The sequence below is a fragment of the Zeus faber genome (genome assembly GCF_960531495.2).
Source record: "Zeus faber genome assembly, chromosome: 8".
In the NCBI taxonomy this organism is placed as follows: Eukaryota; Metazoa; Chordata; class Actinopteri; order Zeiformes; family Zeidae; genus Zeus; species Zeus faber.
Window position 1 is genome coordinate 15,199,386 of NC_137195.1, and position 69,669 is coordinate 15,269,054.

At 44.1% G+C, this 69,669-nt stretch overlaps 7 protein-coding genes across 12 annotated transcripts in view; 5 read left to right on the top strand and 2 right to left on the bottom strand.

Annotated features, from left to right (window-relative positions):
- Positions 1-5,955: 5,955 nt before the first annotated feature.
- On the top strand, positions 5,956-11,560 carry LOC307233442 (uncharacterized protein; the record flags this gene model as incomplete). The annotated part of the gene is made up of 11 exons (XM_080004775.1): positions 5,956-6,028; positions 6,166-6,231; positions 6,485-6,505; positions 6,687-6,962; positions 8,566-8,686; positions 8,878-9,053; positions 9,312-9,454; positions 9,576-9,723; positions 9,930-10,111; positions 10,225-10,317; positions 10,426-11,560. 11 exons carry the CDS (start codon positions 5,956-5,958, stop codon positions 11,191-11,193), a joined length of 2,067 nt encoding a protein of 688 aa, XP_079860901.1. The 3' UTR covers positions 11,194-11,560.
- A 2,824-nt stretch (positions 11,561-14,384) lies between these two features.
- Positions 14,385-19,299, bottom strand: LOC307233916 (zinc-binding protein A33). Of its 3 annotated transcripts, none has more exons than XM_080005391.1 (7): positions 19,237-19,299; positions 18,859-18,932; positions 18,568-18,663; positions 18,159-18,392; positions 17,471-17,493; positions 17,154-17,269; positions 14,385-17,069 (listed from the first exon to the last, which is right to left on the bottom strand). In XM_080005391.1, exons 2-7 carry the CDS (start codon positions 18,919-18,921, stop codon positions 16,516-16,518), a joined length of 1,086 nt encoding a protein of 361 aa, XP_079861517.1. In that variant the 5' UTR covers positions 18,922-18,932; positions 19,237-19,299; the 3' UTR covers positions 14,385-16,515. The 3 variants fall into 3 exon arrangements, with proteins under 3 accessions (XP_079861517.1, XP_079861516.1, XP_079861518.1); XM_080005390.1 differs by having other exon boundaries at positions 19,183-19,270; XM_080005392.1 differs by having other exon boundaries at positions 19,187-19,237.
- A 194-nt stretch (positions 19,300-19,493) lies between these two features.
- Positions 19,494-23,352, top strand: ino80e (INO80 complex subunit E). Of its 3 annotated transcripts, XM_080005101.1 has the most exons (10): positions 19,494-19,521; positions 19,858-20,076; positions 20,204-20,285; positions 20,750-20,832; positions 20,921-20,991; positions 21,073-21,125; positions 21,271-21,346; positions 21,768-21,888; positions 22,244-22,342; positions 22,824-23,352. In XM_080005101.1, exons 1-10 carry the CDS (start codon positions 19,507-19,509, stop codon positions 23,028-23,030), a joined length of 1,026 nt encoding a protein of 341 aa, XP_079861227.1. In that variant the 5' UTR covers positions 19,494-19,506; the 3' UTR covers positions 23,031-23,352. The 3 variants fall into 3 exon arrangements, with proteins under 3 accessions (XP_079861227.1, XP_079861228.1, XP_079861229.1); XM_080005102.1 differs by lacking the exon at positions 22,244-22,342; XM_080005103.1 differs by lacking the exon at positions 19,494-19,521 and having other exon boundaries at positions 19,964-20,038.
- Positions 23,353-24,696: 1,344 nt separating this feature from the next.
- LOC307233922 (uncharacterized protein) lies at positions 24,697-27,835 on the top strand. Its single transcript, XM_080005397.1, has 3 exons — positions 24,697-25,302; positions 26,096-26,917; positions 27,024-27,835. The coding sequence occupies exons 1-3, from the start codon at positions 24,952-24,954 to the stop codon at positions 27,537-27,539; spliced, it is 1,689 nt and encodes a 562-aa protein (XP_079861523.1). The 5' UTR covers positions 24,697-24,951; the 3' UTR covers positions 27,540-27,835.
- A 399-nt stretch (positions 27,836-28,234) lies between these two features.
- On the top strand, positions 28,235-46,366 carry vars1 (valyl-tRNA synthetase 1). The gene is made up of 29 exons (XM_080005449.1): positions 28,235-28,308; positions 30,198-30,553; positions 30,635-30,778; positions 30,936-31,134; positions 31,233-31,348; positions 31,438-31,513; positions 31,749-31,849; positions 32,929-33,056; positions 33,200-33,364; positions 33,449-33,530; positions 33,632-33,751; positions 33,997-34,105; positions 34,800-34,979; positions 35,506-35,630; positions 35,783-35,886; positions 35,972-36,130; positions 39,227-39,317; positions 39,771-39,876; positions 41,460-41,530; positions 41,865-41,990; positions 42,104-42,208; positions 42,635-42,782; positions 42,989-43,116; positions 43,565-43,720; positions 43,818-44,042; positions 44,525-44,636; positions 44,848-45,023; positions 45,981-46,130; positions 46,234-46,366. Exons 2-29 carry the CDS (start codon positions 30,200-30,202, stop codon positions 46,300-46,302), a joined length of 3,825 nt encoding a protein of 1,274 aa, XP_079861575.1. The 5' UTR covers positions 28,235-28,308; positions 30,198-30,199; the 3' UTR covers positions 46,303-46,366.
- Positions 46,367-47,318: 952 nt separating this feature from the next.
- abhd16a (abhydrolase domain containing 16A, phospholipase) lies at positions 47,319-53,374 on the bottom strand. The gene is made up of 20 exons (XM_080005451.1): positions 53,247-53,374; positions 52,809-52,865; positions 52,655-52,721; positions 52,045-52,131; positions 51,696-51,781; positions 51,461-51,534; positions 51,153-51,260; positions 50,856-50,970; positions 50,670-50,771; positions 50,502-50,565; positions 50,340-50,389; positions 49,958-50,081; positions 49,506-49,610; positions 49,320-49,383; positions 49,161-49,217; positions 48,983-49,045; positions 48,795-48,871; positions 48,560-48,658; positions 48,002-48,048; positions 47,319-47,453 (listed from the first exon to the last, which is right to left on the bottom strand). The coding sequence occupies exons 1-20, from the start codon at positions 53,346-53,348 to the stop codon at positions 47,370-47,372; spliced, it is 1,632 nt and encodes a 543-aa protein (XP_079861577.1). The 5' UTR covers positions 53,349-53,374; the 3' UTR covers positions 47,319-47,369.
- A 14,453-nt stretch (positions 53,375-67,827) lies between these two features.
- Positions 67,828-69,669, top strand: part of LOC307234173 (nectin-2) — a gene marked incomplete at its 3' end in the record, with an annotated part of 83,648 nt that continues 81,806 nt past the window's right edge. For both annotated transcript variants that reach the window (XM_080005777.1, XM_080005776.1), the window contains exon 1: positions 67,828-68,184. In XM_080005777.1, coding sequence (XP_079861903.1) covers positions 68,100-68,184 — 85 coding nt within the window. In that variant the 5' untranslated portion in view covers positions 67,828-68,099. The remainder of the gene's footprint in view (positions 68,185-69,669) is intronic.

The following is a 69,669-nucleotide window of genomic DNA, read 5'->3' on the forward strand; positions in this document are numbered from 1 at the left end:
TGTGTGTGTGTGTGTGTGGGTGTGTGTGTGTATATATATATATATATATATATATAATTGTCATTTAATTACGAAAAACAAACAATCAATCAATACAAAACAGTACCGTACATTTTTTGAGTATTTAAACTACATCCCTCGGATTGGACCAGAAGCTATGACCTTGTGCTTGTGGTTCTGTAACCAATCCCCTCCCTCTCCTCCCACTCACTCAACATCCACTCATACGCAGCGCAGCGGTACTTTAGTATCCACCGAGGCGGAACGCTGCATTGCTGAGGTAAAATGGAAAGTGGGGGAGTAATAATCACAAAAAGGTGACGTAATGTTAACATCTAAAGCGTTATAGAGATAATAATAGAGTTATAGAGATGCACTGGTCGATCAGTTTTCAACTTGATCGGCCATGACCAGCCGATCAGATTTATTTTCAGATTCTGTGCTGGTCAAAGTTACACGCCCAATACTTGTTCTCATGTACTCTGTTCTGTAAAAATTCCACTGTTTGGAGGTAATTCAAGGTAACCAAAGAAGATGAGATAAATTATTTATCTATTGCCTGACATTATTCCAAAATTGTGCAGACTGAGTATCTATCGCTGTGACTACAGTGGAGGGACTGGCTGTTCGTAGTGCATGAGCTCTTATTTGATTCTTTTTTGAGACTCGGTTTAATGCACGGTGAGTTCCAGTGAACGGGAGTAAGGAGAGTTGGTCTTTTATTATCATTACTTTTTTTTGCAATGTTTGCAATTTATTTTCGAATGGCAAGTACCATATCGATATAATAGAAAGTTATATTTACACTTAAAAGAGACTTGAATTTGAAGTTTGAACTGGAAATTTGCATGTTAGTTATATGTTGTGTCCTACTAAAACTCAGTGGGAGTTACAGGTTGAATTATGCTGAAACTTGGTGACAGTCCCATATTCTATTTTAATGGCACTCAGTGACTGTTCCATGTATTGTTCCATAGTGAATAATGAACAATAGTGTAATAACACATAGTGTCAAAATCAGCAATCTCACTATTGTGGTAACTGAAAACTGAAGCAGTAGTCTGTATGTGCAGCTGTCCTATCACGTCAGCGTGATCAGATCATGCAATGTATTTGTCATTGACGTACAGCAGATCTACCCAATGAGACCAAATGATAAGAACATTTTATTTCTCCGATCACGGATATAAACTCAAAATGATCGGACAGCAATGTAACATTTATTTAATAGTCTTTTTATTTAATAAAACATTTGAAATGTTTTATTATGAACATACAATTGAATGAATGAACGTTTTTATGCCATGTCACTAACTCTCCTGTCATTTCAGATCATGTCACTTCCTCTTGCCATGCAGTTACCTCATTCCCTTCACCTAGGTTCCCCGCCCATCTCCTCACCTGCAGCCCATTCCATCATTAGTCCCTCAGCTTGTTTACCATTCCCCTTCCCTCAGTTAGCTGCCAAATTGTCTTGTGTGTTTTGCCAAGCGTTCCGGCATCATTCAGATCGGTTTCTGACATTGCTCGCCTGTTTTCTGGACCTTGGATTCCCTGCCTGCCCCTTGTCGGATTTGCTTGCCTAAGTGACTGATCTCCCTGTTTTCACCTTGCCTGTTGACTTTAGTAAACTCTCCTTGCAACTTGGTCCGTCTCATTGTCGTGCTTTTGGGTACAAACCTGCCAGTACCAGTGAACGTTACACTAAATAGATGTTAAATGGGGATCAAGCGTCAAATAAGGTATTCCACTGCAAGAGAAGGATTTGAGATTGTGTCAAACATCAGTATCATATCAGCCACCCAGGGAGACTTATCATTCATGGAGTGACACCTGAAACCAAATTCTGCTGAGAGACCAGAGCCACCATCAAATCCTAAAATTAAAAGGAACGCTGGCCCTGTGTGCTTTTCATATTCTTTATAGTCATGATAATTATCACATCATATTGCCATTCTGCCAGTGTCATGTACCGAGAAGCAATAAACGTGTTCCACACTTTCTTCAGGAAATTTGGGCTCTCCAAAAGTGAAGCAGCTGTCTGAGGAGCGGAATATGCCATTTAGAATAGAATGTAATAACTTCAATTTTCCATACAGGAACATCAAGTGTAGCTACTACATTGTTTTTGCAGCTCTTAGCTGTGTCATTTACCCGCTGGCGCAAAGCTATTAAGTTTGAAAGAGTAAGAGTGGCACAGTCTCAAAGCGATGATTTCGGGGAAGTGTTGGAAGCTCTAATCGTGCGTTCCCCTTTCTGGGTTGTGCTCTTGTCATGAAGCTCTTCAATGACGGCGGCATAAATGGTTTGACTACTCGACAACATCACTGTCTCGTATATCAATCTCCCATATGTTGTTTAGAGAGCCATACCAAGTTGTTAAACTGAGGGTCAGAAGGTGGAAAATGACAATTCTTCATTGCCTCAATTCGCTAAGAATGGATGGAGGCCGCTAATATCACCATAAATTGCCGATCAACTGCAGCTGCTATCTCCTCCGTCTCAACATCCGATTCACAAAAGATATTGCGCAAATGATAAGACAGTGCAGTGCAAACACGGCCATTGATTTTTACTGCCGAGTGCGATGATGATGATGCCCCCCCCCTCATGGGAATTCCGATGTTATTCTCAAAACTTAATTTAAACTTTAAAATTGAAATTCTTAGTTGGAATTCTGTGCCTATTATCGAAACGCAGGGGTATTTAAAAAATAAAATTTGCATGGCCCCAATACTCTTCCGTATACAGTATACAGTACTGCAAAAACCTTAATTTGCATTATTTTTTTCTTGTTTTTTTCATGTATTTTCAAAAATGACAATTAGTTGAGCTTTATTCATTTCTTTTTTATGACACAGCTGTCATTGCATCCAATAAAATAACAAAAAAGAGTTTGAGTGGAGCTGTGGTTCAATGCCAGTTTTGACCACTTTATCGCTATTCCCTTTAACTTTTAATTGTTTATTCGTTATCTTTTGAGGTTAATAGGAATTATGGAAGCGTTTTTATCAACGTTCGTAAGACCTCTTTTGTACAATAAATTATTCAAAATTTCAATAAGTTGCTTTTGGAGTGTGTTTTGAAAACCACCACGGACCGCTGCCTGTTCAATCCTAATGATAATGTCAGAATATTATTTACAGATCACTGGAAAGTCTGGGTGTGACGCCCCTTATAAATGCGATTCGATTGCGCCGGCTCTCTGAAGACGGTAATAATTTCACTCTAAACCATGCAATCCCTTTGTGAATTCGCCTCCAAATTTCTTGAGTTGTTTTTTTAAGGAAAAATCTTTTCTTAAAAGCGCTCAGCGTAAATAACCTTGGCAGGAGCCCTGAGCACCGTGGTGACCCATGGCGCTAGTGGCACTCTGTGTGGAGGAAATGGGAAAACGCAAGCCAGTTTAGGATTATGTTCATACTAAATTGATGTGAATGAAAGTATAAGTTAACCTGATTCGTGATTATTGAATCAAATCAAGATAATTCGATACAATGAGATAAGATTAGATCGACTTTATTGTCCCGAAGGAAATTTGTCTTGGACACAACAGGGCCTGCTGTATAAAATTACATTTAATGTTTCCAAAGTGCCACCTCTTATTGTCCTTTTCTCCCGGCGGTGATGTAAGGCTTAAGCACTGACCTACGCTAGTCCGTTGTTGAGAAAGGCCGTGCACACATGTCATTGGGGTTGTCAAGTGGGCTCCTACTTTCACCAACCTTTGGCCGACCAGGCCCACAACGTCTCCAGTGGGCGCAGCGGTGCGTTCTGGCATCCCAGAACCGCCCCTACTGGGCGTCTGCCTAGCCAGCTTATTTGGGAGACCAGCTGGGGTCTTTCCTCTTCAGCCAGAGCCGCTGGCTACTCCGCTCTGCCATCCCTGACTTTTCCTGGCTTGTCCCCTGATCCCCAGGTCCCTCCACAGTCTTACGGTTGATGTTGCCACGAAGCCCCGACATCCAACTTCTACTGGGCAGATCGTTGCTCTCCAACTCCGCTGTTCTGTTGAAAGCCAGGGGCATGATGGATCTTTGCCCAGGCATTGTATGTAAAATGTTTATTATATATATATATATATATATATATATATATATATATATATATATATATATATATAAAATCTGTTATATATTATTATATATATATATTTTTTTTTTATAAAATTTGATTTGTTGGTTTATTGAATCTTTTCACCAAGAGGGAAATTCAATAAATGCCAATATGACATACAGGTTTTCAGGGCTTCCAGTTGTGTTAGATTCGCATTTAGTCCAATATTCTGTTGGAAAGCAAACTTCATAATGGCAGGTGTTAAAGCCAAAGGTCTGTAGCCATTAAGTGCTGTTAGCTTGTTCATCTTAGGAGACATGATGGATGACCTCCAAAGGTCTGGCACCATACTCTGCTGGAGCGAGCTCACAGGAAACCTGAGGCTGTTGATCACGGCAGGATTGCAATTGATGATTGCTCATATGATTTGAATAAATAGCCTGCACCTTCCACTCTGAACAATGTATTACTGTTGTGCTTAGTCAACAAAAGAATCTCTGATTTTGCATATTCCGCTTCCGCTCTGAAGTCCCATTTGGGCAAATCTACGACTACGAGGAAATCAGCAAAATGTTTGCAGCATTTCGTTGTCTGTGGGCCAGGATTCAGCTTTTTCTTTAAAGTCTTGCAAGGAATTATTCTGGAAACCTTGGACTCCTCTCTGGATGCTGCTCCAGATGTGCTAATTTTTCTTTACCTGAGTTTGTTGATATAAAAATGGTATCGGACGACAACAGTCGGGGGATGGGGGGGGGCAGCATTCTATCGATTAGATTCCCATCCAGCCAGCAGCGACTCCACACAATCATCACCATGCTCTCAGATGTCTTATCGCTCATGGAGGCTCACTGGAGAAGAAGCCCTAGAAACAGTCACTTTGGTGACAGTCATTTAGTCCATTTTGAGCTGTGCTACATTTGAAGTTAGGTGATGCTCTGTCGAGGACAAAAATGGTGGTAATAACCTATTATTGAGGTAAAAGGGGTGACGGTGGCTTAGGAGGTGGAGCGGGTTGGGGTCGTCCAGTAATTAGGGGGTTCCTGGTTCGATCCCCAGCACCTCCTGGCAGCCTGTCAAAGTGTCCTTAAGCAAGACACTGAACCCCTCACCGCTCTGGTTGAGCAGGTGTGCGCCCTGCACGGGCGGTGCTGCCGTCGATGTGTGAATGTGTGTTAGTGTGTGTGTGTGTGTGTGTGTGTGAATCGGTGAATGTGAGGCATGTGCTGTGAAGCGCTCTGAGTAGTCCCAAGATGATAAAAACGCTATATAAATGCACTCCATTTACCATTTATAAGTGCCACCGTATCATTTTAATTTAGATTAAAAACCACCATATACATTTTTTATGTGTAAAATATTTCAGATAGATTACTCTTATTTTAATGGGAAGCAATCTTGTAAGCCAATAAACCACACCTACTCAACAGTTTTTACATAGTACATTTTAATGTCAAAGAGCCAATACAATTCCTGACTTGTCTGACCTTGAAAATTAACCTTTGCTATTTCGTTGTCCCAAGCAGATGAAACACGCATTGAAATTAGGAGAGACTACATGAAATGAAAGTATGAACATGTAATAAACAATAGTCAGAGTTTGGCATTAGGACTCCATTGCAGGATACAATAGAACTGTATGGAACATAGATCTTTCGGAGAACAGAACAGAAGATCTTCCCGCTCCAGATGAGTCCTGTCGCTGGTGGTTGTGGTGGTGGTGATGGAGAAGTGGAGCTTCTAGACGACCTCTCTAAGATCTCGGTGGTTTTCTCGATACCGGTGGAGATGGGGTGGAGGCGGCGTCAGCGACAGTACAACCACATTCGGGCAACAGTCTGATCGCTGAGGGTGGGGCGGAACATCGCCGCGCGATACAAAGCAGGGATGGCGTGATGCAGCATGATCTCATTTTGTGAAGGGTCGATATCTGTCAGTGTCCTCCGGGTTCTAAAGAAAGCCAGAGTCTCGCAAGGTAAAGAGCGAGAGGTTGCCAAACAGTTTAAATATAGAAGAGAAAGGGGGAATATCCACTGGAAACAGGGAGAGGGAGATTAGATGCCTGGCTTGTTTCTTTATCGACTTGTGTTTTTGTGGTTTTCCTCTGTCTAGACACAGGAGAATCAATCAAGATGATGAAACTGAGCGTGTTTGCATTCAGCGTTCTGCTCGGCTCAGGTATGTAAATCAATAATAATGCTGCATATATATCAATATTTCCTATAATATCAAGGCTATTTCTGGTGATGTCTTCTTTTTATGCTTTTTTGAAATATGTTATATGTATTCATTGAACTAATCTGGTTATCTAAGTCCAGTACAGAAAATATGATAGCAACTCCGGAGGGTAAATGATTACTTTGAGACAAATTAAATTAAAATTGAAATTCATCCCATCTTCTCATGTGTCTCCTCTTTCTGTTGTTCATAGCTCTGTCTGCCCCTGTGAAAGGTAAGACCTCTCTTCCATTTTTATATAAATTTATTATATTTAATTTGACGCAAATTTAACCGTGAAATGAACCTTTCTCGCTCTTAATGTTTTACGCACCTCATCTTCTCCTCTCCCGCCATTTTCCTCCTCCTCCTCCTCCTCCTCACGCAAACATCCCCCCCCTCCCGTTCTGCCCCAGCCAAAGATGAGTCGGAAACCAAGTTTGACGGGGACGACTTTCACATCATGCTGCCCTCCCTCAAGGTGGAGATCACCTTCCGGTCCAGCTTGTCTTCCCGGACACCCGACGAGGTCCTGATGCGGGGCGGCACCGTGATCAGCCCCCGCGCCAAGCTCAACATCCACCTCAGCCACCTCATCCTGGAAAACGTGGGCGAGGCGGACGAGGGCGTGTACACGGTGAAAAACCCGGATAAACCGGAGGACCTCAAGCGGATCAAGCTCGTCGTCCGAGGTAGAGGGCAACGGGCAGTTCTGCGCGTCACACTTCATTCTGTGGTCAATTCTCCGCCGTTTAACCACCACTTCCTCGTGCTGCACTGTCCCGGCTTTGGCAGGGCTCTACAGTGCAGCTCTGGCACCGCTGTTCTGCAGGGCTCCCCAACACCGTGCGCGAACTCAACGTCATCTGTGTGTGGCTATAAAATGAAAAGCAGGGTGCACTGTTTGTTTAATCTCATTGCAGAGTCTAAATCAGATATTCATTTTGGATAATCCTCCTATCATATAATTTCAACTTGGATATAAATATCGAGCAATCATGAAAGGAAATTGCACATGTATCACCTCTACAACACGCCTCTGAGTGTTTTCACTTTTGTCAAATACATTTAATATATATATTTTTATACATACATATACAATCATCACACCAAGCTCTCCTTATTTCCCTGTTGCAAAGTTACTCACTTACAGTTTCTTACCTTATTTTACTTCCTCTTACTTTTAATATAGTAACCTAATATAGTAATTTAATTAAACTCGATTTCACGATAGTCTCCCGAGCCAGACACTTTACCTTCATTTATCAGGCCTAATTCTGTAACGTCACCGATCTTCCCAGTCGAGATTTTTATCTCTGTAATCAAACCCACCGTCTGCGTCAGTGTTGCCGTCCTTCACCGCCTGTAGGCCTTTTCGTGTGTCTTAATTGTGCAGGCGCTGAGGTTCGAAAGCTGCACATCCTGTCTGTGCTCCAGTCGGTAGAACAATGTTGACTCACCACTGTGGTGCAAGCACTTAGAGGCCTGGAGTAGCCCTTAGCATCTCAATTTGTTGGAAATGAGGCATCACACAGACACGCGCTCACACACCCGCACACACACACACGCACACACACACACACACACACAGACACACACACACACACACACCGACTGTTTTTTTTTAAATTATTATCTCTGCCTCTATGTCAGAGAAAGGGAGAGTGATGTTCAGATGCTGAGAGCAGTTCTGGCTCAGCTCAGCACCAAGGAAGACGACTTTAGTGCAACAATATGTACGGCGCTCGTGGAGTGTGAAGGAGTCATGTATGTGTTTGTACGCGCGTGTGTGTGTGTGTGTGTGTGTCTGCACGCGCGTTTGTAACAGAGTGGAGGAGAACGCAGCAGATGCCAGGCAATAATTATGCAGCTCTTTAAGCACCAACCCGGCCTTCCATCCCTCCCTCCCTGTTGTATTCCTGTCTTTATCTTGTCTTTTTATTTTTTTTTCATCTATTTTGGTTGCATCCTTACCCTCCTCCTACTCCTGCTACTCTATTAATTGCAGACCAACACGCTCTGCACTTTGTTTTTTACATCGGTTCAAATCTGTCAAGTCATGCTGTGTTCTCTCTCTTTCCTCTGCCACCCTTTTTTCTCGCCCCTCCATACAGCTCTTCACATCCATTGGTAATGAATCGTCTCTCCTCCCTTTAGCAAATTAATAATCCTTTTTCTGCTGTTCAGTCTTTTCTCTTCTTCAAATTTTTGCCTATTCAAACCCAGTTTGATTGGTGTTTTTTTGACTTCCTTTTACTCAAACTAACATTTTACCCACATTCTTTTGCCTTCTAGATTGCTCGAATGAGGAGAACGTTATGTATGGGGACAACTACAATATTCAGCTCTTAGGGGTCACTCCTCCCATCACCTTAGAGTACAGACCACTAGCAGTGGAGGCCAACCTGACATCTAGGTAGAGTCACCTCAATGATCTTTATCATCACATCATCTAAGAAAATAAATTCTGGGATATGCCCCTGAGTCAAATCCCACAGACTTAAAAGCTGTGTTTGCCATTCATGTAACAAATAATTATATTTATTTAAAAAAAATTAATGGTTCAGTCATCAAATGGAGACATTGTGTAACTTCCCCTTGCTGCAGACCTGGTCTGGTGCTGCTAACCAGTGCGAAGCTCCCGAGGGAGGATTACCAAGGCCGTATCACTGCCAACGACCGCCATGTCACCTTGAGCACGGTCACGGGCGCCGATGAGGGCAGCTATACTGTCAGTGATGTCAAGGGCGTAGTCAAGAGGAAAGTGTGCCTCAATGTCAAAGGTAGGAGGACAAGCCATCTGTACTTATTCTTTTCTTTAATAATGACCAGTAGAGGTCTTCACAGGTCCAAAGGCTAGAACCTTTGAAGACCACCCTACTGAAAACCACAGACGACCACCCCCCCCCCTTTCTTGCATAATGACTTTTTAAACTTTAAGGCCTTGGTGAGGTCTTTGATCGCTCATGCATATAACATGATCTTTGAGGCTGTGAACGGGACCGTGACGTATCCGCTGCCTTCTGCCTTCTCTGTCTTAGACCACCATTACTTTGAGAAGCTGCCTTATGATGGAACCCTCAAGATCAACCTCATCCTCAATAGTACCTTGGTCCGCCTCTACTACAGCACCGACAACTACTCCCAACCTCGCCTGTTGGTGGACAAGGGAGAACTCACCGATGTAAATATTACCCACTATTTCCGTTCATTTCTGAGGTTAGGGTTAGGGATGTTGAACAATTTTGTCATGTTTGAATATTAGAAGATCTTAACTGTGTCTATTTCTGTGTTGGTGGTTCTAGGCCCAAGTTGATCTGGGACTGGAGGGTCGGCTCTCTGTCGAGGGTTCTGTGGTGGTCCTGGAGAAACTCAGGGCCTCAGATGTGGGCCAGTTCAATGTTATTGACATACTGGGCTTTCCTGTGTCCAGCATCCACCTAGAACTAGAACGTAAGAGGTGGACACAGAGGTTTTGGGGTGGGGGAGGAATAGTAATATAATTAAGATAATTTGTTTCTTAAAGGGGTAATGGGAACGTTTACCGCAGTGTTACGAAACTCATCAAAACAAAAACGGGGCATGTAACAGCATAGCTCAGTTTCAATAATGGTTAATCACTCATCGTACCACTCTCTTCCCTCCCTGTCTCCTTGCAGCTTACAGACTTCCTTTGGTCATTGTGGCTGTAATTGCCCTGTGTGGCCTGCTAGTTTTCTTGCTGCTGGTGTGTTTGCTGTCCTGTCTGGTTAAGGTGAAGAAGAGGGCTAAGAGAGCGGAAGCCTTGGAGAAGATTGCCCAGAATGCTGGAAAGGAGGATGACGGAGATACCTTTAGACAGGTAGGTGGGAATGTACCAGACAGGTGAAGTTGAGGTTATGTCCAAAGCATGACGAAAAGGATTATTATAAGATTAATGGATGGATTAATGTGTGTGTGTGTGTGTGTTCACAGGTGGTTAAGAACATCACCCAGTTGAATGAGGAATCCAAGCATTCCCAGGCTGACAATACAGAGAAATCCCAGAGCACTGAGGTAGACATTAAAGTAAGGAGATGTACATCACTCACATAATGCCGAGCCAGTGAGACATTTTTCCACAGCTTCATGGACACATGCATTGACTTACGTATTGTCATCTCTGTCCAACTACAGGGTTTGGAGGTTTCCTCTAAGGAGGTTGGAGTGGGTAACCTGGAGACTAGTGATTCAGGAGTAGGTTTTAATACAACCGCCCTCCCATTGGACACCGACACTGACGCCCCTGACCAAATCCCGGAGTCTGAGGCCGTGAGCATCTCTGTTGCTGGGGAAACCGAGTCAAGCCCACCCGCTGCGGCTGAGCCCAAGCTTAGCGCTCCACCGGCTCTGGAGATAAAGCCCATTGCAGACACAAAGCAGAGCCCAGTGGCGGAGAGCAAATCTGTTCTAGAACCCGAGACCAAGAAAACCTCTGATCTAGTGGCCGAGCCCAAGATTGATGTACCCAAATTAGTAGATGTCAAGCTTTCTCCAATCCAAAGCCCCGACGCCAAGCCGAGTCCCGGAGGTGGTTTGGATGCCAAGACACCTGAACCAAAACCTGCAGCCAGCCCAGGTCCAGAGCCTAAGCCAATGGCACCTTTGGCCCCTTCTCCTCAAACTGCCACTAAGACTGTCCCAACTCCCGCACCGGAGCCCATGAAGCCGCCCACAGTGGATCCAGTTCCCATCACCAACGGTACACCTGAGCCCGCGGCAGATTCAAAACCAACCCCCGAACCGGCTGATTTGATCAATGGTTCTGCTCCAAAGGCTACCTTGCCTAAAACCCCTGAGATGGAGCTTAAATCTAGTGGCCCGGCACTAGGCACCAAGGTGGATGCGCCTGCCAGCAAAGATGGTGCCCTGGCCGAGGAGTCCTCCACCCCCGCGACCACCTGAAAACAGCCCCCTGTATACGCTCATTGGAAACCCCACAGATATTCTGCATCTACCACAAATGAAACACCCCCAATCAGATAACAAAGAAACCACACGTATAAGAGCGAGAACTTTTGAGGAGATTTAATACTTTTAATGCCTGAACATAATTGTAGATCCATAAGGATTTGTCACTCGTCTAACTAACCCTTAACCTTTGAGACTTTTTAAATCTACACTTCAGTTCACATGAACAGATAATACAAGCAGCTCCTTTCTCAAACAGTTAAACCTTGCGGCATAGCTCTTTTATAGTTTGGTTACTTCGCAGTATGACTGCCGGACTGCAAATAATATCCTTTGCAGAGTTTACAGCTGAGACGTTTAACCCCACATAAGGTCTTTTCTTATATCTTAAAGGGAACATAATGGTTTACAACTTTTCATTTAATTGAATAACTGGAACAAAACTCACTATGGCATAATAGTTAACCTTCAACATGAGATACACATGATGAAATTGAAACACTTGACCATTTAGATGCCTGTTCTTCTATCAGCATGTGGATAAAAAAAAAAACAACAAAAAAAGCATGAGACATTTGAATCTCCAGCCTGGAACAATTAAAAATACAAGCACTGTCAAGCTTTCATCTATTTTGTGGGACGGCGTGATTTAAGTTGGACCACTGCACACCGTAAAAAATGGTAACTAAAGTCGTCTGATTCTCCAAGAATATTTCCCCACCACAAAGCAAAAGAAGACATGCCATGCAGGCCATCCCCCTCCGAAGCACCTCCACCATTCCATCCCATGCAACAGAGGAACACGGCATGGCCTAAACACGCAGTACGTACGATGCCGAAGCAAACTCGATGGCTTGTCCCAATGGATCTTCAATGTTTTGATAATTCGTCCCTTCTTTAATTTTCTGATTTATTGGCCATTCTTCACATCCTTCCCTTCGTCCTTCATTCCCTTTCGCATTATTACTTCCTTACAAACTACATTACAAACTTGCAATACCTTACAGTTACGGTGACCAGACATTACCCTAGGTTTGGCCAATAAATTTAAATGCGTGGCAGCTTGGCTGCATCCGCCTCATTATGCCTAACTACTAAACAAACATCTTGCAAATATAAAGCTTTCCGATCCCCTGGTGTCAAGAGCATGATGGCCATTCGCTTCGCTGTAACTCTCTCAAAATGCTCGGCCTTTAGCAAATTTACTCATATTGTTAAACCTGGAGCTCAAAATTGTGCCAGGTCTAACAATTGAAATTAAATGTTAGTCAAAAGTCATGTTTGGTGTATAGGAGGTGTGCAGACACATTTCCTTCCAGGCATGACTCCACCTCGTGTCTCTCCCTTTCACGGACCCCATGAGCCAACCAGCGGGAGACCAGGTTTTCGTGCACAAACATCAGTGAAAGAATTAATCATTTCAGAGAAGCACGTTATCAACCCACGCCACGCAAAGTTAATCAAAAAGACAAACGCGGGAACACTTTGGCAAAGCGTTTGAGTCGGTCGGTCACCAGAAAACTCAAAGGCCTTTCTTTTTAACTTTCTTGACTTTTAGACGTTTCTTACAAAAATAACAAGGCAACGTGGCAGGGGATCGAAAAGCCATTGAAGATACTGTATGTTTAGATGTCAAATTTGATACTATGCTAAATCAAGCTATTGTTAAACAAGCCGAACAATAACCAGTCTTAAAATCACAGTGCCTAAACGCTGAGGTTTACACTATATAAAATTGACATGTAATGGCAAAGGATGATGGCTTTCTAATAATTGCTGGTTTGAGAGCTCACACAAACAGTCGGACATGTCTTACTTTCCAGACAGACTACGAAACCCATTTCTTGGCAATACTTAAAGCAGCGTCAGTCCACCTACACACACGTACGCAGACAGACACACACGCACACATGCACACACACACACACACACACACACACACACACACACACACACACACACACACACACACACACACACACACAAGCACACGCACGGACGCATGCACGCACACACACACACACACACACACACAGTGAATCAAGGCCTGGTAAACCCTGCTGACTGGTTCCTGTCTTGTAAATACTGCATGTGTAAGTTGGATCCAAGTCTCCCCTCCAGGGTTCTAGTGTAGAATGGTTGTTGTATTATACTTGATAATATAGAAAAAACTAAACTTTATTTCTCACAAAGTCTTAACTGTAGAATATCTATCTACACATACTACACAATATATTCACTAATCACTAACTTTTTACCTTATTTATGAACCAAATATTGTAAAATCCACCACAGACTCTTACAGTAGATCTTATTAGATCTATTATCTTTATATCTATTATTCTATTAACTTCCGGTATCGACAGGTCGGAATGATCACCTACTCACGGCATAAGTCTCACAGTATTTACATATTTACATACTGTACTGAAAGGAATATTCATGTCATATTCATGTAGATCAAGCATTCATTGCAGCATGCCCACAAGATGTCATCCAAGACAGATTTCTATCGTTCTGTAATACTGTTTTTGCTGTGTGTGTGTGTGTGTGTGTGTGTGTGTGTGTGTGTGTGTGTGTGTGTGTGTGTGTGTGTGTGTGCGTGGGTGCGTGGGTGCGTGCGTGCGTGCGTGTGTGTGTGTGTGTGTATGTATGTAGTCATCCACTATATTGCTTTTGGCTGTGTAAATGTGTCAAATATATGTATTGAAAGTTTGTACAGAATGGATCTAATGTACCTTACGTGTCCATCCCCACATCTTGTGAGTACGATTTCCACGTGCCTGCTTATATTGTCTTGTAATGTGAAACAAAAATCTGCCCCGTTTTGCTCCGCCGTGGGTGTGAATGTGTTTTAAAATTCACAAAAAAGGGGTGGAATATTGCAGAATATTGTTACTCTGAGGTCGTGTGTCAGGTGAATCTTGTTTTGTTTTTTAGTGCCTAAAATATTCAATTGCTTGCTACTGTAGCCTATATTCTATTCTGAGTCTCCACTCCAAATAACACATTTTTTCTTACATGTTAGGTAGGGTACTGAAAGACAGAAGAAGAAGGCTGCATACACACTTAGCAGTTTTACCACTAACAAAGTACTTTTTGCCGCCCCTTTACGCCAAACATTTAGTTTTGAAATGTAATGCTTTGGCATTGTTTGTGCAAACCTGCTGTAGCTGTAATAAAAAGAAGATATGTAATGTGCTGCATAGAAATTTTGGGATAAAAAGAGAAAGGGTTGAGTGGTCAGGGTTACGCAATGTTGACAATGAACAAAGGGAATAACAGCATGAGTGTGTTACTGTGTAAAAATGGTGTTAATGATTCCAGCAATGGATTTGGTGGCAGAGTTGCAAGTATGCAAGTTGACAGTTGCAAGTAATGCATGCCCAAGCTTTGTGTTGGAAACCATTACAGATGGGTGTGAAGTAAAGTATGAAAGTCAAGGATCTCCGGATTCATCCAAACAGTATTTTGTATTACGCCAAAGTATGTTGTAGCTGGTGACGGTAACACTAAGAGATGTGAGGTCTGTGAGGATTGAAGATGATCTGGGCCTTTAGTTTGCATCTCATAGAAGATCCAGTCAGCCACGGCTTCCATCCAAACTGGGATAACCCACCGAGACAAACCTCTACTGTGTTTACCAGTAGCAATCCTTGTGTAGCGAGAAACGGGCCAACAATTCCAGCAGCCGGCCAGCCTAGTGAATGAGCCACAGTGGTGTTGATGGATGGAAGGATGGAAGGATGAGCGGCAGATGAAAGAGCAAAAAAAAAAAAAGGAACCTCGTTGATGAACTTGCTGAACAAGGGTGAGAGGGTTGAATGAAAATATCTTCAGTTCAGCATTTTGCCTCAATGCATTAAAGTGAGTGGTAACTAGGGTACGAACCATATGCCTCTATCCAGTAAACTCACTGAACCCAGTGCACAGGTGTGTAGTTGCGTGTTTTTGAGCTGTAAACAGAAAAATATTGTTCTCTAATGAAACACATTAATCCTGGTCATAATAGAAATGTCTCTTTACAAATCGGCTTGCAGATAGTGAGTGTGGCTCAGTGCCATCTACCGGTGGAAATCAGCACAAAGCGCGCATGGAGAATGCCAACGAGTAAAGATTAGTACTTAAATGGATCTCTACGTGACAAATTCAAAACAAAAAAGAAGGGTGGTTCAATCCCCACCAACCGCCCGGCATTGACCGTGTGGGATTTCCCCACTTTTTAACTTTTTGGAATCGAGACCTCGCCCACTTCTTGGCATTTTTCGATGTTGCGCAGTGGGTGGAGTGAGGCGCAACCAGGGGTGAAAGGGTGAAATTACACTTTAATTAATCAGTATTTCAGTCACCACCACCTGGTCTCTCTGACGAACAAAACGAACGAACGCATGTATTTCCAGCCCCATACTGGCTCCTACATCTTGCACTATGTGAACTGTCTCTGCCCCTGAACCTTGGTGTTTACCGTGGCTCTCCTCGCCCGGGAGTGATGTTCCACATGCTCTATCTGTACCCCCTTCTTTTTCACAACGCCACACAGAGACGTTTTGTAAAGTAAATCATTCCTTTATTTCCAAGATGTCAATGTCCAAGAAGAATAAATGCAAGATTACGACATCGGGTTGTTTTGTCTTCATTGTTTTACAGCAGTCAGTCTTCTGCAACACGCTGCACCGGGAGGGTTTTTTGTTTTTTTTATGACAGTGTTCTCCTGACTCCATCCGTCAGTCATCTCGTTCAATGTCACCCATCATTTATTTGAGTGACACCCTCCCCTTTGTCACCCACTCGGCCCCCAAGCACTCCCCCTTATTCCCACCCTGATTTATCAAACATAGCTTCCATAGTCATGCCATGCCATGCCATGTCACACACAAGAGGCATAACTGAGATATTTATAGTTTGGCCAAAGGTAACATCATATTGCTGTTAACACCTGCTATGGACTCATGAAGCAGCCTGCAAGCTGTCTGTAACTCTGCTGGGAGACTGTATCCTTCATGGTGTCCAGGCTTGGCTTTTATGCATTTTATTAAAAAAAAAAAGGCCCAGCAGTAAAATACATGTTTGATTTATTTATGTGTTTTGTTGATTACCCCATACTTATATTCTTGTCCTTTCTTAATATGTTCATTCACTAAGCAATAAAACGGTATCATGGCCACAATTAGCATTCTGTTTTACATATTTTAGACTTTCATTTCTAACTTGACAATCATGAATTTCAGCGAAAACAATTCATATATCATTTGAAAAAGGAAGTTTCCCTCCTTAGCATTTAAAACTGACCTAGATCTTCCGATTGCCCATTCCTGATCATAGTGATGGGGTGAAGATGTTCATCGGCCCCACATTCCTCCCATCATCTGTGTCACATGGGTTATAGAACGGGAACAGAGGACCCAGGACTGTTGCCATGGTGAAGGTGTAAAGGGGCGCCATGGTAATAGCATTATAGAAGGACACTTCAGCCTTTTCGCAGTCTAAGAACACTCCAATGCGAAGGAGACGCACAGAGACATTTAACCTGGTGGGTTTCGGGTCAGTGCACGCCATGATGGATCCTCCCTTTAAGGCCAAGGTCCACAGACCACTGGCAGTGCCGGTGGTGGCCATCTCTCCTCTCTGAATGTCGTCATGGACCACGCCTAGCCTCCAGGCCGTCTTCGGGCCCACCTCCACCTCCCAGTAGTGACGCCCTGCGGTGAAGGCCTGGTGGCCCATGACGCAGTAGTAATAGTGGAACCTCCTGGGGTTGGTCTGGCACAACGTCACATCCTTGTCCTCCTCAAACCAAACAGACGTGAAGGTCGGAGAGAGGGTCAGGTTGGGATGGGCCGTCTCAGGGTCGAAGGTCACAGAGCTGATATCTAAAGGCCAAAGGGAGGGGAAAAAAGTTGGGTTTTGCTGCCTTTTTACATATGTTTTTTACGGGTCAATATGGACGGACATACTTGGGTAGAGGCATTTTTTCATGTGTTTCCATATCCGGTACTGTATGGGGCCTACAAACTGACCGGAGCGCACCTCCGTCACCACCTCCGCTGGGGGAACGAAGCTGACCTGAGACCTGTGTGGAGAGAGGGAAGCACTGCAGTGATGGATGGAATCACACCACCTGATGGGCATGTCAGGGGAGTGATTATCAAGATGGATTAAGGGGCAGAATTAAAGGAAATTGGAGGCGATGCAAGGCATGCAATGAAGACAGATGAGACATGGTTAGAATAGGAACAATATGATGGTAAGTATGAGAGAAAACAAAACTTGCCTTTTAATGAGATCTTGAATTTCCTATAATATGGAAAATATTTGATGAAATGTGTGGTTATTTTGGTGAATAAAAACAAAAATTGCCATTTTTTTTTATTAATAGGAAGTACAAACTATCGATCTCCAATTGTGTAATTGTACCAACATTCATAGCTCATCCTGTGCCTTCCAGTTGTATCTGCTGCGTTGGCTGCCTTTTGTCCTTTCAACCTTAAATTAGAAATTGATTTGGACCTGCAAAATTAGTCAAGTCAACTCCTTAGCCAATCAATGTTTGTAATTAACTAAATAAGTGCTAGCAGAGAGCAGTAAAACAGCTGACAGGGTTATTGCTGCAGGTCTTGGCCGAGGTGTCCGAGAAACAGCTGCAGGGCCACCCGCCCCACCTTGTCATCAGAAATGAGGCCAAAACACTAGTATTGATTACAGGATAGTGATTTCACATATCACAGGGAAGGCTCATCATATAGTTTTATTGTCGCTGTATAACCCATAACATATGCTTTACTGGTATATTTTATGGAGAAACTTCAAATGATTTCTGCGGCTTTTCTCTCCCTGCACACTTTTTAAAAATTGTGATTACTCTGCTGTTTGAACTACAAACTGTAAATTGCATTGATGTTCAGGTGCCTTCTGAAATACGCCAAACTCCAGCTTCAATGAAAAACAAACCACTCTCTCACTTTGAGCAGCTTTGGACTATCCTCCTCGGCCAGTTTGCTGTTTAGGGTCATGATGGCTCTCTCCAGGTCCTTCCCTTGCTCTGCAATCTTCCTCTCCCTGACATTCAGCAGTTTCACTTGTTTTTCTTTCGCCTTTCTCAGTCCCTCCAGGTTGGTATACTCTTCCTCATCCAGGAAACGATGGAGGTTCTGGAACTCTGCTCTGATCTCCCGTTCAAGGTTATCAAACCTGTTCTGAAAAGAAGGAAAAAAAAATAAAAATCTATTAAATTTGGCTTGACCAAATATAGTGGAGTATGGAGAGTACGGAGATGGATAATTCATCAAATGTCTCTGTGAGATGCTTATTATAAAAAATTTACAGATTTAATATTTAACTGTGTATGGCAAACAAATGTGGCGGAAATACCTCCACTTCCACTGACTCGATGTACATCTCTCTTTCTGCCTCCCTGCATTCATCGACCTCATGCTTGATTCTTTTAATAGCCTGGACAAGCTTCTCCTGTGGCACAGACAGACATACAGGCACACACAACAACCACACACGTAAGACACAACACAGGAGTAAGATATTGACGAAAAAAAACCAAAGAAAACATGACAAAAATGTGAAATAGGTACGGTCGGTCATGAGAACATATGCAAAGCTTTATCTAATAAATGTCATATCCATTGTTTCATTGCCTGTGGACCTTACCTTGGGACCAAGGAGGCTTTTACTGCGGTTGTTGTTGGTGTCATTCATGTGATTTTTGTACATTCTGATTTCTCCTGTAAGACAAGCAAGAAATTGAGGCTGGCTCTTGTAAATGAACAAGGGAAGGAAGGTAAATAAAAAGGAGAGGGAGGGACAAAAAGGGAGGGACAATGGAGAGCACATTTTAAAAGAGAATGATCATGCAGAGAGAGAGAGAGAGAATGAGAGAGAGAGAGCAAGAGAATCAGGGGAAGCCTGTGTTAGTTTGCACAGAATACACATACATTGCTGACATGGTAACAACAATAAAATAAGCAAGTTTACCTACATCGAAGCACCGAAATGTCAAGCAAAAGTAAGATGGCATGCAAAGGTCACCATTGGCGGGCGTTCACCACAGCTCGGCTGGAGACTCCACGTGGTTCCTTAATAGAGGGGGAGATAAACAGATGGGGGGAGGGGGTGGTGGCTGCCAGGAGGGGTGACTTGCAACACAAATTCATGGCAGGGGAGACAGAATATTCTATTTGTGTCTGCCAGTGTCTTTGGAAGACAAAGATGGATTTGGCAGAGGAGAGAAACAGCGAGTCAGTCGGTTATTGTGTTTCAAGTTTCCACGCGGGAGCGGCTGGGGCTGGAGGGGAGATAATGCTATTTATTTCTGTAAGTTTTATAGCTTCTCGGAGATCTGAGAGGAGGTGGGTATGGGCCGCTGTAATGCTTGATACTCGCACAAAGGATTCCATTTGACTACCCGGTCCGGATACTCAAATGGAATCCAATTATCTCAGAGTGCCCAGTTGATTTAACATTTACTCAGAGTTTCATCTCCCCTGCAAAAAGCCTGTGCAGCTTTGCCTGCAACCCCACTGCCCCAACAACACGCAGCCTCTCTTTCTCATCGACCTCCCTATTCATGTCTCCCTTCTCAGCCCATAAATGTTTTGTTCCCGCCTGTTGAGGTCTCTCTCTCTTTTTCTCTTTCCCTCCCATGCACAGTGCACAGACTATTGGTGCGTGTGCAAAGGCAGCATTACTCATCCCTGCAAACGCTCCTCATCTATAATTCATGATGCTGGCTTCTGGCAGCCATTTGTGCTGAGCTCAGGTCGAGCTTGCTGCACTGGAATGACAACACATGGAAGGCAATCCAGCGATGAGAATGAAGGAAGCCACCACTGTGAGAAGACCGAATTGTTATCATTTCAAACTGCTCGGGTTTGTCGTGTGGGCCTTCAATCGTTCTAAAATCTAGAACTCATACTATTTTGTCGTTTCCATGACGCACGCACAAGCGAGCGTCAACGAGAGAAAAGTCCATAAACCACGCTCCCTGTCGATGTAGGCCGCGCCCACCGCGACGCTGGAAAATGACGTCACGGATGTAAACAAGAGGAGCATGTCGCACAAGCAGTCTCAAGCCAGAGGTAAACCAAACAATATTTATATTCCAGTGTTCTGCATAACTCTGGAACGTGTCCGCGATCGGTCGACTATTTTGCATCGACGTCGCATTGTTTTTCCCCTAAAATTCCAAACCGAAGTTGAACTACAAAGATGGCCAAGAGATCCCACTGTTGATGCTATGTGGCTAATACTGTTAGCTTACCGTTACTTCAGTAATTGGTAAACCGCAAACTAGGGTGTAAACTATCTTCAGTGCAAACAATGTAACCCATAATGTTTTATGTTAGCCGTTATAATTATTCCCTTTGAGGATCAGAATCTGTTCATTTGGCCAAGTTCACTTTCATGTACGAGGAGTTTGACTTGGTCTGCGTTGGTGAAGAACTGTAATAAATAAGTTATGTATAAATAAGTATACATAATAAATGAGTGATGTTTCATTTACGATAGTACTGGCTTTGTTCAACATATTGCTGAATTTCAGAAATGAACGGACAGGCGGATGTCGAAGTGGACTATAAACGGAAATACAAAAATCTTAAACGGAAGTTAAAGTTTCTGGTCTATGTAAGTACAACCAGTTTTATTTTCATTATTAATTATGCAAGAATTATGAGAACTCAGACTCAAGTTTTGGTGCATTGCTTTCTTTCAGGAACAGGAATGTTTCCAGGAGGAACTTCGAAGGGCACAAAGGAAATTACTCAAGGTTTCCAGGGACAAGAGGTAGATATAAATCTTTTTGTGTTGTTTTTTGAGCCCATATTAAAATGTCTGTAAACAATGCTTTCTATTTATCGATTCTAGCTTCCTGCTGGACAGACTGCTACAATATGAAAGGATCGATGAGGACTCCTCAGGTGATTATTGTATATTAGTCAGTCGTTTTTCTTGCAAAACCTCTAAACAATTATAATTTTGTAGAAGTTTACTAGTTACTGATGTAATTGAGTCTCTTCAATGATACAGCGCTTCTGTCTCAATATTCCCCTTTCTCTGTGCAAGATTCGGATGCAACAGCTTCTTCAGAAAACAGCGATGCAGAAGGCCCCAGGGAAAGAGAACGGGATGGAGGAAAAAAGTACTTTTCACAATGCAGCCATAAAGTCATATGTATGAAATGCAGCTGTAAACAATAAATGTGTCCCAATTGCCCAAGACAAGTGGGTATAAACATGACAATATTGTTATTATAAGGAGTAGTAGTAGTAATAAAGAAGACAATAAAGAATATAGTTGATTATTAACATTTGTGCAACACTTGACATTTGCGTTTATCCTTAGAGTTTTACATATGTTTAAGAGGCGATACATTTGATGTCATTTTAATTTATTTTCCCCTTGGATCATTTTTTATTTTGAACTTGAATGACATGTTGTTGTAAGACTGTGTTATAATTACGTAAAAAAAAATTAAATATAAGGAGAATCACAGACATGGTCTGAATGTTGGACACAGTGGACACATCGTTCCTCACTCTTCTTTTCTTTTCAAATTTTAGGAGGAGAAGCAGTCCTGGAGCGAGCCTTCCTTCAACATCATCATCCCCTCATCTCTCTCTCCTCTCTCGTCCTGCTGTGAATCCCCTCCAGTCGTCAGCTTCTGGGACCTACCTCAACACGGTGAGTTGATGTCTCTCTTCTCTTGATCCCTGTGTGACCTTAACATTTGTCATGATCATCTTCATTAAAAAGCATATTTCCCGCTTTGATTTCCTATTATTTACAGAATTTTGTTATTTTTTGTCTTTTTGTTCATACATCCCTTCTTCTCCTCCGTTTATGTCATTGTTTGTCATCTTTACATTATCATGGGCATGACTGTGTGTGTCTGTGTGTGTGTTTGTGTGTGTGTGTGTGTGTGTGTGCGCATTTGTGTTCTTGTGTTCTTGTGCCCGTGTCTTGTAATTTGCCTTTGTTTGTGTGTATGTATGTTTGTGTTGTCAACTTGTACACGGGGGTTGTGTGTGGTGGGCAGATGCCCTTCCCACCAGAGTATTTGGCCCCCCCAGCTGAGCGTATGAAGAAAGAGAGAAAAACTAAGACGCCTAAAAACAAGAAAGAGACATCGGGGAAGGTGAGAGAGGCAGGGGATCAAGGACACTTTAATGACTGGAGATACAACGCTCACTCCTACTCACACAAACACACCGGCGCAAACTCTTTTTTTACATCCTGTTTATAGACTGAATACAAAGTAGTAAGGTTTACCCCCTACTACTTATTACTTACATGTGTGGTAACCATATGGGAATACCAGGAAGCATCTTAGTGTTGGTAAGAACAAACCTCTCCCCAACCCTTATATTCCTTTCCTCATAATAGCCTTTATTACCATATGAGTGTGGTTGAGAAAAATGAATGTCCCCCGCATGTTTTCCCTACATGCAGAATTCGATCAGATGATCCACAGAATTGCAGTTTTTCAAAGTTTTGTAGATTGTACTCAACCTAACACTAAGGGTATTGTCATTTACAGCTGATTTTATTTCTAACCTTCCGTCCGTACTCTATAGATTCTCCATATTAACATCCCCTTTGTTTTGGATGCTTCTCAGGTTGTGGCACCAATGACAGCTAATTACCCATCAGCCCCCAGCAGCGCTCCTGCAGGCAGTGGTCCGTTCAGCTGGGTTCCCAGACAGATGCTCAGTGGTGACGCGGCCGAAGAGGAGGGCGACAGCGATGGAGACAGCGACCGGGGAGATGAAGACCGGGGGGAGGGTGACGAGGCTGAACTAGTTATTGATATTCCCAACGAGTGATAAAGAGTGGGTGTTCAGATTTATTTGTATTTATCTTGTGTATTTTGATTAGCCTGTTCTCGTAGATGTTATTAAAAAGAAAGATAATGTCATGGTGTGTGTGTATGTATGTTCTTAGCAACTCCCTTTTATAATTTCAAAAGAATAATCAAGCGCCTCCATGTGGACTGTGCTGAAACTGCTGCACCACTGCTAAAATACTCACCCAAAGACTACCAGTGTTGCTATTAATTTATAAATTAATTAATATGTTGTTTGTAAGACGGCCCCATTTATATATTTTAATCTGTCATTTGTTTTCAGATACCCTTTACATATTTACTGGACAACGATTTGATACGATTTCCGACTTGAGCAAGGTGTGCTAACCCCTAACTACCTAACTGCCAGATTTTGAAAAGCAGCAGAAAAAAAACATATTATATGATGATAGTGCAAGAACTTTTTTATATGGATTTTTATCATTTAATCTTTGGCAAATACTTATTGAATGTATTATTATTTAGAATTGTTTTCAAATCTTATATTTTTATTCAAATAGCTGTTTAAACATGTAAATGTTATTTTGTATCCACTGTTATCATATATCATTTTAAAAAGATAAAGATTGTATCTATAATTAAGTTTGAAGAAGTTGTTTTGAATAGTTATTATTTGTTCCCTTACAAACATTTAGTACAACATAATATTTGCGCTCTTAAAAACAAAATGAATGCTTTCAGGTGCTCGAAATCTTAAGGCTTGGCCCCTGGTGCACACACCCAAAACATCACACCCTAACTCTCCAATAGCGACGGTACAGTCAGTCCCTCTGGTATGCTCCGCTCTCTGCTCGGAATGTACCGCAGAAACTTCTGCGTTCTCTCGATAAAGATATTCAATTCATCTTTGTGTTGGTAAACATTTACCTGAGTTAATTTTTAGTTTAGCCTTTCCCACACCATGCAGTTCAACCCTACAGCGCGGCCGGCCCAAAGCTACACTTGATTAATGCAGCCCATAATTTTAAAGGGACCTGACTGGAGCCTGGCTGGATTCCAACATGCTCAAACAGCCAGAAAATGATTTGTTTTCATGTTTCTTACTTTTGCCCTAACAGAGAAGTCTGCCAATTTGTGTTAGTTTCATAATGGTTTTGGAAGGAAGGCGCCAGTGTCATGTCTCAGCATGCATATCTATAAAATTGAAGAAGATTGCAAGCGTCCCCAGGACATGACAGAGATTTTTTTTGTTTTGTTATTTGCACTCCCCTTCGGGGTGAGACAATGACCCATGACATGACATTCTTTGGATTCAATTTTAATGAGGCCAAGAGAATTCCGTTTACAGACTTACGAAAACATAAAAACATTGAGAGGACATTTTTGAACTTCTACGCCTGTCAAATGCCAAACCTGCGCAGGGAGAACATTCTTTGGGAATGCAGACTTACAGGTAAATGGCAGCTCGGATTGGGCGTGGGTTTGGCTTGTGTACTTAACAGCGTGAGGACTCAAAGGTGTAACCATAGTAAGAGAGAGGCAATACAGGAGAGGTAGGGCGAGGTAGATGAAGGGCCAGGGGGGGAGGGACAGAGGGAGGGGGCGAGGTTGTCGGGGAGAGGGAAACTAAGACGTAAGCAAGATCGTGCCTGCAACACTCACTTCCCTCACAGTGAATTCACCACTGAAGGAAGACAGGCATGGGAGGAGGGGAGCTGGACAAGAGAGCACAAGCAGATTGATAAGGACAGCCAGCCAACAGCACAGATTTGCCAGCCTGGGCCACCATTATCTTTTCAATCTAAATACGGAAACTTCTGTATAATTGATAAGCCTCTCCCACTTCCTGTGTGTGTGTGTGTGTGTGTGTGTGTGTGTGTGTGTGTGTGTGTGTGTGGAGGAGAGTGGCGGAGAGGGCAGTTGCTGAGCTCACAACAACCATGCTGTGTGCTGCTGCCGCTGCTGTGAGAGCAGCTGCTGTGGCAGGCTGGCTCCTGGCGGTGCTGGGCCCTGCTCTGTCCCTTTCAGCCGAGGACAATTGGGAGGCCGCCTCCTCTCGCTGCGGCCACTGCTTCTACAGACAGACGCCCCCCCGGGGAGCTTCGCTGCCGCCGCCGCCGCCGCTGCAGCATCTCTGCCACAGCCTTCCCAGGGGACGGGCCTTCGCCACTCTCTACAGCCCGACCTGTGACACAGCTGTCTACTCTGCCTTCCATCTTAGCCCCGAATGGCCAGAGAGAGGAGGAGATGGAGAAGGAGAGGAGGAGGAGGAGGAGGGAGGAGAGCTGCTGGTGAGGACCTGTTCATATAAAAAAAGAAATGCGTGCTGGTTTCTGGATAGCGTGAGATCAGCCATCAAAAGGAACGTTATTGTTCTATAATTATATAATATAATTAATTGTCTGTGTTGTAATAGATATGTTGTATTAAATCCTCCGAAATGAAACTTACCTTACCTTACCTTACTTACCTAACTTACCTTAACTTACCTCCAGCACTTACTCTGCGACTTCTATCTCTGAAATTCTTAGCATTTTTAGAGCTTATTGTGCATAATCAACGGGTGTCATGACATTTCACTGAATATATGTATGACCGTATCTACATGTATGTGACCTCAAATAACCTCTTGAACTTGAACTTAAACTTGTTTTATGCTGTAACAACAGTGGTCTTACAGTATAGCTATATACAGTTGTATACGGTACAGTTTATGCAGAGTGAGTCTACAGCGAAGGAAGTAAACAATGAATAATGGTCATTTGTCCATACATTAAAAGCTTCACTTTTTTTGGTTTAAGATTTCCCTGTTTACTTGACATCAGTGACTCACTACTGTAATTTTAACACTTTTAATCGCTGTATGGTCGGAATACATTGTACTATGTTGATTAATAAATGTAGACGAAAGAATCAAAACGAATAGGGATTCATTATCAATCAAATATGGTTCTTATAATGATAAGGGAACTTTCAAGTCGTTATAAAAAATGGCAAGTATAAAAATTGGTTTAGTAGATTTTTTTTTATTTTATTCCTCTCACTCAAACGGTACGGTTCATGCTTTGGCTGCTTCCCTTACAGACAGAAAACAACAGTGATATTGGAGTGTTGACGCCCGCTCTGCTCCGAGGAGACGAGGGCGCGTCTCAGACTCCCCCCGCTGCGGACTCCCCTCTCCGACTCTGGGACTCCTGTGTCGCGGCCTTGCTCCGGTCATCCATCATCCCGCAATGCAACGCTGTGGGCGGGGATCTCTATATCGTGACCGGGATCGAGCTCCCGGGGGCGGCGGAAGGTGGAGATGGGGAGTGCGAAGCCGGGCTGCTCTGGTCCGCCGCCTGTTGCGACCTGGCGTCCGGGGAGGGCGCGTTCAGCGTGGGATTGGTCCGAGAGTCGCAAGACGGGCCGAAGGTGGTCACTGTGAACGAGCTGGAAAACACTCTCAAAGTGTCCGAGCTGTTTGATGAGGGATGCCGGGGGACGGCCGGGGAGGCGGCCGGGGGGACGCTCATTGGCGATGCCGGCCCTGAAATAACTGCTGACGTGGCTTTGCCCGGGAATCTGCCGGCGGGAGGCAGTGATCCGCCTGAGAAGGTGGAAAGTACAGACGCAGACGCTAAACATTCAGATAAGGACGTTGGGGACGAAACTGAGGCAGAGATGACAGAACGCCAGGCTAGTCTGGAACCTCAGGTGGAGTCGCCGAGCCCCACTGGGGAGCAGGAGGCCTCCGGTGGCTCAGCCCGGTCAGAAGCGGGTCGGCTTTCGGACGACGGCGACCCAGTGGCGGCAGCGGAAGCAGACTCCAACAGCACTCTGATATTTATTATTTCCACCACTGCCTCCCTCCTCACTGCTCCACTCCAGCCTGTAGTCTCCACCATAACAAAGCTGCCCAGACAGGTAACACGAGCAGTTAACACGATTTTGGACGTTTTAGCTCGCTATGAGGTCTGGCTTTTTTTTTTTTTAAATGAGCCTTTTCCGTTTCTTTCTCCATTTGATTTAGGTGATCTATGTCCTTGAGGAACACGCAGGGGTTCTCTCGTCACTTCCCGGAGATACCTTGTCCCTGCTCCACCTGCTGACCTCTGACCTCGCGTCCTGGTTGGGCTCGGCTGCGGACATACTGCTGGACCTCGGGGAGGCCGGCTTCTCCCGAATGTACCACTGCATCTCGTCCATGTTGGGAGAGCTGCTGGTCAGCTGCCAGACTGGGGTTACTGGTGTGGGAACGCTGGCTAGCGACACAGTGGGAATAGTGGGTGGAGCAGTGGACCACGCCTGGTGGGTGACCCGCCTGCTGGGGGGGCGTCTGTGGGAGCAAAGCGGGGGTTACGTCGGGACGGTGGTGTCCGAGATGGGGGGTCAGGTGAAAGCCGTGGGTGGGGGCCTGGGAAAGCTGGCATGGAGAAGTGGAAATGGGGTGGGGAACGTGTTGAGTCTGACTTTGAGTTTAATCACGGGGACCGTGGAGATGACAGCGGACACAGTGAGAGAAGCTTTTGGGCAGGAGTCAGAATGACGACGGAGACTAGAACCACACATTGATGACGGCCTTCAAAGTATTTTTTTTTTATTTTTATTTTAAGTAAAATGGGATGAAGGGAAAAGCAATTTATAATTTAATATATGCTGTCGAAAGGATACATTTGAAAAGGATACACTTGTTCTAGAACACTAACCATAGATTGCAGAAGCTAAGCTAGCGAGCTAAGCAGGAATTCAGGAGAATAGGAGACAACTGTTCGACTCAATAATTCATGTATAATTCCTGTTTGCTTCTATATGTTTGAATAAAGAAGAATGCTTGGTTATGGACCCCCTTATTTGTACTTTGTTTTGTTAATTTGTCATTGAGAAAAGTTTCCCTCGTGAAAACAATATGTTATAAACATTAAAAACATGTATATTTAGAAATTTGGACTCAATGATAATTTTTAACATGAACAATAGCCTGTTTTAATAGTTAAATAATAGCTACTGCTACGGCACAATAATAACATGCCAATAATACAATTATAATAATAATTGTTTTATATAAATCATATTTATAAATAAATTATATGAACTGTTATTATTGTTATTACTACTCCTTGTTTATTTTTACGTAAAGGCATCTTTAAATACACCTCGGTGTGGCGGAAGCGCCGCAAAACATTGGGTCCTTAAACCCGGAAGTCATTCCCCTCATTGCGTCAGACGGCAGCTCACAGAAGGAAACACACGCGGCCCTCCCGGTGCCCGCGGTCCCCCGTACGCCAAAGCTGACGTGTACTCTGACTCCTTCAAAGGTACGGGAGTCTTGAAAATGGTTACGTTAGAATCTATATATTTTATGGCGACCGCGATTAGAAGTCTCGATTTTCTGAAACTGAGAAGGAGAGAGCCACGTTGGGAAAATTTGCTCCCCAACCGGTGAAGCTTAGCGAGACATAGTAAGCATGTCCGACATGGCTTTCTCCAGCTTCTCCCATCTCCAATCAGACAGCATGTTCGTCCCCAGAGTGCCGTTCATTACATTATAATATAACCACTGCCAAAATTAATGTGAATCTGTGTTTACTCAGCGTGTCAGCAAAGCATTGACTGCATATACCAGGGGTACCCACGCTTTTTCGGCTTGCGCCCTATTTTTAAAATGACCAGGTCAAAATGATCTACCTGCATTAAAGAATGCTATATATATATATATATATATATATATATATATACACACACACACACTGAGTATACTACCGGGAGCAGCCGAAAGAAGAAGATGATACTGAGTATACTTTATATATACAATATATGTTGGCGTACCTGCATCACTGCATGAAGCTTTGCGGTACATTACAATTAAATACATTTATGGTCACTACTTTACTCGGGTGACTTGCACTGAATGGAGTCGGCCAGGGTTGCATAGCCCGGGCAGTAGCTGCTGGTAGCAGCCTCAGGCAGGCTTCCAAATGATCATCCGTCATTGTGGAATGGTATTTGGGCGTAATAATCCTGACTCGCATAAATAAGTAGAGCCGAATAATGACTTCAAGGAGGTAGCACATTTCCTGATGTTTGGGTACTTTTCCTTTGTGAGTAAGTTCCAAAACTGTCCATGAGCCCTGGACTTAAGCTCAATGTCAGCCTGTAGTGTCAACACCTCATCCTCCACTGCAGACGGGTGCAGGTGAAACAGTGTTTCAAATTTTGATGCAAGTAAATCAACCTCAGTATCTCCCCTAAACGGGCAGCACATAAATGTAGCGATTGGGCCAAGTAGAGCAAAGTCTTGAAACCGTTTGTCAAAGTCTGACAGTTTTCAACCTGCTCTGTGTAGTGCACACTGTCAAGTTGCGTACACGCCTTCCCTTGGGTCTCCAGCTCTGATGCAAGGTTTTGAAAGTTCCCCAAATCATGGAGTTGCAGCTTTGAGGACAGAAGTTTCATTTTTCATTTGAAGGCATTAATCTGAACTGACCATGTTGACCACGGTTTTGTCTTTTCCTTGCAGCTGTAAATTAAGCTCATTCAACATGCTGGTCAGATCAGTTAAAAATGCCAAGTCTAGCAGCCACTGATCGTCATTAATTTGTTTGTATTCTGCATTTTTACTGACAAAGAGAAACTCCATCTCTGGACAGAGTTCTCAAAATATCTGCAGGAATTTCCCCCTACTAAGCCATCTCACGTCAGTGTGTATCAAGAGGTCAGAGTAGTTGCAGTCAGCCTCCTCCAGAAGTGCACGGAACAGCCGTCTTTAAAGAGATCTCGCTCGAATAGAACAGGCGATTTTCGTTGCCACATCCATTATCTCTTTCATGTTTAGCATTTTGGCACCTAATGCTTGTTGGTGTATTATGCATTGGTAGTTAAGGAAGTTGGAGAAAGCATCGTCCTCCCTGCACTTGGTTAAAAATCCATTCAAGCGGCCCACCATAGCGGGTGCACCGTCCGTGGCGACTGACGTAAATTTACACACTGGGAGCTGTGTTTTGTTGATAAAGTTTTTGAAAGACTGAAAAATGTCCTCTCCCCAGGTGTTTTTTCATAGGCAGTATTGTTAACAGCTCCTCTTTTGCAGTCTAAAGATTTTAGATTGGACCGATGGACTGAAGCATGCATGATGTCGACCAGTTATACCTGTACAGCAACTATGACTGCACCTATTCACTTACTGGCTCCTGTTTCTTTCTACTAGGGATGGCCACTCTCTATGTGTCCCCTCACCCGGATGACTTCAGGAGTCTTCTGGCTCTCATAGCTACAGAATTCTGCCCCTCTCCGCACCCCCGCACCATTACAGAGGACCCCCCATCTTCCCTGAATGCACCTTCCAGGCCCACCCTGGTGCTGGCCACCGGGCAAGGCGACTCTGTGTTGAGTGGGGCCAATGCTGTGTCCTGGTATTTGGCTTCTCAGGGGAAGAGAGCTGGCCAAGACAATAAGCAGCAGAGCCAGGTGTGGCAGTGGCTCAGCTTTGCAGGCAATGAGCTCACCCCTGTAGCTTGTGCTGTTGTCTTCCCACTGATGGGGGTTATGGCAGTGGATAAGAAGGTGAGGCGAGCAAATCTCTTCCCTGTGGGTTACTTTTTGTCTTGCTTGGTTTTATTCTATTCATATGTTCTACTTCTTTAGCTCCAACACAGTTCTCGGGCAGAGTTGTTGCGTGTCCTAAAGGTTTTGGACAAGGCCCTGGAACCCAGAACCTTTCTCGTTGGAGAGGGCATTACACTGGCTGATATGGCTGTAGCCACCGCTGTCCTGCTGCCCTTTAAATATGTAAGTCAAGTCAACAATGTTTGCCTTGCTTCGCCTAGTTAATGGCTATTTTAAAGAGTTTTCTCATACAGTGCAAAGTGAAAACTACATTGCATTCTGTTAGCTCAGTGCTGACATTATACCATGCCATAAATTCACTTTTTATTTTGCTTGCTAGGCATTGGAGCCACCAGACAGGAAGGTTTTGACTAATGTCACCAGATGGTTCATGACATGCATCAACCAGCCTCAGTTTGTTAAAGTCTTGGGAAACATCAATCTGTGTGAGAAGATGGTACCAGTCACTCCGAAGACCAGTACTGCTGCCAGCACAAATGCTCCCAATTCCAATGAAGCTGAGGATGCCACAGCCAATGGTCAGTCTTTTACGTCTGTCGATGTTACGGACCACAAGTCTCGCTTAATTTGTATAAGTACATATAGTATCATGAATTGAGAAATCTTGCTGTTTCAGGCCCGCCAAAAACCGAGGCCCAGTTAAAGAAGGAGGCCAAAAAGCGAGAGAAAATGGAAAAATTCCAACAGAAAAAGGAAATGGAGGAGAAGAAGAAAAAGCAGCCTCCAACAGAGGTAAAGATGCAGGATCTCAGCCAGAATCTTTCAAGACAAAAATTGTATGTTGTTTGTGTTATTGTGACCTGTTCTGATTTTTACCTCAGAAAAAAGCCAAACCAGAAAAGAAGGAATTGGGAGTGATTGCATACAATGTCCCTACTCCAGCTGGGGAAAAGAAAGGTGGATATTTTGTATGTTTAGAATGTGGATAATGTGCTTCTATAAAATTAATTTTCATTAATTTACTCTTAGGTTATCTATTGAAAGCAACACCTGACCAGGGACTAGCACAATTCTTCAAAAAATTCTTAAAAAAAAAAAATATTATTATGATTTTTAAATTATTTTATATCAAGTGTAGAAATTTGTGTATCTGTCTGCACACTTGTGCTTTATCTCCCCCTTCCTGTTACAGATGTTGTCAGCCCTCTTCCTGATGCCTACAGTCCCCAGTATGTGGAGGCTGCCTGGTATTCGTGGTGGGAGCAACAGGGATTTTTCAAGCCAGAGTACGCGGTGAGGGGGCACTTAAATGAATATGTCTGTGGTGTGTCCCAGCGTCTCTTTCATATTGGGATACGGTGAAGTGGAGAGGCATGTAAGATGTCAAGTCACATGGAATTTAAAATAAAGCAACGACAGTAAAAGAGTGAAAAAAGTTGCATTAAGCAACATTCTTGCTAATGAAAATGAATTCAGTCTCATGAAATATACCAAAAAACAATTTGTAGTGTTAATGACACTGACACTATAGAGACAGCAATGTTTTTTAACTGTTTTATGTGTTTGTTGTACCTCCTCACTAGACATGACATGTTATTACGCCTACTACGTTACTTATATTACTACGTTTTTGTTCCTGCAAGGATTTCCCAATTCATTAATTCTCATTGACCCTGAACTTTTTGTTATTTCACAGCTGCATTTCCTTAAATTTCACTCTACAGTTTCGAATGGAACAGCCGCGCTAATGAATGTTTAAATTAAGGCCGAAACATGGTTCTGTGTAAATGACACCGTATTTCCTCTGTGACGTCTGCGGCGGTGGTGAGCTATTGATAGTTCTGCACGCTGACTGCAGAGGCCGCCAGAAGCCCTCAGGCAGCGCTGCCATCTTTTACTATTATTACACATCTTATATAAGACCCAGCTGGATCCCGGCTGATGTGCTATGATTCACATTCTGTAAGTCCCAACCATGGGTTCTCAATCTTTGTAGTAGTATTTATTTATCTTTCAGTTTAACTTTGTAATTTTGCTACCAAGTCGAATGCAAAGGAGGAAATTTTGCGGCGGAAATACGTACGGGTCCTGTGTCACCCTATGTGCAGTTTGAATTTTGGAGAGGCACACATGAGCCACAGCGGTGGTCTCTACATACAAGGACTGGAAACACCTCCGGCGGTGTTTTGACGCACAGCCATAAATTGCCCTTGGAAGTCTGCCTGTCATCTTATCTACTGCCTGTTGTGTGCAGAGATAAGAAAGTAACCTGCAGATGCAGCCTGCATACTTTGTCACCACAAAGGAAAATATACTTTTTTCTTGTTTGCTGAGGCAGGATTATGATTTCAATGACCCTTCTCATTCTGCAGAGGAAGAGTATCAGTGAGCCAAATCCTTGCGGCGTCTTCATGATGTGTATCCCTCCACCCAATGTCACAGGATCTCTCCACCTGGGACACGCACTCACCAATGCCATCCAGGACTCTCTGACCAGATGGTAATTCTAATGAGTCTTGTGAACTAAAATCTGTCACACTCACATCGAAGCTTATCTCTGTGCTTTCAGGAGGTCTGAAGATAACTTTGAGAAATTGAATTGGGGTTTTTTCTTCACCCCCTCCTCCCTCTCTCTCAATCTAGGCACAGAATGCGAGGTGAAACGACACTGTGGAACCCGGGATGCGACCATGCCGGCATCGCCACACAGGTGGTGGTGGAGAAGAAGCTGATGAGGGAGAGGGGCTTGTCCCGCCATGACCTGGGCAGGGAAAAATTCATCGAGGAGGTCTGGAAGTGGAAGAATGAGTAAGTGGAGAGGGATGAATCATATCCTGATGTTCTTATTTTCCTAAAATGTCTTGATAATAACTTGGCTTTTTCTTGTTTCAGGAAGGGAGACCGTATCTACCACCAGCTGAAGAGGCTGGGATCCTCTCTGGACTGGGACAGAGCTTGCTTCACCATGGATTCTGTAAGGATATGAGATCCTTACACTTTATTTATTCCACATTATTTATGCAAATCTTGAATATTTATCCACCGTATGTCATGGTATGTTTTCTACCTGTCTAGAAACTGTCCTATGCAGTCCAGGAGGCCTTTATCCGTATGCATGACGAGGGTGTAATCTACAGGAGCAAGAGGCTTGTCAACTGGTCCTGCACCCTCAACTCTGCCATCTCTGACATAGAGGTGTGTGTGTGTGTGTGTGTGTGTGTGTGTGTGTGTGTGTGTGTGTGTGTGTGTGTGTGTGTGTGTGTGTGTGTGTGTGTGTGTGTGTGTGTGTGTGTTTTTTAATTGGTCCTGAAATATGGAACCTGACGGGGGTTCCCGTGCATCCTTGAAAACCAGGGATTTTGTTTCCAGCCAAGGAATAAAACTGCCAACAAGAGTTGTAGTGGAAGAGTTGTGAACTGACTGCGCGCACTGTGTTTCAGGTGGACAAGAAGGAGCTGACTGGCAGGACTCTCCTGCCTGTTCCTGGCTACAAGGAGAAGGTGGAGTTTGGCATTCTTGTCTCTTTCTCCTACAAGATAGATGGATCAGGTAAAGGAAGGAACGATGATTTAAAATGTTGGGTAAATTGCAGACTTGAATGATGACTCGTAGGCTTGGGCGATCGTGCAAAATTTGCTGGGGGGGCACTGATCACTGATTGACCATTTTATCGGCGCACACACAATATAATGTAGTGTGGCAAATGCGGTCTCCCCATTTCAGAAGTAGAGGATTTGTTATTTAGAAATAAAGTATTGACACAAAAACATCTAGTTTTTACTAATCTAGGTCCCATATCAATGTGTGTCCACATTTTAGGGAGAGTGTTTTATTGGAACCGGACGGAACAGAACAGTCGCTTAACTCAGTTGTTTGAAATTTTTGTTTTGTACATATAGGGAACAAATTAAAATAAATGGATTTAAAATAAAATACGGACGACCCGGCAGGCGGGAACCGGCACATGCCGTCTGGAGGAGAAATTAAAAAAACAAACAAAAAAACCCCCCCACAAAACCTCAAATTCTCTTAGCTAGGTTTACGTTTTTCATTTTCCATACAAGTAAGAAACTAAGGAAATAAATCGAAATCGTTCTCTATGAGATTGTATTATATTGGATTAAAAAAATAAATAAAAAATTGACTCGTCAATCAGGATAAATCGCTGATTGACGATTTAATCATAAATCTACCCACGCCTAATGACTCGTTAAAAATATGTACCCTCTTTTCTTTCCGGTAGATGACGAGGTAGTAGTGGCCACTACTCGTATCGAGACCATGCTTGGCGACTCGGCTGTAGCCGTCCACCCGAGTGACGCCAGGTATCAGCACTTGAAGGGGAAAATGGTTCTGCACCCCTTCTGTGACCGCAAGATGCCCATTGTGTTTGATGACTTTGTGGACATGAACTTTGGAACAGGTGGGCACAGATTCAGGAATAGTTAAAGTAGTCCAGACATAACAGGTTGAACCAGAATAAGTAATGCAAATATGTTGTAAAAGCTTCTCTCCTCACTGCTATACTCTGTTCATATTTTCTCATTCAAATCAATCACAATTTATTTATGTGGTTGGTAACAGTTTGCAGTCTGAAAAGGTTTCACATCCCCATGTTTAGAAGTGGAGTATTACATATATACAAGATGGATACAACAATGATTTGTTCTTGCTAGCTGTTATATGCCGTATCATGTAGAATTTTTCAGAATGTCGTAAAAAGGAATTATGTGAAATATATAATTTCTTATTAATATTGTTTAGCATAGATCCATTTGACGCATTGCCTATAGCGAGAACACGTTCATATTTCAGAACTCTGATTCCGCATCAGGTGCAAACCTTAGAGTATAATTTGTCTGCATTCATGCTCTGGTATTGCACTGCCTTGTTTGGGTGTACGGCGATCATCAATGGCTCATGTGTTCCTTTCTCCATCTTTTCTCTAGGTGCCGTCAAGATCACCCCAGCCCATGACCATAATGACTACGAGGTTGGAGAAAGACACAATCTGGCCTTCATCAACATTCTGGATGAGAATGGCCTGCTCATCAACGTGCCGCCTCCCTTTTTAGTATGTCTCGCCCTTATTGTTCTTTGCCATTAACACCCCCACCAAAATAAAATAAAACAAACATACCATTCACCCTAAATGTTAAGCATTTTATTTTCTATGTTTGTCTTTGTCTATTAAAGTTTTGACTATTGACTACTTTTCTCCTTTAGGGAATGAAGCGTTTTGAGGCCAGAAAGGCAGTGCTGCAGGCCTTGAAAGACAGAGGCCAGTTCATTGAAATCAAGGAGAACCCCATGGTCGTACCAGTCTGCAGGTGAGTGTTGTCGGTGGCTCTACACATTCTCGTTATCAGTGTTTAAAATGTTCCCTTTTCTGAGCCGTCTCTGATCCCCATCCAGCCGCTCTAAGGACATTGTGGAGCCGCTGTTGAAGCCTCAATGGTATGTGAGCTGCGCGGAAATGGGCAAGCAGGCAGCTGATGCTGTGAGGACCGGAGAGCTGAAAATTATCCCCGACCTCCACCTCAAGACCTGGTTCAACTGGATGGACAATATAAGGTAAGGACTTACCTTTGCTTTTTAATCTGACCTAATTACTTATTTAAAGTGCACCTATTATGCTCCATTTAGCCCCACTCAGATTATGCATTAGAGCCATTCTAACATACCTATAAATCCATCATGTTCCTGATGCTCTGCTTAAATGGGAGATGCCACCCTCCTGATGCTGCGAGTTCTGTGAGCCAATGGGATTTGAGCACTTGTTCGGGGTTCTGTGAGCCAATGGCGAGCATGGCTTTTGGGTTTCGTTCTACTCCGTAACTTCCACCGATTTCTCCGCATCAGTCCACCAAAATCTTTTTCTGAGCAAATTTGAGGTGAGAAATTAGCGATCCAGTTGCTGGGACCACACCAGGACCTACCGTGACTCTAGGACGCAAGGATTTTATTTCATGTAAACATTGGAAAATAAAATAAATAAACACTTTTTAATGTTTTGTTTGGAGAAAATGATTGGATGGAACAGATGACCTAAAGCAGCGGTTCCCAACCTTTTCGGACTTGCGGCCCACTTGAAAATCTCCAAAGTGTTCGCGGCCCACATCCGACCAGAATTAATATAGGAGCTAAACAGTGCGTTCTCAGAGGATGTATATTTTAACAATCGCATGCATTCTCACACATACAGCACAGTGCAGTAGTGGTAAAACAAAAAAAATGGTGGGTTAAAAATAACCTTATATCTTTGAAACCTTCGCTATAACGTTAGTAACGGTATCTAGTCAGCGCTGTCTGAAGGGCGCAGTGTTTTGAATGTAGCCTAATTACTAACGCCAGCGCTGATAAAACCAACAATAACAGGAGCACATTAATATTAACTCACCTCATGAGAAGGCAGATGTTGCGTGGCAGACACCAAATGCTTGATGTCTGGCTTAAGGGACGACAGCCTCAGAGGAAGATCTTGCTAAACATTTAGTTTATTCCTGTATTTCGTCCTCAATGCCACAAGCGCCGAAAAGCCAGTCTCACAGAGATACGTCGTCGGGAAAGGCATCAGAAATCGCACAGCTTTGTTGGACAGATCAGATACTGAGAAGCAACATGAAGCCGAAAGTTTGTCAGGTACTTCTGTGAGAGAGCCAGTTTCAATGCGCTGTCGCAGGAGAGGTCCACAAGACTGTCCTTCTCTTTTGCGCTCAGGCCTGCGAGGGTCTCGTCACTGTGGCTGGCGAAGGGGTTTTCCATCCAGCTGCACTGCACATCTGGGATGGGGAAGTTTTCGGGCAGCTTAGTCCTGAAACCGTGCGAGTGCTCGTTGACATGATTGATCACGGTGACGGGAAGGATTTCTACCTTGGTCAAAAAATCCAACGGATTCTCAAAGGTGTCAAAGTTTGACCGGTCAACTCGCCTGGCCCACATCTACATTTTTCTTATGGTGGCTTCTTTTTTTATTCTAGACATTGAACATGGTCGCCGCTTTTCCTTGGAGACTGAGGTTAAGTCCATTTAAATGGCTGAAAATGTCGGGCAGGTATCCCAATTTAGCTAGCCACTCAAAATCACTGAAGCGATTTCAAACTTTGTGTGTCCAGAAAAAACACCCTCACCTCATCACGCAATTGGAAAAAGTCGCATCAGTACCTTCCCCCTTGAGAGCCACCGGACTTCGGTGTGTAACAGAAGCTGCTTATGGTCACTGTCCATCTCGTCACATAAAACGGGAAATAAAGGTGTTTGCAGTGGGCGGCTTTTGATGAAGTTGACTCTGACCGCCTCATCGAGAACAGTCTTTAGAGCTGCAGCATTTTCTTTACAGCCAGTGCTGCTCTGTGTATACTGCAGTGGGAAGATGCCACAAGTGGAGCCACAGCTTTCAACCGGGTGATGCCTCCACTTTGCCGGCCCAGCATCGCACGGGCCCCATCAACGGACACTCCCACACATTTGGACCAATCAATCCCGTTTTAAACTATGAACGCGTTCAGAATGTCAAAAATGGCCCCAGCAGTTGAACGCGTCGGTAAAGTTTTGCCAAAAATCATTTCCTTACATAGGCAAGCAGGTTTGACAGATTTGTGATGTCTGTCCATTCACCCAGTCGGACGGCATAATAACGACTCTCTCGTGCGCTCGTTATCAGCTGTTCTGGCACATTCTCTGCCATCTCGTCAATCCTGCGCTTGACTGAGTTATCAGACAATGAGATGAGGTGGATTGGCCTGCATTCCTTCACTCCCAACATCACCCCCACGATCTCTTTTGTGGCAGGAAGAATTAAATTCTCCCCGATTGTATGCGGCTTACCAGGCTTGGCTATGAGTCGGGCGACCCCATAGATTGCTGCCGCTGCCTTTGCGTTCTTGGTGCCCATACATGACGTTTTGATGACTTTCTTCTTGCCCTGATACTCCGATTCTTTCTCAGAACCTTTTTTTTTTTTTTTTTTTTTGACAGGTGGGACTGTCCCACCTATCCGATGTCCCGCCAGGACTTGGCTTGTGGTTGATGTACCAATGGCTTCTTTCCCTTTCAGTGTGCCTGATGCTAGACAACTATCCATTTTGATTATCACCTCAAGTTCAAAAATGTACAGGTGCACTTCGATCGTGGTCCGTCTTGGACGTAGTACGTCCTACTATAAGTTCCTATCCTAATGATGATGATGCATTTTTGAAGGTTTTAAAGAAAAAATACCACAAATTATTATTATTTTTTTACATTTAAAAACGTTTTTGTAATTAATAATTTTCTATTTATTTTTTCCAATAAAATCTGTGTTTTGCACATGATTTGGCGGCCCACTTGCATTACCCTCGCGGCCCACAGGTTGGGCATCGCTGAAATAAAGAAATCCGTGAGCTGACGTCAGCTCATACAGAAAGTAGAAAACAAACGTTGGAAACGGAGCGTTCAGAGCGGTCAGAAGCCTGAGCGTTTTGTTCACAGTGATTACTTTGTCAGCAGTTTACCTCATTATTTGATACTTTGGCCACGTCTAATATGAACATCCCACATTGTAACATTATAGTATATATGACACAAAAAAAGGGAAACGCATAATAGGTCCCCTTTAATGAATCCATTCTGCACAACATGCGTTGAACTACAGTCTGAGAGATTATACTCTGATTTCATTCCTCTCGCTAGGGACTGGTGCATTTCTCGTCAGCTGTGGTGGGGTCACAGAATCCCTGCGTACTTTGTCACCGTGAGCGACCCCTCAGTAAAACCAGGAGAGGTGAGTTGACATGTGACACCTTTCAGGATTGTAATCAAGAGGAATAAAATTGTGCCAAAAATATATGAACAAGATTAGAGAATATACGTATAAAAAAATTATTATTCAACTCTCAAGATGCCTTCGATCAATTTGACCGGTTGGGTGAAAAGCCTCCTCGAGCAGAATAGGCCTCTATTGGAGCACGGTGGTGGCTGCTTCTCTACCCTGCGTTGAATTGTTTAAGGATGGATAGATTTTAGGGTGGATTGTCAATGATGGCCGCTAATTTAGCCAAGTCGAGGCTAAAGCCCAGGACTGAACCAGCCTTCTTAATCAGTTTAGTTTGTATCTTGGTTTCCTACGCTGTTGCCCCTGACCACCGTACGGAATCCTTACAGGAGAGAACTACCATTTAGCTTTGTTCAGTCTTATGTATTTATATATATATTTTTTTGCCTTACCTTCCTCAAGGACATGGACAGTCATTACTGGGTGAGTGGGAGAACGGTGGAGGAGGCCAAGAAAAAGGCAGCAGAACGCTTCAACGTGTCCATGGACAAAGTCGCCCTCAGACAGGGTAAGGCGTAGCTGTGGCCAGCACGATTATGGATTTACCGATATCGGATATTAGGGTTCGACTCATCAGATTTCCGATATAGGCATTATATTAGATATCGGACATTGGCCGGTCAATGTCATAAACCTCCAATATGAAATAGAATGTCCCTCAATAGGGCTGGACAGTATACAGACTTTTTACGACATATCAATATATTTTCAAACGAGATATATGATGAGACAATACCGTTTCTTCCAGAAAGCCGTTGCGCTCTCTTCCTCTCCCTGCAATCCTGCCTTCTTTTTTTGTATATCACATGGGTTGCAGTTTTTTTTTTTTTTTGAGGGGGCTTGATTAAAAAAATAAAATAAATAATAATAATAATTAGATGAACAAAAAAATAATATGGTTGCTTGTTACGAAAATCCTACGGGTGACTACTGTTTTTTTTACATTTATGGTCGCTATTTTCCCCAACGCAGAGGTTCCCCACCACTGGGTCATAGACTGGTGCCGGCCCATGGGGCATTTGCCACGGGGCCCCGAAAAGGCAGGCGGGAATTTTTTCAGAAGCGATCTGTGCTACGTGGTGCAGCTCCGCAGAGCTGCTCTTTTGTCTTTCTCAGGGAAGAAATATGAAAATGTGTGAAAAGAACAGTAATCTGTTCAGAGACTGATTGGTCTGTTTACAGCTGTTATGCAGTGTTGTTTTCTTTGCACATACTATTTATCAAAATGGGGGAGGGGGGGGGGTAGTCTTCATCTAAAGTTAGTAATGTATCGTGGAATTATTGTAACACTTATTTGAGAAATATTTTTGGTGTAAAGAATTTTGAAGATAACAATATTGAATATCGGCACAAAATATCAGTGTCTGCAGCCTCAGCCAAGCAACTATCGGTATTGGCCCTTAAAAGCCCAAGCACATATCCGCCATACACCGCAGATTTTAGGGAGGAGTTGGACAAAGAGTGTAAGGGATTTTGTCACGGTTAGGAATTTATGTTCAGTCCTTTACTCCAGCTTGTGTTCAGGGTTCATCCTTGGTGGTGTATTTTGGTTTTGACTGTCAGAAAAGGAATTTCTTTAAATAGTCTTTTCCATGGTCACATATGTACACTTACATTGAATTTGTGTGAGTAGCCTGGAGAGTATTCCAAAGAGCAGAATGTGCTGTGCACCACTCTCTAAGATCTGTCTATTTGAGAAGAAATTATAAAAGGGTTCCCACACGTCCTGGAAAATCTGGAAATTTCCGTCCTGGAAAACAAGGGTTGTCCTGAAAAGGGTTTTAATCGATGTGCAGCAAAATATCATCATAACTTTATTTTTGTGCAAAGATATTTATATGGAACATTTATATGCCATATATTTAATACCATATTTATTGATAAAAATATATAAAATTATGTAGATATAAATAGTTAAAAATGTTTAATACGTAAAAAAAATATAGTGGAAACCCTGATAGATTTACTTGGCACTCAGATTCTGTATTTTTACATTTAAGTATCAAAACATACTGACATGTTTGGTAAAGGGGTGGGGTGTAATGGCGTGACATGGATTCAAGTTCTGAAAGTGTCGTCCTTCTGTTCCAGATGAGGATGTCCTGGACACCTGGTTCTCCTCTGGGATCTTCCCCTTCTCCATCTTTGGATGGCCCAATGACGTAAGACACAAAGTCCAATCAGTCTGCTTAACATTGGCACGGTTTGATGATGGCTAGATGGATAAGCGATGTTAAAATTCTGAAATATGTAGAAATTAAGTAGTATGATGTAATTGGACTCTCCTGTGTGAAGGGGAGAGTTATGTCACCTAAACTAGGGCTTAATTATTTTAATTATTAAATAATTAATTAGCTTAATTATTTTTCTGATGTATTTTTTTGTTTAAACTGGCGACAATACGATCTCGCTGTTTCTTTGTTTCCGTATTTTTTGTGTTATATATATTTTGCCCTGAATGATGATGTGTGCCCCCCCCCCCCCCCCCCCCCGCAGACCCAGGACCTGAACGTCTTCTACCCCGGCACGCTGCTGGAGACTGGCCACGACATCCTGTTCTTCTGGGTGGCTCGAATGGTGATGATGGGCCTCAAACTGACCGGCAAGTTGCCCTTCAAAGAGGTGAGACCGGGAGGGGCCGGCCCGGAGGCAAATGCGGTGCAGATTAATGACACGTGGGAAGCGGGATCCACGGATGCATATCTGGTTCTATTTATTTATTTTTTTTCTGTCAGGTGTATCTGCATGCGGTCGTACGGGATGCTCACGGCAGGAAGATGAGCAAATCCCTGGGCAACGTCATCGACCCTCTGGACGTCATAACAGGGATCTCCCTGGAGGTAAAGCTCATGCAATCTGAAATGCGGTGTGTTTACGAAGAGGCGCTCTCTCTCTCTCTCTCTCTCTCTCGTCTAAGCAGCAGCAGCCACACACGGCCCGCCTCTGGGCTGATGGTGTTATCTTGGCTTTATTAAGCCACTGTTTCTTCCAACAAGGTTTTATTGAACCCATCAATTTCACAGCCGCTGGGGAGGAAGCGGCTAACTCAGATGCATCAGATTTGTCCTCTAGAGGGCACTGAAGGACTGGTATGATGCTGCTGCAATAACCCTTACCATTGTCCCGAAGAACTACTTTTTTTTGTGTGAAAATAACACTTGGCCAAAATCTTACTGTAATCCTGCATCATAGTCCCTGAGCTGCTCTAACCCCTAAATCAATAAAAATACCGTAATATCTTATTGTTCTATTTCTTCTCCCTCCAGGGTCTCCATGCCCAGCTCAAGGACAGTAACTTGGATCCGCTGGAGGTGGAGAAGGCCAAGCAGGGCCAGAAGTCGGACTACCCCAGTGGCATCCCAGAGTGCGGCACCGATGCCCTACGCTTTGCCCTCTGCGCCTACACCAGCCAAGGTGAATCTCATTCATCATTACTCCTTCTCTCCTTGTTGCGCCTTTGGCGGCCAGCGGCCTAGGCACGTGTCTTCGGCAGCAACCTTGATGTGTTGAAACGTGGCCTTTAGTCAGCCAAAACGCTGCCAAAAACTGCCGGTACAAAATATGTGTTACCCATACCAGAGTATTGGATTTATGTTTATATACTCCCGCCACTCCATCAGGTAGGGACATCAACATGGATGTGAATCGGATCCTGGGCTATCGCCACTTCTGCAACAAGCTCTGGAATGCGGTGAAATTTGCCATGAAATCTTTGGGAGACGACTTTGCACCCTGGGAAAAGGCCCAGGTGAGACCAGAGTTAAGATACGGATTATGTTTTTAGGCATTGTTTTTCTTCATGCGAAACTACTTATTCTTTAGGTGAAGTCTTTCGACCACACAAAGAAATTCTGTTTTGTTAGCAAAGTGATGGACCAGCCCTGGCATTGATCTCATGTACCAAGCTAAAATGGATTATTTGGTTTTGAGAATACCCTCAAAACAAAAATCAGTATAAAACCTCTCTTGAAGAAAAAAATGGATTTTCCGCTTTTTATTTTGATGCATGGAATCATGTGGAGAAAATACGTGGCAACGAGTACCCAAAACGATTGGTCCAGGTCTACACTATTGAGTAAAATTAGGATTCAAATAGTAATTAAAGCTTAGGACTCTGAATCGGCGTCGTGGAAAAAGCGGTGTTGCCGTTGCATCTCCGCTTGACGTCTCCTGGTTCTCCCCCCTCGTTCCTCCAGCTGTGTGGAGAGGAGAGCGTGACCGACAGGTGGATTATGTCGAGGCTGAGTGCGGCCGTGGCTCTGTGTGGTGCCGGGTTCCAGTCCTACGACTTCCCCTCCATCACCACCGCCATCTACAACTTCTGGCTGTACGAGCTCTGTGACGTCTATTTGGTGAGAGATATTGTTATTGTGACGGCAGCGCTGCAGCCTGCGTACGCACACACTTGTCTAAACACCCTTACGTTCCCACGACTGCTCCGCCCTGCAGGAGAGCGTGAAGCCGGTCTTCAGCAAGGCGGAGGAGGAGGATGGCGGCCAGAGACGGGCTCAGGTCTGCAGACAGACCCTGTACACCTGCCTGGAGGTGGGCTTGCGCCTGCTCGCGCCCATTATGCCCTTTGTCAGCGAGGAACTCTTCCAGCGGTTGCCGCGACGATGCCTGCAGGACAACCCTCCCAGCATTTCTGTCACGCCCTACCCCGAGGCGGGCGAGGTGAGGGGCGGAGTGGAGGAAGTCAAGTGGGATGGGGGACAAAAATAAAATAAAAATACACAGGAGTTGAAGTGATGACCGAATGGCAGTGATGTTAGAGTGTAAAGGACCATACCGCTGTCAAATTGAGTGTTAGCCTGTTTACTAGTCAGCACACACATTCCACGTCTCTATTTTTTATTTATTTTTTAATCTTTCCCTATTTTGTGTTTTTAAATTCCAATTGAAAGTGTTGAAGCAGCGGTAAAATTAAGCAACCGAACCGTCATCAGGAAAACTGGTCACGAGTAAAATTAAAATGCACGTGCTGCTCATTAAACTAAAATAATCCTGGTTTGACACCGCTATGGTCCTTTTAGTGATAAACCTTCTTCCGGATGCTGTCTTGCTGTGATTCATTTTCTTTGTATCAGGCTGTAGCTTTGTGGGGAACATGTCTTTCCTGGCTGATTGTAAGTGTTGTTTTTCTCGCCGCGCTGTAGTTCTGCTGGCACAGCGAGGACGTGGACCGTCGGATGGAGTTTGTGATGACTGTAGTCAAGACGATCCGCTCCCTTAGGGCCGACTACAACCTGACCAAGACCCGTGCTGACTGTAAGAAAACACACACACACACACCCTCGGCTTTTTTTGATAAAGGTTTGATAAAATGATTCACAGGAACTTGCTTAAAGCCTTCCACTGAAATATATTTTTAATCTAAATCCTGAAAATTTTAATTGGGGGAAAAAAAATAATTTTCTCACCTAACCCGTATATCATCACGGTTTTTCTTCTTTAAACGTTTCATTGGTTTCTCCCCCAGGCTACCTGCAGTGTATAGACGCTGACACCGTGTCCCTGGTGCAGCAGTACAGTCTGCAGATCCAGACCCTGTCTTACTCTCAGGCTGTTATAGCGCTGGCTGCCGAGCAGCCGGTCCCAGAAGGCTGCGCCGTGGCCATCGCCTCCGACAGGTGCGCCGTCCACCTCATGCTCAAGGTGAGGAGCGGCGCCGTCCCCGTCTCCCTGAACGGTCCCTGCCGATTCAGTCGGAGCGTTTGGAGAATATTTAAGTCGCTCACAACTCACCACTTATGTGACTGGAACAAGCTGCTGGAGCCGACGAGGTTTTTCCGAATCCAGCTTCACCGATTCAGGGTGTTTGCTTGTTCACCAGAGCCTACTGCAATATTAGATTGAGGTTGAAAAACAAGCGAGCAATATCAGATATTTATATTGAATCATTTGTGGGACGTAAAAGGAAAGAAATGGAGCCAGAAGTACTTGAGAACACGCGGATATAGGCATGTTTTGAAAGACGATGACACATTCCCAGAACAACGCCTCGTGTTGACTTCATGTTCTCATCAGCTGAGCCTCCATCTCCTGGGTCTTTGAAGTGTTTTGTTTTTTTTGTTTTGCTTTTTTTTGCCGAATCCCCGAGAGATGCCTTCTTGGCAACAAGCCAATTTGATATCATTACCCTTAGAGCTGTCGCGCTGGTATTCACAAGGTGAACATATCCGTCACAGAAACTACGATGCAAAAGCACCAGCTTGCCGCTGGAGTCTCGGTCACATTTTTAAATCATTCCTAAATGGCCCTGCAAGCCACCTCTAGCAGGTGATCATGTTTCTCAGTGCAATTACTCAGTGTTAAGGGAGTGTTTTTTCATTTTTATTGAAACCGGTTGAAATTTGCACATAAATTGCTTTATTAGTAGGTACTGGGTTTTTTTTGCATCCTTTTGACTTAGGAACAGTACTTTCGTGTTCAAAGACACGTCGTGCAAATCACTGTCGGAGCTCAGGTCTCCAACCACAACTTCATTTGGCTTTCAGGATTAGCTCTGCTTTTGATTTGCTGTTGAACCGCCTTCATAATGCCAAAATGTAATAAAAATGGAACCGCCGGGCCGTTGCCGTTCTCCCCTCACCTCACCGGTCCTCATTCCAGGGTCTCATCGACGTGGAGAAAGAATTGGCCAAGCTGACGACCAAGAAAGGCGACTTGGAGAAACAGATGGATAAACTGACGGAGAAAATGGCAAAGAGCGACTACAGGGAGAAGGTTCCAATCAAAGTGCAGGAGCAGGATGCTGAGAAGGTCAGAAGGAGCTAAGGGCGAAGGGGGGGGGGGGGGCGCGGGGGTTCTGGTCTCTCTTCAGGGATTGAAGTTGTGTTTAACCCTTTATCGTTTTTCTCCACAGCTCCGGCAGAGCCAGATTGAACTCGAGAAGGTTAAAGAAGCCATAAACAACTTCCAGAAGATGATGTAATCTCCATCCAGGGACCATTAAGCCGGCTTTACACTGAATATGACAAACGGTAACTCAACAGGAAATCTATTTATATTGAGTCTGCAAAACACGCTGACACCCGGCGTTGCGAGATTCCCGCATCCGACCCAGGCTCCAGCATGCATTCAGATATCAACATTGGTGACAAATATTGCATTTGACGGTATGATCAGAAGTCACTTTTTGTAGTGGAGCTGGGCTTAAAAATAGGTTATATTAGAAAGAAAAAAAAAAAAAGGGACATAGATGTAAAATCATGACATTAAATCTTATATTAATTAATTCATGTGTATTTGTTCAACACATTGCAAACACAATGAGTGTTGAATTCAGATTCAGGGTAAATGTCCAGCTGAGCAAACTACTTGCTGTTTTGAGAGACAGCGCTCCCATTTTTTTTTTTTTTTTTTGAGACATAATCTAGACGTGCACTACGACCGTCACCACCCAGTTGAACTCTTTTTGAATTCAGTGTAAAGCTGGCTTGAGGCACGATGGAATAAACCTTGATACTTGTCTGGTGTTTTCCAAGGTAATAGATGGAGTCTTATGTACTGTGAACTCAAAGTGAAGGGGGAAAAAAAAAAAGAACCGCATCTCTTTTCCATCATTATTTTATTCAGCATATTTAATCCAACATTTAAGAGCATATTTTTTATGGTACAGCTTTGTTCATGATGTGTCCACAGAAACAGGGAAAACAAAAAAATCGGCTGCGGCAGTGAAAACAGAACACAAATAAGAGCAGCAGTGCATTGTCTACTTACATTTTTACAAATGCAGCCAAAGACGAACGGAGGGCGGAGGTGGATTGTACGTTAACTTAAAACGCATCCTTTTTGTGTACCGCAGAAGAGTAAACACTGGAAAGCGGGAGAACAATAACTTTATTAAACAAAGGTTGTATTTTTTTATGACTGTGGAAATGGACTTCAGGAATGCCGCCGCACCGAACGACAACTCTTGTTTCTTGGAACACAAAAGGAAAAAAAAAAAAATAATAATAAAATCACAGTAAATAAACTCCGGACCGCTGCGCCGTCTCTTCACATTCTCCAGGGTGTGTGGAACTCGGAGAAGGGGAGGGGCGTGCAGTGCGTGGACTCAAAGTTCCTCATGTACTTGCGTGCCTGGCGGGGAGAGGGAGGGATGAAAGCGTTATGGAAATAGAGGGCAGTGAGCATGAGTGCAGAGCGTGATTATATTAGCCGCAGCCTGCCTGCCTTTGTGCCCCGCAAATCTCCGGCCTCCTTAGTGTTTGCATTTGGGTGAATAAAGTCTAATTTGGTGGGCATTACCCGGGGAGGAAGAGCACAGCATTAGCTGTAATTGATTGCAGTCCTCTTGTTTGATGTTAAATGACTTCAATAAGCAGCCGCTCGCTGAAATATATTACACCAGTCAACCTGAGAGCGCAGGTGAGCTGGTTACCGTGGCAACCCCGTGCCGTATTCCTCCGCGGTAATGTCTGAATAGCTGCGCTTTGGGGGGGGTGAAAGGGAGGGGAGAGGTAAGCCGCGCTCAAATAAGAAGAGGTTTTTGGAGAAAAATATGATTTTTGTCTTTGTACGGGGCAAATCGACGCACGGCGAATAAGTGAAAGGAGATAAAGACGACAGGTGGCTTTGGTGCCAGACGGAGGAGTGACAACCAGCGACAGAGAAATGCTTCATCGTACCAGGAACAGAGCCAGCTGCCGTCTTCCCTCCGGTGTCATATCCTCACCTGAAACAACAGAGAAGTGATGAATGCAGCGCTGCAGTGGCGAGAAACATTAAATAGACAGATGAACTTGCTGCAGGAGCAATACAGCATATGAATATAGATTAAAAAAAAAAACAATTTGGGTGCAATAAGTTCATTCCAATGCCTTGTGAATCATTTGTATATAATCGCACCTGGGGAAAAAAAAGGGTTCTCATAAAACTTTAGATCAAGATAAATTTCATTTTACACCATCCTAATTTAGGTCATAGCATAAATAATACATGTCTACATGCTGCTTTTCATTGACATGGAACATAAATTTGCATAAATAGTTAATGTCTCAACCCAACTGTTTGGAAACGCACAAAATTCACATTTTTGCAACATTTCTATCATTGGTAAAAGAAATACATATATTTTCTACCAAATGATCACATAAAGCTCAGATAACTGCCATCAGGCGATGATATAATCAGCTCGGCACTGACACCAACATCAGATGAAGGCAACGTGACCGAAGCCCACGTACCAACGCTCCACGGGAAGAAGACATCTCTGTCTGTCTGGTAGGACTGCAGCACCGACATGCACCAGTCGTCGTCCACCTCGTAGTTAGTGTACACAGAGGCTGCAGAAGAAAGGTGTTTAGGCATTTGACCTAATTACTTATTTTACTGGATGAGACAAAAAAGTTAAAAAAAAAAAAAAAGGCTTAAAAAAAGGGCTGAAGAGCAGATCTTAGAAGCTCTACCACAGAGACGCACCTTCCTCTATACGGTTGGAGGCTCCGAGCCACTGCCTGACAACTCTGACTCCCTCATCTGTCATGACCATGGGGTACCTGGCAACGAAATGACATCACATCCATTTCAGACTGAGCTCATCAGCTTCGAATATAAATCATTTTTACTGGTGAGAATGCCAAACGGGAACGTTGGGTTTTATTTCTGACCTGAACTGCAGCAATTTGAGTAGGAGGTTGTTGCCTCTGTTGGACATAATGTCCTCTGGACCCCTTGAGAAACGGGAAAATAAATAAATACGTACACGCACACACACAGTGCTTCGCTGTTGAAATGATAAACCGCCACCCGCTCATTTCACACAAGATGGTGGAAAAGGTTACTTACGTGGTGGTGATTATCTCATCTTTGGTTCTTCTGATAAGGAGCACCGCTCCCTGGTATCTGGGAGTGGGAAGTGAGTTATTTCGTCAATCCGGATGATAGGATGACGGGAATCATAAACACTGTTCTCAATTGTTCCCTGTTGTGGCTGCTCCCACTCACTTGCAAAGCTGCTCTGCGTTGTTCAGGTTCATGTACTGCCGGACTGTGTGTTGTACCAACGGCCCTGAGAAAAAAAAATGTAAATGTCAAAACCACCCAAAAGAATATCAAGTTTTTTTCCCCCCCATCGGATCGTTGCGTTAAAAATGTTCAAATAACAATTTGACTGTTTGTAGCGAGACTCACTCCAGCTGTCGGGCATGACCTTCAGGGCAAGCGGCAGGAGGTCGTCAAAGGAGGCGTCCAGCACCAGCGACTGGATCTCTGGGTACGACATGGCCGCCCAGCTGGCTGAGAGAGGATCACAGCGTAAACATCCCCACACCAGACAAGACCAAAACTCTAAATATGCCATTGCCTCAGAGGGGACCTCAATTAGTCTGTTTTTTTGGTAGTTATCGTAACAAATATACATATTTTATAATTTTCAAGTCGTTTTATTTTTGATGGCGCAACTCAGATAATGCTTTCTGTTGGAAAGTGCTTCAATGGGGGCATATTCAACTATTTTAACTTTAAGGGACACATTTAAAGTGGTGCACAAGATAAGATAAGAAATTTTAAAAAGCCACAACTAGATCTGCTTTGGCAATTCTCCCTGCTCTTCATGAGTGTGCTGTTAATCAATGTTGCTGTACCTGTGAATCCTCCTATAGACCAGGCATAAAGAACTATGTTGTTGAGCTCGAAGCCCAGTTTGTGAACTGCAAACTGGATTACAACATCCATCGCATTGGCCTCATTCTGGGGGAATGGGACTCCCTGGAGAAAAAATAAATAAAGACGCATTATTGACACAACTAACACAGATAAACAGTGAACGATGTTCCAATAAACAACTATGATAATAAATAAAATAAAATAAATATATATATATATATTAAAAAAAAAAAAAGGCAAAACTCACATATTGGCTTACACTGCCAATACACTCCTTCTAGAACCCAGGGACTACAAGGAAAATATGATGTTTATGGAGATAGAAAGTAGAGCAGTACAATATAAGACAATGCTGCTTACCGTGCTACCTCCAAAGCCAGGGTGGTTCCAGCCCAGCACAGAGTAGTCACCTACAAGAAGACAACCCATAAGATAATGTATAGCCGAAAAATTAAACACACTTGAGATATTTCCTTGCCGCCGAACTTTGCCACGAGCACATGTTGAAGTTAAAGATCTCACCTTCCAATGGAGTGTTCATACAGCCCACCTCATAGAAGCCTGCGTTGCCCTCACAACAGATGATCTATGCAACAATTAACATGGCGTTAGCACCGAAACGCCATCGATTTCGATTGGGACAATTTTATTTTATGAGCGATACAACGACAGAACACTGAGGACATTTACCAGGGTCTTGCCGTCCGGTCCTCCGTCTCTCCTCCGATCGACAAACATGGTGTCGATTTTGTTCCCATCACAAGCCATCAGCTTGTTCCTTTGGCCGTCAAACTACACAAAGAAAGTCATGTGATGACGATGCCCAGCTACAAAAACAGAGCTGGTAGGTGTCGGCTGACGTCGTGCGATCCTCACCTCCTCGATTAACCGGGCCTGGCCCTGCTGCAGCATGGGCCGCATGGCTTTCTGCAGCAAGCCCACAGAGCCGGGGTAAAGCATCCTCCTCCCGAACGAGTGTGTGATGAGGAAACTGCAAAGTGTGACGGAAAGGACACGGCAATGTATTTCAGAGACCCGATCTGGTTAACGCGGCCTTTAGTATCACCAACGCAAAAGCAGGACATAAGAAGAGAGGCAATATCAGCTGTAGATGAAGGCTTAATACAGGACTCGTGTCTCATCATTGTGCTGCTCACCAACAGATGAACGTACCTGACTATGTGGCACGGCAGCGTGCAAACAGAGTTGAGGACGCCGTCTGCTGCTCCTCTGACTTTGGGCTCTGGTTTCAGCAGAGAGACGCCTCCCTTGGACAGCTTCCTGTCAAGTGTTTACAACAATACAGTACACAGCGCAGGTGGTTTTATGCTTATTTCCAGTGTTTTAAACTGCTTTGCACTCCATGCATCACTGTACAGTTTTTTTTTTTTTTTTTTAAACCAGACTTAGCCTTTAACAAATATGCTGCAGTGCAGATAAAAAAAAAAAAAGATTAAACTAAAATGTTGAAAAGCACTTACAGATTGCTAACTTCCGACCAGCTGAAGTCCACAGGCCAGGAAGAGAAGTCAAAGTCGTAGCACCTCAATTTGTTCTACACAGAGAGGACTCTTATTATAAATCAAAATACAAAAATAGTCCCTTCAACTTTATATTCTTGTTGATGGAGCTTGACCCCCCCCAGCCGCCATTTCCAATTAACAGCGTACGGTTCCAAATACCCTCACCCATCTCACACCAAGTGTCATGTCTCACCTTGCTACTAGGAGTGTGATTCTTCCTGGTTTCTTCCAAAATAGAAATGAACTGAAGATACTCGGAATTCCTCCATCTCCCCCAGCCTGAAGAGGATTGAATACAACGGGGCGGGGAGAGAGTGAAGGAATGATAAATATGCCGCAGAGAGAATTGCATCCAGTTTGCTGCGCAGCCTCGAGGATGTGCTCGGATGCTTATTGGATGGAGCCCTTATGCAACTGGCTCAATGTCAATGAAATCCCATTTGTATACAGCAGCAGATGCCTCACACACAAGTGCACGTTGATATCTAAAGACGGGCTGAATTAGTTATAGCTTCCTGGTCGGTGGAAGGTACCAGTCTCACCTCTAAGACAGGCCACTCCAAGGAGACACACCAGCAAAGTTCCCACATATTGACTGACTGGAACCAGCTTACTGCTGCAGATGTAGCCTGCCCAACGCACAAAGCAGGCAGTGAATCAAAGAGTCATCGAAACAAATTCAAATACGTAAACACACACATACACACACACACACACACACGTCCACCAATCCCTCTTACCCACACTCCATGTAGACTACCAGCAATTAATTCAGATAGATGCATAGTGATGTTACCGCATGAGTCACAAAAGTAACTTCCCATTAACAGTCCTCGATAACACCAAATCCACTCCAAAAAAAAAAGCTGTAATCAAAAGTTGATGCATGACCAAACCTTGTGACAAACGTCTGTTTTGAACTTTGTCCAGCTTATTTATTAGGAGCAAAAACAAAACAATAGTCACAGTGTGTCTTCATGGAAGTTGCTGTGCTCCCAAAGCTGCGGGCTCCCCATTTAGACGAACCTCACCCAATGCGATCTCATTCTGAAGTAAGAATTGACCGTTTTGTTCCACGCACTCATTTCCTAAACTCTCACGGAAATTACAACACATGCATCATTACTGTCAGCTATCCCCCCCCACACACACCTTTTCTGTAGAGATAGCAGAGGAGGAGCGGAGAACTGTAGTAGGAGAGAGACCACAACACAGAAGCCTGGAAGATGAACACAACACCAACTGATTACAGATCACATCATCCCTTCCCCCCCGGACCTGTATCCAAACAGACATTCATACTGACCCATCCCAGGATACTGTCTGTGTGTTTTTCCAGGATCAGAGGCTGGTAGTTCCATCCCTGGGAATGAAGGAAGACCGCTGACATGTTAGAATGGCAACCGTTGCATTATTTCCATTCAGACTGATCTCGGAATTCATTTGACATTGCTGCAGAGTCCAACTCGGCTAGCATAACAGTGACATCATGAATCTACTTCTGCCGTCTGCTTCTTACTGGTAGAAGTAACGAGTAGATTGTTATTTAACCGACGTGAAGCTAAATCGAGCGCAACAGTGCACCGCGTTTTAAAGTTATTGTCAATCGGCCCGGCAGCATCGTTTCAATAACACACTTCCGGGCCGCAGCGCTAGCTAAGCTGTAGCTAAATAACCGCGTTTATCCCCCAGCCTTGTCCTTCTGTAATCCCAAACGGGTCTCAGACATTCGAACGGTACGTACCCTCCTTCCCGCTCTGCCTTCGGGTCGCGACTGGTCCGCTGAACGGTGAATTCGCTGTAAACGGGGCCCAAAAAGACAGCGGAGCCACAACGAGCCGGCCATTATTCCCCACTACGACAGCTACGGGAGCCGGCGGCGGAACAAAAGCCCGAAAGGAAAACCAAGCGCTCGCGGAAAAATCTTGTTCATTAACACTTTGACATGGAGCCAGGTAAACAAAAGAACTGGAGACCGTTATAGTTTTAGAAAAAACATTAATAACATTCAATATTTGGGGAATACAAACTGTTCTATAAATGCTCTGTTGTTGAAATTTTAATAAAAATAAATAAATAAACAAATACATTTGAACTATAATGCTTATAGACTATGGAGACCTTATCCAATAAAAAGAAAACTCACTTAGAAAGATGACAAAGCAAAGTTATGTTATGGAATAAATTATATAATATTTATTCTTCAACAATAATGACATTTATTAGAAAATAAACTTGACTAAGAACAGTTTGGATTTCATATTGGAAATATACACCGATCAGCCACAACAAAAACATTGACAGGTGAAGTGAATAACATTGCTCATCTAGTTCCGATGGCACCTGTCAAGGGGTGGGATATATTAGGCAGCAAGTGAACAGTCAATTCTTGAGGTTGATATTTTGGAAGCAGGAAAAATGGGCAAGTTTAAGGATCTGAGTGACTTTGACGAGGGCCAAACTGTGATGGCTAGGCGACTGGGTCACACCGCATCTCCAAAACGGGAGGTCTTGTCGGGTGTTCCCGGTATGCAGTGGTTAGTACCTACCAGAGGGGGTCCAATAAAGGACCAACGGTGAACCGGGGGCAGGGTCATGGGTTCATTGACGCTCGTGGGGAGTGAAGTGTAACCCGTCTGGTCCCATCGCACAGAAGAGCTACTGTGACAGAAATTGCTGAAAAAGTTAACGCTGCTCTGATAGAAAGGTGTCAGAACTCACAGTGCATCACAGCTTGCTGTGTATGGGGCTGCGTCCCCGCATACCGTCAGTGCCCATGTTGACCCCTGCCTACTGCCGAAAGTGCCTACAATGGCACCTGCGTCTCAGAACTGGACCAGGGAACAATGGAAGAAGTTGGCCTGGTATGATGAATCACGTTTTTTTTCTATATCATGAGGAAGAACGGGGTTAGGGTCTGATCCGATTGAGCATCTGTGGGATGTGCTGGAACAACAATACATATCCATGGGGGCCCCACCTCGCGACTTACAGGACTTAAAGGATCTGCTGCTAACGTCTTGGTGCCAGATACCACAGGACACCTTCAGAGGTCTTGTGGAGTCCATGCCTCCACGGGTCAGAGCTGTTTTGGCGACATGAGGGGGAGCTACACAACATTAGTGGTTATTAGTGGTGGTTTTAATTTTGTGGCTGATCGGTGTATATTCCAACACAAAACTCACGCAGAAATTTTACTGAGAGTCGTGCAGAGTTAAGAAATGAATATGCCAAATATATCAAAAACAAAACTGACGAATAAATACGACAGAGACAGTTCTGGAATAGATATTAGAAATAGTTGTTTTCCCATTGACTTGAATATATACAAACAATTTGGAACATTTCCTCTCAGAGTCGTCACATTGAACTTTTTTTAACCGATAACTTTTCAACCGTGACATGTATTTGGTGGTGAAGGCCCTCCGCTGCAGCTGTGAACTGAATGGATATGACAGTGAACGTGGATGAGATGTGGGTAGGTGATCATCTCTGACACTCTTCGGATCTAAGAGCAGAACACAGAGACAAAGTCACATGAATTCTCCCGCCTCCCAATCTCCGTTATTATTTATTTAAACGCAGACATATACAGCCCACGCAAAACACACAGACAAGGTGCTGTCAGTAAATAGCGTGATAGTATACCAAAATGTCAGAACAATGTGCGGGGCCAGTGTGATCGTTATGTGTGAGAAGACCGTAAGGGGCGTCTGAGTGACAGTACACACACGCGCACGTGCGCACACACACACACACACACACACACACACACACACACACACACACACACACACACACACACACAAACACACATAAATATGCACAGCAATCACACATAGGAATATACTGATATTTATACATAAAATTAACCTCAGGCTGTTTGCTTACCGATCTAATTCCTTATAGACATCATCCCCTCCTCTCGGCGTCAAATCCTGACAAAGCAGAGATGCAAAGGGGGAGAAAGGCAGAGAAAAGAACGAGTGAAGAGGAAGTGGGGAGAAATGCCTGGCATATGGGGGCCACATTTATGTCTCTCCAGCGTGTAATGCGATTGATTTGTTAATATCACTAATGTAAGGTTGACAGTTGGGAGCCGACAGGTTTATCTGAGAGAAGGCTGACAGACTGGTGGAGGGGGCCGAGAGGGAAGACGTACAGTAGCTGCTGACATCTCAGGGAGAGGAAGGGAGGCAGAGAAGGAGAGCGAGCAACTGTCTCCATGTGCGTCGGTGTGTGAATGTAGTGTATCACGGTTACAAACACTGACACACACACACACACACACACACACACACACACACACACACACACACTCACTCACTCACTCACTCACTCACTCACTCACTCACTCACTCACTCACTCACTCACAGCCACACACACACACACACACACACAGAAGGACTCACACACCACATCTGTGTGTCTGCGAATGAACAAGACAATAACTCACCATGTAGACTGAACCCTGGGGAAACGTCTGCTGGGGAGGAAAAGACAGTAGTGGAAACAGCTTAAAAAAACAACAGAAAGGGAGGGACAAGGGAAATGAAAGGAAAACTAGCAAGATAATAACACGTCATAAGAGAACGGATAACTGAGAAACCCCCCCCCCCCCCCCCATACAAAAGAGAATGGAAGTGTGGAGGGTGAAAAAACATTGAGAGAGAACGAGAGAGCGAAATGCAAAGGGGAAAGAGTGGATGATGAAGGCGGAGTGGGGGACGGAGGGAGGAAGGCGTGGATGAGAGCAACAACATCCATCAGAGAATAAAGAAATGTTGAGAAAACATGAATCCATCACCAGTCTCATATCCTCAGGATTCTCATAGATGTTCTCCGCCTCCCCAGAGTGGTGAGAGAGGGACTGCTCGATACCTGTGTTCGGTTTTACAGGCACGCACACACACACACACACACACACACACACACACACACACACACACACACACACACACACACACACACACACACACACACACACACACAAAACACACAACAGTGAAGAAACGTGTTGATTTCATACACCTCTGAAGATGTCACGGCCCAGATCATTCACTGCAGGTTTGAGGCGGGGAGGGAGGACACGAAGAACTGTGAAAAAGGAAAAAATGCCGGAAGACTCACCACGCCGAGAAACGTGTCCCTGTCTCCATAGCAACACAGCGACGACCACAGCAACCAGGGGCACCAGCAGTAATAAAGCAGAGAGGGAGGGGAGCAGGGAGGGGGCAGAGTCACCGGCGCTCTCTGCCAGAGAAACAAGTGGGAGATAGAGAAAGGACGATGGTTGTTTCCAAGTACAGCGCTGCGACATAACTCATGCAGGAAATTTGCACTTGATGGTCAAATTGTTTTTGGTTAATGTGGTGAGGACAACGATTAAGGCTCCCTCCCTGTTTTCGGTGCTTTTTCCCCCCGTGAGGTCAGGCTCGGTTTGACGGGAGCGCTTAATGCTATGGATTGAAAACCTGCTCACTTTTCCTCAGCATCTTACATAGATTTACATCATGCTCGTGTCTGTCGCTCACAGCCACTATACTACGTGGGGAAGGGAATCCAAATAAAAAGAATAGCCTGTGATGTAGGAACCGCTTCCATGGACATCGGCCTAGACAGGCTTTCGGTTCAGACAATAAATGGGTGAAGATGAGGGCTGTCAGTCTGTGACATGTTTTGATGGGCAGAGGCTTTGTATCTCAGCAACCAAGTGAAAGCAATTTATTGGGGCATGTCACTTCATAGATATATCTTGATAAATGCATCTCAGTTGTATTAGAGATTAGGGATTGGTAGGTAGTTAGTGGTTATAGAATTTTCCATGGCAAGTGTTCAATGTACGCTCACTGGACATCTGATCCTGGTAACGCTTTGCCTCCACACACCCCTCAACTGGATGGAGGGAAGACCAGGAGAGATGGCACAGAGGATTGATTGTATTGCCGACATTACATAAGCAAATATTAGTTCAAATTTGCTGGGAAGAGCAGCGCACGCAGTCAGATTTGTCAGGTGTGTTTGAATAATGGTTTGCATTACATAATCGTGTGGCACATCAGCCACAGGGCAGCGTGGCGGCTGGGAAGGTGGTTTTCTAGGTTTCTGCAGAGAGTCCTATAACCAAAATAAAACATACTTCATTGTTTTAAAAGCCTTTTTTTTACTAAATGTAAGATTCATTGATTTACACTGTATGCACATTTAGGAAATGTTCTTCATAATTCCTACCCATGCCATAGCTAATTAAAATGTGAATTTGTCTGATCGAGAGAATCCTGGAGATAATCCGTTCCAGGCAGACTTGATTTCCACTTCAACTTTGTTTGCAAAGGCTTTGGCGTCCAGACTTCACCTCTGCCCCGCCGCCAGGACTCCTAGCTGGCCTCAGAGTAATCAATCATAATGGGCACAGTGTGAGATTCAATTGATTGGTGTGTCTGTGTGTGTGTGTGTGTGTGTGTGTGTGTGTGTGTGTGTGTGTGCGTGCGTGTGTGCATGCGTGTGTGTGTGTGTGTGTGTGTGTGTGTGTGTGTGTGTGTGCGTGAGTGTGTGCGTGTGTGTGTGTGTATGTGTGTGTGTAGAGGCTAATGGAATATTGTGGTGAGGGCTGACCCCTCGACTGACCTGCACTGTTCTCCATGCCAGCTTGAATGTATGAATTATGGTAATTGGGTGCAGTGGAGCAAGGCATAAATACCTCCACTTTCTCTCTATCCCATCTCTCACATTTCCCACTCTGTCTTTCCTTCATCTACTCTTATCTGCCCCCCTACTTTCCTCCCTGGCACTTCTCTCCTCATCTTTTTTTTTTTTCATTTCAAATGAGGTAGGTGCCAATTTGCATCAATATGATTGCAGATAAGGGTTGTCTCCTTGGAGGCAGAGCGCAGAATTCCTAGAATATACAAATGACGGCGCTCCATAGGATAGCAGATGATTGTGGAAGATCTCAGACAATTAAGATATTTTTTACACTGCAGAACAAAATGATTGCGATTTATGGTAGTAACGTACTGTAATCTGCCTTGGTGCAGCATTTTTTTGGACATCAGCAAATATTTATTTAGAGTAGTAAGACCACAAAACTTTGAAGAAATTATTTCAATGCCAATTTTCTTATCTTAAGCCAGAAATACTGAGTCAAAAGTAATTTTCTGCTGTAAATTAAAAACATCACTGGATAGCTTTAAAAAAAAAGAAAATGACTCACTGATGTTTTTGGATGTTTTTTTGTTTTTAGCTTACATGGTTATAGAGCGATTGGAACACTTTACTGTCTTTATCGCACTTTATTGTACGAATACCTTAACGTCATCACTTTGTCCCGCTCTTTCTGTTTACATTGGATTTGATCTCCTGTTGTTCTTCACTCTTTGAAACTCAAGTCGAGCAAGTTGAGCGAACAGTGAATGCTCTTGTGGCCCTGTCAGCAGGACTCTGATCAAGTGACCTGGAAGAGACAGAATATTCTCTCTCTGTTTCCCTCTTCCTCCATTTTCCTCTCTATCTTTCCCCATCTCCATTAGTCTTCTTCCAGTATCATCAGTGTGCATCACAATGAGCTCAGGGCTCCTCGGCACAAGTGATGAATTGGGGTACGGGGCTGAGCTCATCACTGGTAAGAGATCCATTCAACTGTCACATCATCCTGTGCTCCCCCACAGCCACCAATACAAAAGGCTTGAATAATTTACTCTCGTCGGCGAACTATGTCCCGAGGTCCCTCTTCTTATATCATCTCATCGGCCAGGGTAAAGTAATTTAGGGCCGTGATGAATTGCATTTATTGCAATGTGAGACTTTGCACTCTTGGACACTATAAAACAATAATTTCTGTCTAGATTACCTTCAAACTACAAAAGTCTTTCCACCGATTGAACAAAATCCTAAAAATATCCCCTATTTTGCATCATCTGAATATACAGACAGATGACAAATAAAGAGGAAAAAACCTTGAATAATGAGTGGAGAAACATAACGAATGCAGGTGCTTCCATATACTGAATGATGGTTCACTGAATGGTTTGATGAGTATGAAACTGATGTAAACCATCTGCTACGGTCTGACCACTGCAGTCACCAGATCTTAACCCAATTTACCTCAATTGACTGAACCCAATTGATTGGTCTCTTTTGAACCGATGTGGTTAGACAGCAATATCCTCCACCATCATCAGAACACCAAATGAGGGAATATGGAGAGCATCCTGACAGGCAACACCTCTGCTTGGTTTGGGAACTGTACTGCTCAGGACAGGCGGGCCCTGCAGAGGGTGGTGTGCTCAGCCCAACGTATCACTGGAATTACCCTCCCCTCCCTGCAGGACTTATACACGAGGAGGTGTAGTAGCAGAGCGGGTAGGATCATAAAGGATCCTCACCACCCCAACAACGGACTGTTCCAGCTGCTGCGGTCGGGCAAGCGCCTCCACAGTCACACAGCGAGGACAGAGAGACTGAGACGGAGTTTCTTCCCGCAAGCCATAAGAACTGTTAATGTTGAACTCACCAGGGGTCCGAACAAAAAGCACTGAGTCACTCACACAGGCCCCACTGCTTTCTGTACTGCATACTGTATTACTGTTCTGGGTTACTGCATACTGCGCTGTATTGCTGTTCTGTTCGGTGTTACTGTATTGCTGTGTCATACTGTTGTATACTGTACTGTATATCTCCATACTCACTTTATTCACATGCACTTTACTGCACATAACTGTATATACAAATAGCCTATCCTATATTTATAACTCTATTCTCTTCTATTTTGTACCCCCACTTTGTATTATCTTTATGAGTCTCATTTTATTTTTATTTTATTTTATTTACATTATTCTATTCACTAAGTGCATTACGTTTTAGGAATCAGTTAGTTTCAGTTAGTTAGCTAGGCAGGAATTAGGTTAACTATTATGTTCGGTTTAGTAACTATTGTGCATAATCTCTGGGTGCGTTGCAAAGACAGTTAACTGCATATATGTATGAAAGTATGTATATGTTGTGACAAATAAACCTCTAGAATCTTGAATCTTTCGAAGAATGGTGTTTTATCCCTCCACTAGAGTTCCAGACTCTATGCCAAGGCGCACTGAAGCTCATGTGTCACCTGTCCGTATATTCCCACATGTATATGATCCTCTTCATTCTGAGACAAACATACTCATAGGAAAAGTCTTCTAGAACTCTCATAACTTGAAGTAATAATTGTAATAATTCATAATTTGAAGTAATTAGTAAAAAACACCTACCTTCAGGTGCCATCTCCACAGTGTGCACGGCCCAGACGGTGTGTCCGTTCTTCAGCTGCAGCGTGCACGTGTAATTCCCGGCCGTCATCCGGTTGATGGGCAGCGGGATGGTAACGGTGATGATTCCGGGGCCCACGCTGGACAAGTGGAGGCTGCTGCTCTGGTTCTGATGGATCCAGCGGGTTTTTTGGACCTGGGACATCTCTGAGTAATGGCACCACAGCTGCAGCCCTGCGGAAGTTTGGCTGACTCTGACTGGGGTTGAGTGGGGGCGCAGGAGGAGGAAAATGAGCCATCACACATCAGAATGAATCAGCAATTAAACAAATTGAGAGAAATCAAACCAAATCACACCAGACATGGAAAGGAGGTGGGATGCAAATGCAATAAGGACAAATGCAAAGGGACAGGGTAAAAGATCATGTGGACAGGCAGGGAGGGGAAAAACAAAAGTCCTAGGACGAGTAGAGGGTAAGGAGAGAAAGAGTGGGTGACGGGGGGAATAAAACACAATCAACAATTGGGCAAAGGGTCAAAATAATATATATTCATTAAAGCCATTTGCTGCTAATGCATTGGTTGACTGTGACTGATGCTTAGTGTCTCATCAAACCGAAATGAGAATCCATCTGGGGTGTAATCAAGCCCCACAGACCCATACGCACATCCACTCTCACACACACACACCCACACACACACACACACACACACACACACACACACACACACACACACACACACACACATACGCACACAGAAACACACACACACACACACACACACCCTTTTCAGCCTCCTTGATTAGAGTGATCAGTGTGGGACACCTATAGTCTTGGTGGGAGGGCAGCAGGTATAATCATACATAATGATACTTATAATGTGGTGAGGTAAAAATATATCCAGGAAATGATTGGTGGTTGGGTGTCTATGCAATGTATATGTGTGTGTGTGTGTGTGTGTGTGTGTGTGCTGTTGTTCGTATGTACCTGTGTGAATGTGTGTGAAGTGTTTTGTGCGTATGTCTCTGTGTGTGTGTTTGACATATGAAAAAGGTTGACAGTGATAGATCGACTGGTCATGTCTGGGCAGCCGTGATGGATGCCAGCCGGACTGATATAAGTAAAGCCTCCCAAGGCCGTGTGTGTATGTACATGTATCCTGGGCTGTGTGTTCAGGTGTTGTGTATGTAGGTTCAAAAGAACTAGAAGAAAACTCACTAAAAAACAGAAAAAAGAGAAAATATCAATAAAATAACATTACTTGAAGTATAATTTTTTATGCATTTTTTGTTTTAAATGTGAATGCTATTTGTCAATACGTCATAGTTGTTTGAGCCTCTTGAAAAGCATTACATTTGAGATTTCAGTCTTCTACAAAGTCTCCCTATCTCTATATAACCCTACTGCCCTATGCTCTTTCCTGTAGTTAAAATAATGTATATGATACAAAACATACATGAAAAATAGTAAAAACAAATAAATAAATAATGTGTATTACAGTATTCCATGTATTGTATTTTCCTCCTCATCCATACCTTTCAGCACGCTGAGCATGGTCCTTTGGCAAAAGAGGTTGTCATTGAGGTAAACTTTACATATGTAGAGACCTCCAGATTTTAACCCCGGGGTCAGTTGGAATGAGAAGCTCCCGGCCCGGGCATTGTAGGGCGGACCCGCCAGTTGAAGCACGTGACCGGCCCTAGTTATTTGACTGGAGTCGCTCCAGCGGTTGTACTGGTACACCAGCTTCCTATCCTTTGGCTTAGTGGTGTCCGGATATTGCCAGAGGAGGAGAACGTAGTCCCCCTGCACAGCGGGACAGGACAGAGTGACGGATGTGTGAGCCAATGCGGCAGTGGAGATCTGATGACCTGTGTGTGAGAGAGAAAGATAGTGAGAGTATTGTGGGAGAGTAGGAAGAAGACAAGATGAAGAGCAAACTGAATAAATGCGGACGCCAGACGCATAAAAAGATGAGGGTAATGCAGGAGGATGCACGAAAAAGGATTGTAGACGGACAGGGGGGGGGGGGGGGGGGGATGGGGATTGTAAATGAAACAAATGACAGAGAAAATAACCAGAATAGAAAGAAAGGAAGGCAAATGGAGATAGGAGGGGATATTTGACAACAATAAGGATTACGTTCTCAGAGCTACTCCTTATAAGCTAGTCTTGCATTTTGCTCTGCCAGATCAGCAAGATGCTGACACGGGCCTTTCAGAAAGTCACTCACCATGCGTTATGTCTTTGAATGAGGCCTTCTTTTTAACTGCAGAGAGGTAAAAAAAAAAGTGGAAAAAAGGCAAAAAAGAAGAAGCAAATAATGAATTATACATAATACAACTGTAATATTAATGGAAGGCCTGACAAAAATTCCTAACACAACTGAAGCAGCTTTCTAAGCCCTGACAGCAGTCAGTGAAAATAAGCAGTTTCGAATAACTATAGCTCTAGCGTGCTTAAATAAGCAATGCCTTGGCTGTAGTTTCCGGCACCGATCAACAAGAGAACAAAAAAATACAAATTCTATTTCCTAGCCCATTTTCGCCTTTGCTTCCTTTATATTTCTTGATTATTACCGTCCACAGTTATGTCAACAGTGAAAGAGAAGATGGAGTTGCTACTGGCCCTGGGGTGAACCTCACAGACGTAGGCCCCGTTGTGAATGGGGCTGACCCGCGGCAGTTTGGCCACCGTTTCCGTGTTTCTCATTTGCTCCGACCTCATCGGATCGCCGCCGGGAGCCACCCAGGTAATACCAGAAACGGCAAATTCCGGGCTGACCTTGGCAATCAGCCGCAGGATGCTGTCCTCTGGAACGGGTGATGCAGGGAAGACGGTGACTTGTGGGGTACAGGACACACACGACACGAGGTTCAGGCCTTGCAGACATCTAGTTGGCAAACTGTTAATCGCCTTTTTTTTTTTTGCACATTTTCATGAAGGAGAAGTACATGAACCGCTTCATGGAATGAAAATAAGGAATATTTTAGGAGTACGTAAAAGCGGATGAGGTGGAAATTGGCCGCATTTAAGTGAATGACGCACAATATGGAGACTAAAGGGTTGGGACGCGGGGAGTGAGCAGAATTTCCTATAAAAAAATACAACAGTACACCCTTTTTATTTGCCTACCTGTTAGGAGAGCAAGCAAGGTGATCCTCTCTTTCTCTTTCCTCTCCTTCGGTTTGATTTGGCAGGAGTATAGACCTTGGTCCCCCGGTTTGGGGAGAAAGAACAGAGAGAAGACCCCAGTGGTCTGGAAGGTAGCATCGCTCAGTCGCATGGACGCCTTGGAGGAGCTGCCGGAGAATTCGTTACTGCCGCTGGCCGAGAGGACCAGCTTCCATTCTTCCTCATCGAGGGACTTCACCTTCCAGTTGATGGTGACGTCGCCCCTCTCTTGGGGGTCAACGCAGGGTAAGGTCGTGGGTCTGCCCACGGTGGTCACCACAACATCATGCCAGGTGTGATCTGAGGGTGAAGGGAGGGGGGAGAGAGAGAGAGAGAGAGAGACGCACTTTACAAAAACGAGCATATTGGAGCGCGGTAAGGAGCTGTAATGAATTCCTGATAGAGCTTTGAGCCTTTTCCGTACCTGTGAAAGACGTGCCACCGCAAAGGGAAACAGCCAGCCAGGAATAAACAGAAATTAAAGTGTGAAAACCAAACTCCATGACTCATTCGAGGAGAACAAACACTCTGCGAAGCTTTTTCGTTCGACACACACACACACACACACACCAGTCCTCGGTATAATGACACTGTGCGGAGAGGATTCTTGCCCGATATTCCTGGATTGTAAGGCTGTTCAGCGGAACAGGATGTGACACGAGCGAGTTATGCATAATCAGCAGGAAGGGACTGTCACTATGTTTTCCGCGAATTCTTTGTCTGTGTTCGACTGATAATGGATGGACTACGGTGCCACAGGCTCACACCAAACTCACATTATGACGTAAGCTCCTAATTGACCCGTGGCGTCTTTCGGAACGATACTGTGGAACGAAAGCCGTGGAGCCCCGCGAGGAAAGGGCTGTGGCTGGGCGAACGCTGCGGGAGAACTGACCTTAACATGTAGTTTGACAAAACAAATGGGTTAACTGGCTGTATTCATGTCTGTGTCACAGGGTAGCCTATGTGTTAAAAGCGAAGGAAATGATCAGACCGGCAGAGATCGAGGGACCGGGGGGTGGTTGGTCGGGTGTGGGAGCACCGTTACCCCAAGGCTACATGTCTTTACATCCCATAAATGTCTTTAATTAAGCTAAAGGTATTATCATCTCCTCTGAGCGCTATTACAGATTGTTCCATAATTACCGTCGGGTGGATGTGGCGGTTTGAGGGCAAGAAAGGAGAGAGCTAGAAAGAGAGAGAGAGAGCGAGAGAGAAAGAGAGAGAGAGAGAGAGAGATGAGGGCAGAGGGAGGGAGACTTGGTACACTGTGGGTGTTGAGGATAATGACAGAGAATGTGCGGAGGAGAGGGGAGTGGGGTGAGGGGAAAATCGCAAGGAATGTTGACACACAGAATGAGCGAGGCCAAGGAAAGAGATGAGAGGGGAGGAGAGGAGAGGAGAGGGGAGGAGAGGAGAGGGGAGGAGAGGGGAGGAGAGGAGAGGAGAGGGGGGGAGAGGAGAGGGGAGGAGAGGAAGCGAAGGAACGGGTACACTTCGATAACAAAGCCCCTTCCACTCTGTGGCTGTAATCCCGTGCCCCCTTCCCTCCCCCTCCCCTCCCCCCGCTTTGGGTAAATAATCTCTGTCTAATGAGTACACTGCCAATGAGCTAATATCAGTTAACTGTGTGCTTCATTATCACCCACGCCCCCCGAGGATGCAACGCAGAATGAATAGCGGTGACATGCAGTGAAGGACAGAGTGGACAAAGAGAACCAAAGGACACCAGAAGAGGCTTATGTTGGAAGGAAAAAAACCCAAAACCCTTTGCTGTATGAATTCATTGCTTATACTGTATATACAAAAGTGTAGAGTTACATACACACCGTGTTGAAAAGCCCATTCGAACATGTATGCGTGTACATGTGGATGTCATAAACGTATGCATAAGACCGTACGTACACAAATCAAACAGGCAGGAAAATTAACATTAATCAATAACACATTGATAATGCTGGGCGTGAGCGTGGCCCTGCATGCCGCTGTGATGAGCTCATGCAATTTTATTTTATCTTTTTAAAGGGGACTCTTCAGAGGTGTTTTTGAAAGCGTCGAGATCGAGTGCGCGGTGAAGCGGCGCACCCCTGCGCCCGAGTGAAAAATGGGCACGATAAGTACGTTTGAACACCTTTGATCGAATACCATAACAATAAATCTGAGCGGTAATGTGGAGTAAGATTTGAGTCATAAATAAGATATGAGGTGTGATGGCGGCGTTACAGGTAGAGGAAATTAAATGGAGTATCGTCACTTCATCCAAATCTCATTCCATTGCCATGAATATACCCACAACCATTCAGACTGTGCCATGATCAACTCAGACTGCGGAGGAAGGGCAGAATGGCAGCAGAACCAACAAGACAAGGCGATGCTAGGTACTGCATTCCCACACGAGGCTATCTGCATTTTTTGGACGCGTGAATTCAACGGCATTGCCACAGTTCATGGAACTGATAGATAAGAGGAGATAATACAAAATGCACACTGCACGTCCTTCTGAAACACACGACTGCTACAGTCAAAGGAAATTATTAATGGAATATATTGAACTTTCTTTGGACAGAACATTTGAAGTTTGTGACCTTTATCCTGTGTCTGAAAATCCTGAATTAATAAAACTTCGGTTTAATGAAGGTGGGGGTAATAATATACTGGAGGGGAAATTTGGAAACCGAAATAGAAATGGAACGAAATGGCAAGTTTGAAATGTGGAAGTTGTGGAGATGTAATTAGGCTGGTTGAAAAAAAGAAAAGAAAAAAAAAACCTCCTGGGAATAGGGATTAGACGTCAACCAGATAATGCCTTTGCCATGCTCTGCTCTGTTTCAGTGGTGAAATAGAACAGAATGGATAGAAGTGACAATGTGGAACAAATTCCCGACATCAAAGAACTAAGGCGACAGCGGTAGTAGAATGGACCACATGTGGAAGGCTCTCGTATCTGACGCTGGATTTACCTTGTCAAGTGGATTATTGAAATCTGTTTATTGGCCTTGGTTTGAAGTTGGATTAGGAGCTGTGCTCAGGAACCGACAGCAGGGGGCGATGGATGCAGCTAGATTATTAGTGCAGGTCGACGGTGGAACTTCGATAAATGCAATTATTTTTTTTTGAATCATCGCGTTTCGTGGTTGTTATTGGTTATCGGTTATTGTAGCATTTTACCATTGTCCAGCAAGGCAAGAAATCAAAACGTCAACCTCATGCTCAGTAATAGATGACGAGGGAGTTTCTCCCCAAGCAACACGATATGTAGTATACAGTACAAACACGCTCTCACACACACGGACGAACGCACCCACACACCCACACCCACACACACACACACACACACACACACACACACACACACACACACACACACACACACGCGGCAAGAAACGCAAGATAAGACAAGATAGTCAAGATTTTATTAATAATTACATTTCGGGCGTTATTTGAGGAACGTGGAGTAAGTACAGAAAGTACGATTATGTAGACAAAGTTAAGAAATATTAAATAAAGATAAAATACAAATATAATATATAATAACAATAAAATCATCATAATAATAATGACAATAATAATAATAACAAAAAACTACTACTACTACTACTAATAATAATAATTATAGCGTCGTATTTCCGCGTAACACACACGGTGGATTAAAGTGACGGTGCGGGGTTATAAGAAACCCGACCGTAGTCGTCTCCCCGCAACAAGTGTGTTTCCAAACTCTGCGTAAAGCCGAGGCGCGACTTTTAGTTTGAAGCGCCGTGCGTCGCTCGGTGACGTCATAACGCCGCTCACCCAGTCGGACGGCCGGAGCTCGCGGCGGCCAGTGAACAACTAGTTGGAGCGCGGAGACGCACGCACCGACCAGCCACACCTTTACCGCGATTACACCTGGGTGGAGGGGGGAAAACTATCGTCCGACACCGCCAGCTCAGCCAGCGTGGACCGGCGGGGCTTTTATCCAACCGAAGCGTCCCGGACCCCCAGAGGACGGAGAGAGGGAGCGGGAGAGGGAGAGCGCGGATCTGGTCTTGTTCCCTCCGGGAGCGCGGAGGGGGGGGGAAACCCAAGGAAAGTCCGCTCCGGAGCAACAGAACGAGCGCTTCGTTTTCCTATCTTTTTTTTTTTTTTTTTTGGTGGGGACGTTGTGAGATTGTAAAACCTCCCCCGACAGGACGATGACCACCGCGGCGAGACCCGACGGCGGAAACTGGCCAACGATGGGACCGCTGCTCAGCCTGGTCGCGCTGCTGCTCCTCGACGGTAGGAAACGGGTGTCTTCTTTGGAATCGTTGACCGCCTCCTTTCATTGCTCGGACCCCGCGTTGCCGCTCTTATTTTCTGAGTTCACTCCCCACCACACCACCCCCGGGGGCTTAGAAACATCAGGTGCGGTGTTAAAATGACGCCGCACGGGGAGCTCCATCCACCTGTCGGGGCGATAACAGGTGACACGCGCTCTTAATACGCTGACGCTCCGGATCCACACGGTTCCTTATAATAAAGACGGGACTTGCGGCGGGCCCCGGTGTCGCCGCTCCCGGGGACACGCGTTCTAACTTTGTTTGACTTTGTTTCGGTCAAAGCCTGGTTTCGGTGACTCGACGCCATGTTGGGTTTCACTAAGGTGTGGCCCGTGGGGGCAAGGTGTTTTTTTTGTTTTTTTTTTTCCTCTTCCCCCTCCTCATCGACTCAGATGACACCATGAGTCACTGCTATGCTGCTCCACCGCTTCTCTCGTTTCACTTGTCGTTTAACCTCCCCCCTGCTTCTTTTCTTTCTTTTTGTCTATTAGTTCAAGCTCAGCTGCTGGGAATGGGATCTAGTTGTGTCCACTCCCAGCAAAAAAAAAAAAAAAGTGACAATCCGTAGGTTCATTTTATACACACACACACACACACACACACACACACACACACACACACACACACATATATATATATATATATATATATATATATATATATATATATATATATATATATATATATATATATATATGATTTTATATTTGTTAGCTGCCATTTTTTTGGAAACGGCTCTTCGATGTGTTTGCATTATGCATCTGCTCCTCTATAGTACTGTCGCTGGCGGGGTCCGCCTTCGGGTGACTAGAATGCAAAAAAAAAAAAAAAAAAAAAAAAAAAAAAAGCAGCATAGCTGGTTGTGGTCGGTAAACGGTCTGTATGAAACATTCACACAAAAAAACCAGGACACCACCCTAATGTTGAAAATAAATATATATTGCAGGTTCGAATGATATCCTGGGACTTGTAGTGTAATCAACCCAACACAGACGATTTTAAGGATTACCACTGTGACATACAGTACATGCACCAAGAAATGGCTGGGGTTTCCAATAACACCAACACATTGACAATAACACACTTTTTTTTTTTTAACCATTGACATATAATGTTTCATTACAATTTTTTAATACAACTGAGTAAAGGTAACTTAAACGAATAAATAAAACAACATACATTTTATTTATCTCTTCTTTCAAGTTACTTTGGCAAAACCTTACGGTGTAGCAACTCCATCAATGAAGCACTGTGTTGTGGAAACTAATAACTATCAAGTCTCCTGTCGTTTCTCAGGGCAAAGCACTAAATTCAACTCTGTTGCGACGCAATTAATAATTTAACTGTTTTCCAACCCGCCCAAGCGTCCAGGCTCCTCTCTTGCACCTGCAGGGAAGCTAAAATGAATCTAAACATTCCTGAAATTGTTTCAACACAAACATTC

Coding starts and splice junctions, on each gene's coding strand:
- LOC307233916 (XM_080005390.1), bottom strand. CDS start 19,225: ATGCCATCTTACTTTTGCTTGACATTTCGGTGCTTCGATGTAG. Junction 18,933..19,182: donor ATTTCGGTGCTTCGATGTAG/GTAAACTTGCTT, acceptor CTTGTCTTACAG/GAGAAATCAGAATGTACAAA. Junction 17,494..18,158: donor ATAGTCCAAAGCTGCTCAAA/GTGAGAGAGTGG, acceptor TCCATATTATAG/GAAATTCAAGATCTCATTAA.
- LOC307233922 (XM_080005397.1), top strand. CDS start 24,952: ATGCTGTGTGCTGCTGCCGCTGCTGTGAGAGCAGCTGCTGTGGCAGGC. Junction 25,303..26,095: donor AGGAGGGAGGAGAGCTGCTG/GTGAGGACCTGT, acceptor CTTCCCTTACAG/ACAGAAAACAACAGTGATAT. Junction 26,918..27,023: donor TAACAAAGCTGCCCAGACAG/GTAACACGAGCA, acceptor CATTTGATTTAG/GTGATCTATGTCCTTGAGGA.
- ino80e (XM_080005101.1), top strand. Junction 21,347..21,767: donor GAACGGGATGGAGGAAAAAA/GTACTTTTCACA, acceptor TTCAAATTTTAG/GAGGAGAAGCAGTCCTGGAG. Junction 22,343..22,823: donor AGAAAGAGACATCGGGGAAG/GTGAGAGAGGCA, acceptor GATGCTTCTCAG/GTTGTGGCACCAATGACAGC.
- vars1 (XM_080005449.1), top strand. CDS start 30,200: ATGGCCACTCTCTATGTGTCCCCTCACCCGGATGACTTCAGGAGTCTT. Junction 31,135..31,232: donor TGAGGATGCCACAGCCAATG/GTCAGTCTTTTA, acceptor TTGCTGTTTCAG/GCCCGCCAAAAACCGAGGCC. Junction 36,131..39,226: donor AACTGGATGGACAATATAAG/GTAAGGACTTAC, acceptor TCCTCTCGCTAG/GGACTGGTGCATTTCTCGTC.
- abhd16a (XM_080005451.1), bottom strand. CDS start 53,348: ATGGCCGGCTCGTTGTGGCTCCGCTGTCTTTTTGGGCCCCGTTTACAG. Junction 50,772..50,855: donor AGGCCCGGTTAATCGAGGAG/GTGAGGATCGCA, acceptor TTCTTTGTGTAG/TTTGACGGCCAAAGGAACAA. Junction 49,384..49,505: donor GGTCATGCCCGACAGCTGGA/GTGAGTCTCGCT, acceptor TTTTTTTCTCAG/GGCCGTTGGTACAACACACA.